The following is a 71,031-nucleotide window of genomic DNA, read 5'->3' as shown; positions in this document are numbered from 1 at the left end:
CGCCTAATAACGTCACTCTTATCTGACACCTGCATTAACCATCCACTGCCTAACACGTTTGCCATGTATCCTCCAATTCGATCTGATTTAGGTCATTAAGGAAAAACAAGGCAATGTCTCTGATTGCCGTGCAGGTGTTCATTGAAATTGTGTATCAGGACACTCAAACATACAGACTTTAACGACTGGTCTAAATTAAAGCTCAAACTACTTCAATCAGCAAGAACTGAAGCAGTAATTATTAACTCACCTATGGAACTAGGGATGTCCTACTTATTCTGCTATTTAATAAAAGCTGAAATGTGTATTTGCTTTTAGTTTTTATCGCCATGTAGGAATAATAATAGAAAGCCATGTGGGGGTTTATCAGGACAAAGAAAATATATTTGTAAATAATGCATAGATGGGAAGTATGCATGTTTTGATATGATCATGAGCTGAAATCACACGGGCATTGTTGTTTTTTTAATCTTAAATAATACCTAAAAATAGTTTTTATTAAATGTTGTACATTTCTCCTAAAATAACTGCGATACTATCTGTAATGTCCATGATTTTGTAATTGTATACAAAAAACACTTGCCACATCAAAAGCATAATAATCACAAATATACATTTCCACGTTTGGTAAATGTAATTACTTGTGTGAAGTCCGTGGCTCTTTTTTCTGTGTGTCCTCAAATCCTTTCGTTTAAATCGTTTAAATGACCCGTGTTTCACAATGTGTCAACACTTTGCTAATATGTATGCTACTCAGCGCTAGTGCTAGTATGTGGGGGCTTTGAGCTATCAATTAAAAGTAAAAGTAACTTGTAACTGTAATGTGACAACGTTTTGAGTATCTTCTCATCTCTTATGGTGACTGTCAGACAAGTTTTGTCAAAATTCGTAAGAATGTATCATTCACTGATGCAGCTTCTTATTTGCCACAATCAAATACGCTTTTAAAGCTTCATTATACAACAACTCGCTGTTTAGATCAATTAAGTTTTCACTGTCAGATTCCGACACCTTATTAGCCTGATGAGGATGAATATAAGCTATCATGCTCCAATGATGCCGTCGTATGGTGGTAGATGACACAAGGATGTGTGTGACAGCAACATGATCACACTCAAAGTGCTTGAGAGGTTATAGTTATGGTTATGGGTTAGTGTTAAATTTGGGAGGAAGTCGCTGTCTTAATTTTTGGAATCTTTCCAGTTTTCAAATCACCTGATGAATGTCACATAGGGAAAATAAAAGTCTTTGTATTCTTTTCACCTTAGCCTGAAACTTGTATCCTAACTTTACACAAGAGTTTCATTACCTAATGTGCTGTGCGGCGCGATGCTGGGGGTGGCAGGCAGGTGTCTACGGTTCACATGTCCTCACCTTGACAGCACGCTGAATAAAAAGCACCTGTCTGCTTTTCCACCGATGCCCCGGGGGTGAGAAAATTAATCGGCTCAGGATCCAGTGTCCTCACAGCCACATCTCCCTCTGCTGACCCTGAACTCTGCCCTGCTCATATGACAGACCATCCCTGTGGTGATCAAACGCTCTCCTCTCCCTTCAGGTTTTACAGTACGGCTTTAAGGCGCTATAGTACCATACTGGAGAATTTCCTTTTCACAAGACGTTATATACTTATCGGCTTGTCACGACTAAATTGGATAATGTTTGGATGGAGGGATGGCTGCTCACCGTATGTTCCCGTTGTGCCTCCACATTCCTCTGTGACACTGTGTCTCTGCAACTTCATTATAACAGATGCTGTCACTCATAACACAAATTAAACCCCTCTGCTGAACAGATTATGTATTCAGAGGCTCTCAGACTCCCTCTCTGTTTCCATATCTGATATTTTTAGAATTGGTTTCAAACTGAAAGAAAAAGATACACCCAGCTCATTCATTTTCTGCAAGCATGACCACATGTACGAAGGACTGCTTGTCAGTAAAAGACTAATGGAGGGTGCTATTGTTACAAATAAAGCCTCGTCCATGTTTAGATCATGGGTAAACGTACATACAAACAGGACATGTCCTAATTAAACTGTTTTTTATCCTTCAAAGTTATAAAAATCCTCTACAGTTCATGCAAATTAGCTGACTTTGAATGGCAGATCAAGGACAGGGAAGTAGGCACACCGTGACGTCATCAGAGATATGTGTTCCCTCGTCTCTCTGTTCTTCTAACCTCGATGGCTCGACTGCAATGCGATTGGTCATTTCCTGTGGATTACTCAGAGTTAGTCCCGAGAAGGGGACACAGCGCTGTGCTCGGGATGTGAGACCAAACCAACTCAAACCAGGCCAAGAACCAGATCAAATCTGGCCCCGCAGTACAGAGAGGTCAGAGCGATGATGACGAGTTCATACTACTCTCTCATTGCATGTGACTCTCATTGTCCATTGAATAAGCCAACGGTTAATTAAAGCCGATATGTGTTGTCTGAAAGAATCGATGTAGAACATTTCATATGTTTGTTATCAGCTGTGTCTGTGTGGATGTGTGTACATCTAGAACTTGTGTTCCTGTTCCGAGTCTCTTTCATGTTTGTACTGTTTGTGCACACAGGAGAGAGTGCACACTGAGCTATTTGTGGCAGGTCCGGCTCCCTGGGAACCCATCCTCCTTCTGTCAATGCCACACAGCCGGCCCAGCGAAGCTCCGATTCTACCCAAAATGTACCAGCAGCTGACCCTTTTTCTCCACGGCATCACAGACCAACATTATTTTGGAGCCTCACTTTCTATTTTCTCCTTGCTTTTGTCAATCGCACCGTCTGCTTCACTCTCGCCGACATACACACTCATAAAGACCTGTCTTTACTCTCTGTATGCTCTTTCACACACTGAGGCACAGTCACTGTCACGCCCACACACACACACTCGCCTGTAATGTCACTAGAATAGACACCAGAGACAAACAGCAGATGTATACTGATTGGCAAAGAGCTTTTGGAAGTCAGAGATGTTATCACATGATTCAATGTTGCAATGGCATGCAGTACCGGAGGTTGCACAAAGGTTCAAAAGAGAGTTGTGGTATCAATAGTATGTTGAGATGCTGCAAAATGGAAAAATAAATTAACCATTGAGGCATATGGTGTTTTTTTGCGGGCATATGGTGGGATGCCACTTGTCCCTTTAGCTTGTGGCCGTTTTGGATAGAGCAGGATGCCATTCATAAGAATGGGCTGAGAAGCTCAGAGGGACCGTGCACTGTGTTTATTTAAAGGGACGTTCTCGTGGTTTTATATCTCTCAAACCGTTAATTGGAAATGGCATGCTTAATTAACTACTGTTCCCTTTTAGGCTGCCACTGGTTTGCATTCATATTATAATTCATACTATTATTATACCGTTCATTATATATATTAATAATATGAAACGCAAACTTTGAGAGACACGCAACTTGCTTGAGATCAATCAAACAAGGAACTGAGAACTGCGGCCCGCTGGTGTGTTCAAGGACACTTTGGGTGGCAATCAGCACCCTTTTTAATAAAAGAAGAAACAAAGTCACTTTTTCTTTGTTGGTTGTTTGTCGACTGGTTTTCAGTATCTGACTTTATGGCTTTTTCGCAGTCTCAGGGGTCTTTGATGCTGGAGCATCTTTGAATGCACCAACCAGAGGAATTTGTTTGAGCAAATAAATGGCCGTTTGACGGTATTCAATGCTCTGAATTAAACCTTTCCAACCGTTGGAAATATCTCTGTGCAACTTCTAGATCAATAATTACTTCCTGTCCCCTGTCCTTCAAGAGCAATTCAACCTTTGCATGCCCATCTATATCTGTACGTCTATATTAAAATAAATCCCTCGGAGTGGGCGTGGTGGTATCGGTTGTTCCCAACACAGGAGTTTTCCAGGTTGGGATCAGTGTGGCGTGGCAGGAGCTGATAGCAAGGCCATAGCAGCGCAGTTGCGTCAGCTTTATTCTCCGCTGAGGCTTTACACTAATTCACTGCATCCGATCCCGCAGCAAGGCGCTCAATGGCCCCGTTCACCGGCTCCAAAGGCCAAACATTTCTCCCATTGTTCCCTCGAGAGAGGCCGGATTTAAAGGGGTGGCTGTGGAACGGGTTGATGTTCAGCATTTTTTCTTTCTTTTTCGCACCGCTACTGTTAACAAGGGTGAAGTTCAACAGAACTTTTTGTCGATTGTCAGTGAAACTCTGATGCAAAGTGCACGTACTTATAAGTGTGTGTGTGTTTAGGTGTCCCTGAACCAAGGTTACCCAGTGAGATTCACTTTGGCTCTGGGTGAGATCAGCTTTTTGAGTTGCTGTCCCTCTTTAGCAGCTCTCACTGTGGGCGTGTGGATGAGAAGTGAGAAATAGACTGAAGCTGTGTGAAATTATTAAAAGTCATCCCTCATTTTGGGAGAGAGCTTACATACTCTGTTTAAAAATCCTATTTTGGTTAGAACAATAGTACTTTCTAATTATAATACCATCAGCAATCGTTCTCAGTGTGTTTTACCTTTTTCTGTTTGTGATCTTGCAAAATTCTGATTTTTGAATGTACTATTTATTGAATTCATGGTTTTCCTGGTTTATCCCTTTTGAATCAGGCACTTTGATCATACTATATATTATATTAGTAGTGGTATCTATGGCTTCATGTGAATTTTAAACAACCTATTACCTTTGAGCAACAGGTGAATTATCTGCCATAATGTTTCTTATAGATTTTAGTTAAGTTTTATACAGTATAGACAATTGTTACTATGACACATGTCTATCGGGGAACCTAAATAATAATGTAATACTGAATTCACTAGCTCCTTTCAAAAACAGAATAATTAAAATCAGACAAAGTAAATAATAGCAAATGTAAAAAAAAAAAAGCAAAGGCAGCCATCTGACACTTTAGATCGCAATAAACCATTTCCAAATATTTACATTAAAACGGTTAACTAATTTTTAAATCATTTTGTATTCAAACAGGATATAATATAAAGTTAATTTGGACCCAAAGTCATACCTTTTGAAATGTTGGTGGGGAGAGGACTCTGCGGGAGATCAATTCATTACTCTGGAGACTTCAGAGATGGAGGACCCAAACTTATGTAAAATTTAGCTTTAGTGTATCTAATCCTCTGGCATTAAAGCCGAAAGCTGCGCGTTCATAACATTATCCAACTCAGGAGACACTGGGATGAGGTGCTCTCATTACAGCAATGAGCCTCCTGAGTGAGCCCTCATGTCACCATTCGGTTCAGAGCCACAGCTCCATGAAAGAAGAGGTGCAAACGGACCACTCACCACTCTTCTCTATTACACTGATGGAGAGAGGCTCTTATTAACCCAACAATACACAGCAGGACTAGGAACAGAGAACACCCTCTGAGGTTTTGTCTCACCTGTAACTCCATCTCGCCCCTTCTGAACTCATCCTATTGCATATCTGACTAATTGATTTAGATTTTATTTTTTCAAGTGAATGCTTAACCATAACTCAGTAAAAGCTATTTTCATCAATTACTCAGCCTAGATCAGTCCTAAAGTCGTGCATCGTGTATCTGCTTACAGTGTCACAGTGGATTTCAGTTCCAAGGCACCTTCATGAAAAAGTAGTAAAGACAACAGACTTCAGGATTCAAACATTAAGTTGTTCAGTTATATCATTGATATTGATCTCTACATTAATGTTATCAATGTACTGTGCATCTTTTTTTGTCGCACTAATTTAATACATCACCTCTGTATATATTATTTAAGTGACTTTTTTACCAATAATAATGTTGCAATCTTTGTACTCCCTCTTTGGGAATTGAATTCTTAGTACGCAGGAAAAAAAGGTAAATAAAATCAAAATAGTATTTCTGATGCAAATTTAAACTCTTTTAGAACATCCATGTTTTATGGTCAACATAATATTCCATACAGCAAATAATCATATTTACACAATAATCATAATAGTATTAGTATCCACAAGAGTCAAGCCTTTGCCAAAGTTAGATCTTTTATTAGACAGCAAAGAAATAATAAAATGTAGACAGCAGTTATGTCAATGAGTCTTGCGTCACAGATAAGTGGATATAGTGAATAAACAAATGGATAGAGTTAATACAAAGATCTATCGGAATGATTATAGGTCCATCCCAGCTCAGGTAATAGTGTCTGTGTAAGGAAGTGATGCAGCTGCATCATACCTGAAGAAAATCTTCAGGTAAATCATATCTTTTGCAAACTGTTTCATAACTATTTAACTTTCCACGCTGATGCTGAAACCTATCTAGCAACAGCAATTTTAGCAGCCATGAAACTGAGTGTTTAATCTTTCAGCGACTGGAAACGATCCTCTAATTACTGTAATTGGCTGGCGAGGAGGCGGGCGGGCGGGGTGGCATGGAAAAGCCACGGTGGCACCCTGATCACCGGCCTCTGACTGTCCTCTGAGCATCATCGCCTCGGCTGCTTTATCACCTCCGACCACTCTATCCTCCTCGATTGTGTTACAGCAGTTTGCTCTTCACCTCCATCCCCTCCCCCCCCCCCCTCACCCCCCTCCGAAGACCCCACAGAGAGGGTTTGTGTATTCCTGTAAGGGCAGAAGACCAGCAGTTTCCATCAAAAGCTTTATTCCTGCAAGCGATGGTACAACACTAATGAGGAGTGATCAAATATTGAACAGTATTTTTAAAGGAAACCACGTTGTATCCATTCAAGAAGGCTCAAATGTTACCTTAAGGCTGGACTCTGAATTATTTTTAAGCTAAAGTTAAAGAGGAGCTAAATCCAATTCATAATTGAGTGTGTCCGTGCGCAGTGGGGTTTTGAAGGAAAACAGGCCAAAATCAAACCCATTAGTCCGTTCATCATACGTCTTTTGGTACTATTGTAATTCATACAGATCAATACAAGAAGGGGCTTTACGGAGGAGTTTAAATAGTCAAAACAGTCACCAGGTAAAAGAAAGACACAGATTTGTATCAGATCTATTTCTCCATTATTAAATCTAATAATTGTTTCCTGAGCTGACACAACAGCTATTTTGACACACAGATGAACTGTGTTTCGACTCTTTCCAACTGCCTCAAGTAAATAGAACATGAAGAGATCAAATGGAAAGAACTCCAAGCTAAACAATGTCTTTATGTGACATTGCTTCACTCAAAAATCCCTTTGAATCAAAGGGATGTTTTTATTTTTCACCAAGACATGGCATTTTGGGGAGTAACGGAGGATGGAGGAGAGTCAACAGTGTGTCGTGCTGTCAGCCCGGCTTAGTGTCAGGGTACCGACCGTGCTGAGCTAGTGTCGCAGGAAGTCTCCGAGGCAGGGCAGCAGAGTGGTGACATTCGCAGGACGTGCAACCTTTTACCAACAGTTACCCTGGACAGCCCTCGCCACTGGACGCCTAAGGAGAAGTCATTTACATCTTATTAAAAATCATTTTTCACACATCAGCCGTAAACTGTGTACAGAGCAGTCAAGTACAGTGTCATGGATTCAACCTTAGCAAGGCCATTCTGGTATTTAGCCCTTTCGATACTCATGAATTAACGTTTTCAAAACGCCAGGATTTCTTCTTATCATCTCTGCCTTGTAATTCATAATGTTGGCGTAAACCTCCGGTGACTGGGTGTGAACTCGCTGCATTCAGCTGAGGCCCACTTGTGTGCAGCAGGTGGAGAGAGCAATTACATGTACTGGAGTGAGACATTTTCTTTCTAGCTGAGAAGAACCGAGAGTGCTGCACATAAAACGTCTTTTGGTTCCATTGCATCATTGGTCTCGTGAGGCCTCCGTCTGAAGATAGTTTGGTAGCTTTGACATGGATTTCCCTGCTATGGACAGTCAATCTTTGAGAAGGACTGCCCTTTGTGGTCAATATTTGTATGGAAATGGTGTCCGATGACTAATATGATGTCATGTTGTTTTTGTTTAGCCAGTGAATAAAAGGGGTGATCCATGGCTATTCTTAATAGGGATGTTGAGAGCATCACAGTTTGATAACAACACAAGAAAAAACATAATTACTGAGAATATATCAGCATTCTAAACGTTGCATTTTGGCTGGCTCCTGTCCGTCTGAGGATTTAAAAAATGAACTTTCATTCAGCAACGCTATCTGCTCTCATGATAATCAGAGGCACCATTTTCGTGGTTCATTGTTTGTCGGGGTCCTCTGAATTCCTCCCGGACTTTTATACGAGGAACATCTAATCAGCTCCTGTGTAATTGGAGCTGTGTTAAGATCATCTGCAGGAGCGGGACGTCGACTCTAATCACACACACACGCACCCACACACACACACACACACACAATGAACTGCACTCTGGCAAGAGCAATTATTACTTCAACATTGGTACCTTTGGTTATAATGGTAAAATGGCATGTCCACAGGGAGTTGGGAACTCTAATAAGATGCTGTACATTTTCTCACTTTGTCACCTTATAACCTTTAAGATAATGCATAATCGTCTAGAGTGTGTGGTCTTTTCATCTGTCGTGTAAAAGGATCAGTGGCCGGGGAGGAGGTTTGTGTTCTGTACTGTCAGACTTGGCTGGATTTGGGAAGTGGCGAGGACTTGTAATCTACTGACAAACAGTTTTCTGGCCAGTGTTCTATGTGTTCTTCCCAATAGCGTAAATGTGATTTTCTTTTTAAAGTTGACATTTCATGCATTTTCATGCACTTTCATACATTTGTGTTGTGTATCAATAAAGAATTACAGCACTGTACACCTGGCGGAGATCTGCCTTCCACTGAGTGCACTTTTCCTGTTTCTTTGCCAACCTCTTGGTGAGAGAAGCTGAAAACCAGTGGCAATAACAGCTTGTTACAGTCATCTGCCGCCAGTTGAATGATGTCTTTGAGCTTTTTTGGATTCGTTTAGCGTTGCGTGCAATTTCACTTTTCTGTGTGAAACAGGTGTTGTTTCTTCCCAGTTCTCTTTCCTTTTTTATAATCTGAAATGACGTATTCTCCCTGAGGATTGATAAAGTGCTCGGGGCTTTTATAGACCTCAACACTGCTGAGTGTGCGGCTGTCCAGAAAAGTGACTACTGCACTGTCACAGAAGTGCAAGTTCCAAAGTACAACAGGACTTTCAATTGGGGAATTCAGGAAATAATTGCGCAGCTTTTGCGGACGTGAAATCTGCACAAATACGACAAAGAAAGTGTACTTTTTCTAGCACCCGCAATGGTGAAAGGCACTCGGAACTATGCTGGCTAGTGCTCCAGTGCTATTTGAATATATTTAAAAGAGGTATTGTGCATATATTTGGTGCAAAATCTTCCCCTTTCTATACAAATGAGTCTCATTGCAAAAGCAATCCAATTCACAAAGTTCAGCGCTTCTAGCCACGTGAGGTGACATTATTAGCTTCTTTACAGAGTCGCTGGTAACTGAAGCATATTTGTGAGGGGTGTTTCAGCCACACTTTGCAGCATGGAATGTCACTTTTTCTTTTGTCTTCAAATTGAAGCCTTTTCTTTTACGTTCTGATGGTGTGCGTTTGAAAACACCAAGAGCACCAACAGACTGAGATATCAAATCCCAAATAGCTCTACGGCTCATCGCTGTCACGTTGAAATCACTTGACTGTAGTTTTGAGGAATGCCTCGACAGAACCTGTGTTCTCTCTGTTCTTGGTGCAAAGGCCACACGGATAATTGCAATCAGACACAAAAAGCGAGTTTGTCTGACGACATCGCTGATTTGGCTACTTTGTATTTGAATTATTACCATGGTTCATATATTGAAATACTACTCTCATGTTGTAGTAATTTATGAAAAACTCACACTTATGTCATATCGTCAACCTTTCTGCTGAATGAGAAGAAACTCTGTGTATGGGTCTGTGATTAGGCTCACAGCTGCTGAACAGGATTAGTCCTCCTCTACTCCAGCTCTTGTCCATTTCGTTCCAATCAAGCCATCTAATCTTATTACTTCACTAATTAACTGCAGCTCGTGGTATTTTTAGCATCTAGGTCGTCCTGGCATCCCCATGACCTGTGTGGACTGGCTGGATTTGTTATACAATAACTCCAAGTAATGATCTGTGACATTTGGACATAACTGCTTTGCTCTTGTCTGTTGTTGATTGATACATCTCATTAGAGATTCAACCTATTATCAGTTCATGAAAGCGTTTACCAAAAAAATATAGAATCCTCTGGTACACAGGACGTGATGTGTTTGGCCACACTGATTGACGAGCAATCTTTGGGGAAATGCTGCGAAGAAAAGAAAAAAAACACCACAGCAATTAGCAACTAAGACGTTTCCAAAATTAAAATGAAACACAAGAAAATCACACTGATTAAAACATTGATTGTTAGTAATTAGAAATTCAAGTTGTGTGTGTGTTTTTTTACAAGAATGTCATCACTTATTTGCAATAAACACATTATTTGTATTGTCTTTCAAACACAAACACAGCAGTAACCTTCAAAAGCAGATGTCTTTTCAGACGGCTTAGGCAGTCTTTAGAGTGATGTGAAGCGACAGGAAGGATGACCACTGACAAGCCCACACTGACATCACAAACATCCAGTCCAAAATACTCTCCTCTGACTCGACCAGTCCATTAATATCACAATAACATGAAAAAAAGGACGACTTGTGTCGTTGTGGCTGTTCACTACCAAAACAAGTGAGTTAATGACAAGGAGTTTCGGGGGGACTATGGGTCAGTGGTTAGCATGTCCGCCTTTCAATCAGGGGGTTGGCAGTTCAATCCCCGCCCTAGTCCACGTGTCCTTGAGCAAGACACTTAACCCTACATTGCTCCCCGTAGCTGTGTCTACGGTGTATGAAATGTAACATGTAGTGTATTTGAGTATCTTAAAAAGCGCTATATAAATTAAATGGATTATTATTATTATTATAATGCATCCAGATGGTGAGAAGATTGTAGAATTCATAAGATGCCGTGTAGTTTTACAGTTTAATAACACCACACAAAAGTAAGACTTCATTATTTTGTACCTTTATTTTTTACATCTCTTTTCAAATTAATCATAACCCATTACATCATTCACTTTTCTTTCCTCAAAAGCTAAAAACTATGCTTAATGACACATGGCTTGAATACATAGTGCTTTTTAACGCTGAATATGGATGATTCTATGATGAGTGCTATATTTATTCTCCTGTCTATGATAAGTCTTAAACTACTCGTTTTCTCTGTGTCTGAAGCCCTATTTTTACGATACTGTAAGTGCTGTAAAACCCGGACCTTGTTGTCACATTGAAAGCAACATGATCAACAAGTTACTGGGATTTTGTCCCATGATAATTACAGCTACTTAATAAACACTATGACCTCACAAATATGTTATGATGTTAGCAAAGGCCATTTGGAAGAATCAAACATGTATTATTTGACTTTTCAGAATGTAAATCTACACAACACACCATAGGTACAATTCTGATTTAAATGACGAGCTGTGAATTGTTAGTCTTCCTACTCACGGTGACTGTTTTCTCAACCACGCTCTCTTTGTCTGCTCTCTCAGTGATGTGCAATCACACTCAAAATGAATCATCTGCCACTCTGAGTGCATTGTTTCTGACCAGGTCAGCTGCTGCACCGCCACCAGTTCTGTACCAACCTAAACCCCCAGCCTCATTCTCTGAGTTTGCACCCGTCTCTGTTTTAAAATGGATCACTCCACAGGGGAAGAACAAAAAAATGAGACTCCCATTTTCTTTCTGAACGGACACAGAAACACAGCAATGACAGAGTGAAAGGCTTTTGTGTTCATGACACCCCAAAAGACAAAGCGGACAAGACAGATCAGCAATAGAAGTGAGTATATGCTCCTGTTGAGGAGCATGACTCATGAATACGTAATGCTTCCACCACATTTAGATCTTGTGGAAAATATTGTTGATGATGAGGTCGAGAAAGCATTTATTGCAAATGGTGACATTGTTGATTAAATTAATTTAGTTCTTAGCCACAAATTAGTTATCATTTGTCATCCACCCAACCCCACTAGTCAGTAGGAAAGCTAATGTGACAAATGATTTACCAACAGACATTAAGTTACACTCTAAATTTAGAATAGGACATCATTGCCTTGTCCCTTGTAACGAGGCATATTTAAAGGATGTGCACAAGATCACACTTTGAGACCTGTGATTTTTAATTTTCACTTCCAGATGCTCCCTGACACCTTGCAGAAGGAAGCCTGACTGCTGAGGAGTAACCGTAGCTCACTTGGCGTGTGTGTGCATGTTTATCCACGTGCACTGGTCTGAATGTTCATTTTAATGTTTTTATGCCAGATTGTGCAACAGTCTTTGCTCCTGAACTCTTTGTTCTCTGAAGGAGATTCCTGCTCTGGTCACCTGACACCTAGCACCCATAGCCACCTAATACCAGTCGGCTTCATTTGTCACCTTCACCACGACGCTGTGCACATAGAGTCATGGTATACGTTTGTGCTTTATATCTGCCTCAAGGCATGAAGCACCACGTCATGGCTCATCAATAACTGCCTCAAAGAGATGATGAGGGGTCATTATTTCACAGTTGCAAGCATACATTTTAGAATCAGAATTGGAATAAAAAATCATCTTTACACATCATAAAAAGGGCACATTTATTTTACAATTAGGCCGTGCAAAGTGAAAAATGTAACACAGTTGAATAGACATTAGCCGGTAGCATTCAGAAAATCAAAATATGAATTAAACATGCAGAATCAGGCAGCCTATCGGATTGCATGAAGCAATTCTCACCCACAGTTTTTTCCACCAACAACAATGAGGAAGGTTGTGTTTCCTGTCATGGCTGCCGCTGGCTAACCTTTTTCCATTTTTGCCTGATGAGGCAGGTGCTGGCTGGGCCTTTCAGTAAAGCCGTCTTCTCACTTTCACTACGCAGTGCTGAGACACTCTGGCTCTCTGCCCTGCCGGCCTCCTCCTCCTCCTCCTCCTCCTCCTCCTCCTCCTCCTCCTGCTTTGCTTTGTCTCTGACCTCCCCATCTGCCCCCAAACCCCCCCTGCCCCACAACAGAGCTCCATCCAGCGAAGATGTAAACTAAGCTAGCACAACACCAAACACAACCTCCTCCATTATTCATCTTCCTTCTTTAATGAGTTTTCCATCCACCTTCATGCATTTACCACAATTAAATTGTAAATTGTGTTGGATCACTTTAATTTGATTTCATCCATCCTGCATGAAGTGCTGCCCTATTGTGTAAAGTAGGAAAAGTGAGTGAGGAGAAACATATGGGCACGGAAATGGAAAATGAGCAGAGAGGGTGCCCTAAAAACAACAGCAATAACTCACAGCACAGCCAGCAGCAAAATAGATTTGTCTCTCACCTTCTCATGGATCTCTTTAAACAGATTAGCCAACAGCTGGCTTACTTTACAAAACGGTGCTCTTCAACGTGGGCCTGCGCTAATGTTACAATCCCAGTAGTCTGATCAAATCTTTGGGAAATTTATTTGATAATGAATTCTCCTCGCTAACCCTCTTTTCCTTTCACACTAAAGAGCTGTCTAGGCTTTCACTGTCGTGCCCGGCCAAAAGATCGTGTGTCAATCACACAGATAATATGTTTGTTTACATACCATGATCATGAAAAGGAGGCCAGCTAAATATTTGATGGCTTCTTCGAGTTACCCAGGAACAGCCACCCTGTGACCCAACACTAGAGTTCGACATCTGCACATCCAGTCATTGTTAAACACCTCTACCAAGCACCGGCTCACTATTGCAGCACATGACTCCGGCTGGCAAATAAAAATAACCCACCCTCGTTGCTTTGTGCTCTCTCTGCTCTCCGCATTGGACACAATGATGACTCTCAGCAAACGAGCGCTCCTCAGTGTGCTGCATGAACTGCAGTTGTAGGTGTTTTGTGATTATGAAAACAAACCGTATTCACTAAAGAGTCTCTTCGGTCTCTCGGCCCTCTTTTAAAATGTAGACGCAGTTTTCTCAACCTCGCTCATTGTAGTCCTATCGTCATCACCCAGTCTGACACACTTGCATACGCTTCACACACTTTCCCCAGTGGACAGAGTTTAACCAGGCGTGCATCATCACTCGTCTGCGCCCTCCGTCCTGCAGGCGTTCAACAATACTCGCTACACTACTCGAGCTAACCCACGCACACCTCTCTGCTAATCTCAGAGTAACTGCTCTTTGAGCTGAGACAATGTGAAACGAATAGTCCAAACAAAAGGCGAGAGAAAGACAAAGAGTGAGTGGGACGGGAGTGAGCATGGGAGCTGGAGATGAGACAAACGTCTGCGGCTACACGAAAGGGCAATTAAACGCTTAGTCATGATAGAACATCTCATCCTTTTATTGTCTTCGTTGTGCCGTTCCAAATATAACACTTTTATGAAAATATCTAATCATTGTCGGACATTGTTTGTGTTTTGGAGTCATACTACCACATACTACTGCACTTCCAAGGTAACTCAAACAACAAGTTATGTGTACAGAAAACAACTATTATATTACATCATTTTTAATATTCTCTGCTAAACCTATATGCTTTTGGCTGTTGGACCCGAGGTGAACACAAGCTGTGGCTATTATCTGCAGAAATGTTGTTATCATTTTTTTTAAATAAAGGCTAATATGTGTGGCAGAGAGAAATGTTGCACTGCATTATAGGTAAGTCTTCTCTATTTAGGGCAAATATTCCATCTATGAATTTATCTTTTTAAGTGTTTTATGAAACCCTCAAAAAGATATAATCGATTTTATTAAATCACAGGAAAATCCCACAAGCCCACTCACTGTATTCAAATAAAATGCATGAGAATGTTTGAAATGAGTCCATAACCCTGAATAGTATGAATTGTTTGTAATTGAATCACTGCATCTAATCAAGAACTAACAATTATTTAAATAAAATGTGCTGTAAAGGTTGTGGCTGCTATACAGCAGCAACTGCATGAATATTATGGCTGTGGTATTGTTATTGTAATTAACCATACTAAAATATAATTGAGCTGAATAGCTATTAGAACATAGTATGTTTATAGCATTATAGATAACATACCATTAGTAATGCTATTATTTGCCATATCTTTGGTGTTTTGACTGCATTGTAAAGTGAAAACAAGGACAGATAATAATGTGACCTGCAAAATCAAAGCATTAAGGCACGTTAACAAGACAAGAGGAGGAGTTGGATTTCCCCCTTTACAAGCATCTAATTACCGTAGCTCCTTAAGTACAACATTAGATGTCCACCTCCTGCATTATTCTTTACTCTGTCATTTTCCTTTTTTCCTGCTCCCACTGGTTCTTCCACCATATTTCCCCCAGGGTCTCTCTGAAACCCCTAAATAATGCACACAGAGTGAAGGGCTTTAAGGGGCTGTATGATGAATCACTCTCCTCTTTCTGGAGCTGTTGTATTCTTCTTGTACTGAAGCTTATTTATCATTTCCATAATGACCCTGCTCTCAGGTGAGTCTCTAAATATCTATATTCATACCAGAAAACCTTTAAAAATAACCATTTTTTTTTCTCCATGATCCAGTTTTTTCTACATGGCATCATTTAAAAAATGGGTCACATGCCTGCTTTTAGACTTTTATTTTGAAAGTTTATTTAAAAACAGGGATGTCCGCAAATTGCCAGATATAGTGTTAATCTGAAGTTGTAGAAAGTACTACTAATTTTACAACATTAGGGGTGAAACATTTTTAAGAAATTCTAATTACAAATCTTTGGTATTTTTTCACTTTTCTTCTTTCAAAAATAATATCTCAAAAAATACAATGAAAGCTCCCTTTTAGTTTTTAGATGATGCAGCCAATTCCTTCATTTGTTTTATTGTTGAGACAGCGATCTTAGGTTTAAAAACTACTTTTCCTGTAAATAAACATGTTACTCCGCTAATCTAAGACGTAATGATAGAGATATAAATGCACCAAGGAAACAGATAAAGATCCAACAAATTGTATTAATAGGATATATATATATATATATATATATATATATATATATATATATATATATATATACATATGTTTTGTGTAACTTTTTGGCTTGAGAAAAAAAGAGAAAATGACCCAGAGGAGATTTCTCACAAGCATGAATGCCTGAAACACCCTGCATGTTGACATAAAGTCTGTTTAAAAGATCAAATGAAACTTTAATGGTCCCCGTTGGGAAATTAACGAAATATATAAAAACACAAACAAAATACTAACGATTCCCCTCCTCAAGAAGCTTGCAGGTGAAATAACTTCTACCCACATTATTGTAAATGTATTATAAGTGTTAAATAACACAAAGCATAATGTGTATTCTGTCCAGAAGGATAGGACAGATGCCTCAAGGTTAAAGTCCCCCAGGAGGGGTCACAGCGACATTATCGCGGTTTAGGAATCACAGATAAATATGGGCAGCAAGATCAGGTCTATAGGAGGTCAGTGAGAGGTTGTTACACATACATTCTCCCCCAATGCAGCCTTAAATTATCTCCATTAACTCTTTACATATTCAACTTCTCCACCTGTGTATTAGAGTGTTATAAGATCCACAAAACAGCTCCACACACTACTGTCCTGCGAGAAGTAATATATGTTCTGTAATTTGTAAGTTGTTTAAATTAATGATATATATTCCCAGCAAGAATGACTGAAAATAAAAAGAACTGCCATTGTTCAACAGGAATGCTATGAATGCATGGAGTGAGTCACTACTCAGCATTAATACAAATGTTTACAGTTAAAACTGGCTTCTCTCCCATCAGTAGTCAATTATGGTGAGGAGAGTGATTTACCACTGAGGTAATGTAGTCTCAGAAAGAGCAGCAATAACCCCACACTTAAACAGAGTGTATTTAATGTGCAGCAGACAATTATTTAAGTCTGAAGCGGAAACAAATTACTTTTTGTGGAGAGGGGGGAGACGAATAATATGTGTCGCTCCGTTTAAGTTGTAAGTTTCATTGCTGATTCCTTAGCCAAGTGTTGTTTTTTAACTCCTGGTCGTCTTATCAAACTGATCAGGTGTGTGTCATATTCAATGCCACCTGAATAGCTCGAATGCACAGAAAAGCCAATGGGCCACTCACACTGGTGAAGTTCGGTCATGGTTCTGAAGAGTGAACCCTCTACCAGCACTTGGTATGGTGGGACCCCTGGTGGCCAAAGAGGGTCGGGACTGAGTTCAACGTTTTCTCAACTGCTTTCAATCAACTCGCTCACAGGACACTTCCCATCAGAGCTTTTGTTGGACGTTTTCATACTCGTCTCTTTTTCTTCTTTTTTTCTGTAGCTCAGTCATCTTTTTAAGATGTGTTGGTCAATCCAGTTGGTCAATAAGTGTGTATCAGAGATACACACTTATTTGTGTTTATTTAGTCAGTCATCAGACAGTTAGTCAGGCTGAAACTGGAGTTGATGTCCAGAATTACTCATGACCGCCTGTTTTCTTACTGGTCTAATTTGAGTTTAGCTAATTCTGATGTTACTGTGGACTCCTTTCCCCGCTGTGTCTCCTCGTCTGACCACTTGTCCTTCAGGAGATTACTTTACGGAAAGTCTCCCTTTAGTGTTCCTTTGCTAACCTTATTTTCTGTGTGCGTCTACCTATCAGGTCCTGTGTGACTGAAGCATGTCTTCACTCTTTCTCTCTGTCCCCAGCAGCGTGAGGACATACTGCCATCTCTAGGACATGTTAGTTCCAAACCCAAATGTATTTCATTCTACCAGGTCACTGTTCACTTTCGGGAAACACCGCAGCCCAGACGCCTATATGGTTGGAGTCTGGTGTGTTGGACATCACTCAATTAAAACATGCACACTTCCCTTCGCTCGGCTCCCACTGGGCTCCATCGTGTGGCTGCGTTCAGGCCGGTGCAGCGCTGAAGGACTAAGAAAATGACCTCGGTGAGTCCCAGAAGAGAGGAGACGGTGCTTGTCAAGGTGACTCAGTCCAGAGTGTGAAATTAAAATGATCTCGTAAAGACCACGTTGTGAGCTCTGGAGTGTTGAGGGCCAGAGGTTTGCAGCACAGAACAATACTGCACTGCGAATATGTCCCCTGCAGACATTATCAGAAGTCATGTTTGCTCAACCACATTTTTTTATTTCCACTTGTTGCTGGAACGTGGAGCAGAACATAATAGTCCCCACAGAATGAATCAGGCTTATCATTCATGCAAGCTGGTTCGATCAAATAATCAAGAAACTTTTAATTATTAGCGCTTCAAATTTCTAAGTTAGTTTACCAATTCGATGAAAGAACATCTTTAGCTTACTCTTGTGAATAAAGGTAATCAGTTTTAATTTATTTACTGCCTTTTGCGGAAAGGTAATTGGTTCTCTTGGAAGAGTAATTGAAAAGTGCATCTTTTCGAGCAGCAGGGAACATTTACACCAACACTCGATACATTGCATGTGGATAATTAAGCTGCTATTTGTAATACAAGAGCAAAGACCATGCACAAGACACAGTACTCAGAACATGTGGTTTATTGTGGCAAGTTTGATGTTAAATAGAGCAGAAATGTAAACATTTATTTTGTACATTGTAGCTGTATAAATAAACAGCTGGTAGTTTGCAATACAGAGCTCAGTATTCAGTACATTCTAACAAAGCAGACTAAAAAGTAATCTTTGACCCCAACTCTGCAGGTCTTTTGCGCTTTTATCAACATTTGAATGAATCAACGGATACATGAGAGAAAAGCTTCTTTCTGCTCCGATTTCTAAATAGAACTGAAAGTAATGCACAAACCAAACTTCTCTTTCCCCACACTGGATTCATTGTTATGGAGAAATGGACAAAGACAACATAAATATCAAAGCAAACCAGATATTCCGTACTCTTAATACAGATCCAGAAATGTTGGTATTCGGAGTATGTAAAAAAAAAAAAGAAGCTATAATAAGGAATTTTGACTACATTGACCCATTGCGGCCACTTTACATTTACTTACACCTTTCATCTGGAAAACCTGTGGAGCGTTTCCATGTTTAAGAAGTGTATGTCCAGAGTATGGCTTAGAAGGTCACAGCTGCGCATTTCTGAGTGAGAGTTCTAAATGCTTCTATTCATGCGTTCAGCAGAATAATATCAAGAAATGCACTCCTGCATTCAACTTTAAAACAATACGTCACATCTCATGTTGGATTCATAAAAGCAATTAAGAATTAGATGGAAAGTAGAAATGTTAAAATCACAACACATTATAAACTTCCTGTTTTGATGTCTTCCTGGAAAGCTCTTTGTAAGTTCTGGCTTGTTTTCACTACTGCGAGTGCTTGGATGTCTGTGAAGAAGATTCACTGTAAAGGGCCCTTTACACCATCTGCATACACTGCACTGGTTCAGAAAATTGTATTCCCCATCTTCCTCTGTGTTGTTGCCAACATTCCTGGAGTTCATTTAATATTTTCTGCGTGAATAAACAGGCTACCTATATGGAAAAGCTGAGAAATGGGGCCAATATTAAGGGCTTGGCTCCTAAAAACATTCATGCCAGAAAAGAGAGAAGATGGCCATAGCCGAGTGTCTCAAAGATCTTATTTAGATACGACAAATATTCTTCACGTCAACTCACAAAAGTATAACTAAAATACAGGGTTTTTTCTGACAACTTTATTTGTTTTTTTAGCAGTTGTGAAATAATCATATTATTTTCTTACACAGAAACAAACAAAAATATACAACTTAATCTTAAATTACAAGTCTCTCAACCCTACAGCCTCCCTGAGCAGAACAGAAGCTGACACCCTTTAGCTACACCGAGGAGCTCATGTTCAAGCAATCTAAAGTAAAAAATAAATAAATAAATAAAAAGACAATGAAAAATGTCTTTTTCCTGAATGACTGGTGTTCTAGCATCCCGAGTGCTTGTTACAGCTCACCCCATGAGATCGACTTGTGACTGCACTCTAGTTTCCTGCCCATCGTAACTTGAACTGCTGGCGAGGAGCTCGAGCATCAGGTCTCGTCATATGACTGTAAGTATATTGGCTTGGCCTGCTTCCTCAGGCGCTGCTGTGCTTTCAGCTTCCTGCCTTTCTGAGTTGCCAATCCCAGCGGTGGTAGGTACGTCTACAGGGACATTCAGGGAACAAAGCAATTGGAGGAGATTCATCGACAACACAGTGAGAAACTTATCCAATTTGTCTAATGAATGGTTCTTACTTACAGGCCTCGGATATGGGTTCCTGTAATGTAAACCTGTGAAAATAATGATAGTGTTAGTCACTCTTCCAGTCCTCCATACACGGAGCAGCTGATTCGCTCAATTTATGAGTGATTTCTGTGGCGTTTTAATTAGTAATTGTATCACTTTAGCCTGATTTACTCCTTTAAAAAAAAGGTGTAAACTTTTGTCATGGTATCCCTGTGGTCAAATTCTAGCACCCGTAATCTAAAAAGGGGAAGTGCAAACATGTATACTAAATGGACGAGCTTTTCTAATCTTCCGACCACTCAAAGCACTTTAACACTACATGTTCATTCACCCATTAAAACCTATTCATACACTGACGGCAGGGGCCACCATGCAAGGTGCCACCTGTCCATCAGTTTAATTATTCATACCCAGCCTACGGTAGGAATTTGGGGTCAAGTGTCTTGCCCAAGGGCACATCAATATGGACGAGTGGAGACAGGGATCAAACTGCAGAATCTTTGATTGAAGGACGACCGGCTCTAACATTGGGCCAGTCGCCCCACGCTACTACAAGCCAAAAGATTTTATTCATGACCACGTTTTGATGCTACTTGGATCTTTGTCAGGTCGGAATATTTGAAACACCCATATTTATAAATAGTGTTACCACTGTCCACAAATAAGACTGGGCCACGCTGTTATATTATAGGGTTGAGTGTCAAAGTGGAAGTATGATACGTGGTTTATAAAGTCAGCACTTCCATCTGATAAATAGAAAACATAGAAAGCACAGAACAGTGTTACTGTGGTCTTCACCAGAGTGAAGTTTGAGTCAGGACTCATGTAAGGAAACATGTGGAATCTCTCCCCTCTTACCTATATCTATCCTTGCTTCACATTCTTCTATACTCCTTTTTATTGATTCTTGATCTGTGAGCTGAGAAGAAGCAGAAGAAGAAAACAATGAGTCCCACAAACTGCCATAAAACAACTGCTTCGTCATTTCTGAGACCAGTGTACTGTTGTTCACACCTGCTGGTTCTGTCTGAACAGAGTGCAGGCCTCCTGAAGAATGTAGTTTCTCTCCATCTCTGTGTCACCTTTCACTCCACTCTGTGCCTGCCAGCTACGGGCGATGCGAAACACCCGCATGTACAGTGACAACACCGTCCTGCGGGTGGAGGCCGTCATTGGGGATCACAGACAGCAGTTACCTGGGATCACAGACAGCAGTTACCTGCACAAGTAGTTTGAGTTGGAAATTATTAATGGCTTCACAAATCCTGTTACTGATTTCTCTTTGTATGAAGCTCAATTCCTGCTAACAAACATATTGTTGTACTCAGTAACTTTTATATCTGTCGATACTTAGAGACACTGTATCAAAGAAGAGGCCTCTAGCTTTGATACCAATTTGCAGGACATCACTTACAAGTTACCAAATAATAGAAACAAGCCTTTTGGATTCCCCAGAGATGCCTCCCATTAAGTGTTTGTCTACACAGCAGACTAAACATGGCAGCTGCAGTATGTGATGCTGGATTAAGTCCCAGGTTCAGTCAGGTCAGTGTCCCAGTAAGTGTGTGGTGATTTGATTACACTCTTTATTTAAATATATAATTGTAAAACAAAACAAAAAAAACAACTGTCTACAAAAAGTTCCCACAATAATAGCTAATAATGCAAGAACCTAGAACATTTGGGGCACCCTGGAAGTCTGGGGCTCCGAGCCTATTGCTCACTTTGCTGTGTTTCTGATCCAGCCTTGAGTGTTCCCATCACTCAAACCAACACAGGCCGTGTTTCCAAAAAGCCTGTAACAGGACTGACTGCAATATATATAGTATGTGTTGAGATTAAAGCAAATATTGTATAAAATAATGCCATGCATTTGTATTAATTCGTGTTTGGTAAACAAAAAGCACGAGGCAATACTTTGGCAGCACTTGTCAACACGAAGCTAGCTATCCTTCCTCCCGACAAGAAGACAACACGAGAGAGGAGCTTAGATCAATAGCTACACGAGTGACATTCACATTAAGCGACTTACGTTGCCGCTCAATATGTTTTTCAATGTATTTAATATTACAAACCTTGACCTCCCGACTGTCTGGAGAAGAGGCAGCAGAAACACATACGTCGCAGGGCGATGACGTCTTCCCTGAGCTGGTTTCTAAAGGCTGCAAAGAAGAAGAAAAAAACATTAGAATAATCTTAGATAAAGTTGGAGATGTTTTACAAATTTAAAGTAGTAACACCATCTTTACAATCATTTATTTATTGGGACACATTTAGCAATTTCCTATGAGTTATAAGCTTTTCCACACATATATATATGTTCTGTAAAATGTCAACAAAACACGCGCTTGAGTTCCGTTAATTGGTTTCGTGGCAATCTATCCCCCTGGCTGTGACTTGGCATTCACATTTGTTTTATTTAGTCCCAATATGTTTCGGCATATTATTTTGTTAAAATTTAAAAATATCTCGTCGTTGCCATCGCTGAGATGCAGATCAGCTGTTGGCTGCTTGTCGGCAGGGAGGAAGTGATGCAGGAAAATGCCCACCGAGTAGCTCCACTCAATGACTAAAAGGGGGAAGCACAAAGAAATGGACTGCTTTGGTCCCAGGTGGCCCTTTAACTCACTCTAAAGAGCGACCGTAAGTCAGCACTGGTCAGAAAGCACCCTCTGGTTGCTGCCGGTTCACCTCTTCTCGTTTAAAAGCGGGAGGTAAAGACGACACCGATGTGGAAGTTTGTAGTCGGCTGCCCGCTACTTAGCTAGCTTTCTGAGTGAACGCGACGAGTTTGCCTCAGTTGCTTTCTGGTCGCACGCGCCGAGCTGACCAACTTATTTTGTTCTTCTCTCGTACTGGTGAGCCCTGAAGTGATGCACACCCCATTCCAGACGACACGGTTCCCCCAAAAGGTGAGTTTGTTGACGGCGTTAACTGTGGCGTTCAATCGCAAGACCTAGCTTAGCCGGGAGCTAACTTTTAGTTGACCGAGCTGATGCTAGCTAGCTGTGGCGACGTCGTCAGGGCCAGGCAGGTTTTTTAGGGATGTAACGTTCGCATTAAACGTCCCGGTGGCGGTGACGTCTCGTCAATCAATAAGTACTATCTGAATAAGTGGATGGCTGAAACACACCAGGTGTTAATGGTGATCCGAACACCGCTGACATGACATTTGTAAGTGTCGTGCTGTTAAGCTCACTTGATCCTCTTTATGTCGCCACTTCCCAACGACCATAACGTGGTAAAAAGACGTTAACGCTCGCTCACCTTGTTGGAGGACACTTCTGTCCGCGGACGCCCGTGAGGCAAATGTCACGCAGTCGAACTTAAGCGCAACTTTGTTGTCTCACAGTTTTAGAGACTAACTAACTCTAGTTCAAATACATTGTCTGATGTAACTGTTTGGCTGCCTCACTCAGCATGCCGATGATATTTGAAACGGTCCAATACATAATCCATTAATGTGTTCAGCTATATGTGAGCTGGAGTTGGCCAGAATGTGGCCGTGAGACACTTGCCTCGACATGCCCGGTTCAATGATCAGTACAGTCGATGTGCTCCAATGCAGAACACATGTTCATTATTATCATCAGACCAAGAATCGTGATAAGTACACAAAGTTAAAGTTGGTTTCAAAAGTAATCAAATTCAGGACAAAGCCTGTCTGTGCCCCGTGAAAAGGTCTCTCACTGGACACCTACCAGAGGTTTTATTCGCTCCTTTTAATTGTCTTCTTTGCGGTTATATATCAGTAATGGAACAATTCTGCAATGGGTACACTCGAATTACATATTCATGTCATGTTAACAAAAATCCTGCAGGTTTGGGAATGATGAGCGATCACTTTCTGCTTATGATGACCAGATAATGTGTCTTTTCAGCACTGCGGATGTCAAGGTCACAACGATGGAGCAGAATAGAAAGACACATTGATCTGTGGTCAATGCCTTCAGAGGGATCGTCTGTAAGTCATTTCCAGCTACTTTTTTTTGTGTTGGTTATCAAACATCTGATCTGTTAAAGCTGAATATGTAATTGCATTAATGTACACGTGAAATCATGCCAGTTTGTGAGGAATGGGGTAGCTGAGAGATAATGCTTTTACACATTGTGTTAGTTTGATTACTCTAAACCCCAGTTTATATGCACTACCATGCCATTTTCATCCTCCTCTTCAAAGGATTATCAAAGCATTCCCAGCTAGTTGCACGTTCAGCATATTACGTTTTCTTATTCTCAAGTTATTTTACTTGCCAATCACAACCTTAGTTAGAACTGTGGCAACATGTTAGTTTTCAGTGTGACATTATTCCCCTTATCTTTTCCATGCACATGTATATTCTCTTTTAAAAGACTGTGAAAACCTGGAGGGACACACATGACGAAGTAGTCATGTTCATTTGAACCTCACGAAACGGCATCACTTTGAATTTGTGCTGTGGAAGGTCGGGAATAATCACATATAAAGTCCATGTAATCATAATTATTGCTGTAAAATGGATTTAAAAATGTTTGCCGTTTTCATTGGCAACCTGTAGTAGCTCCACAGTCTTGGTTCATGATTGCTATTTTAGAAAGATCATCTGCTGCCATTACTGCTGGGATGTAGTAAGACAGCAACACTGTATGCACTGCATATTGAAGAACCTGGTGAAACTGTCTCTGTCAAACAGGGATGGTCTGTTACCGTTTTCACTTCTAAAACCAAGCAAAAAGAAATACATTTCTATTGACATAGCACAGTCATAAAAGGTTCATCCAGTTAAAGGAGAACCTCTTTTAGTGGCTCTGTTTAACACAAAGCCACTTGAGTACATGTTATGTGGTTGCCTGTAATGTTTGTTCAAGTATTTCTTTTGTAGAGGTTGCTATGGTAATTAACACTGTACGCATTGGATTCATGCATACATATAGACTGTTGTTTTCTCTGGTCTTCACCTTTTAGGGGTTTTAAGTTTGGCAGTGAATCGTGGCAGATTTGGCACAGGTAGCGTAACTTCCTGACCTTCAATGCTCAAAAATCATTGTACTTTGAGTTTGTGCTACGACTAGCGACAGAAATGTGGATCCTGACCTTTTGATTTTGAGGAAGGCTGACTCAGTCCAGGGCTGCACTCTACGACAGTTAACATTTTTCTATTGTTCTCCACCACAGGCCTGAGGGTATGTTGAGACGTCTCGCAGTGCCAGAGAAGAGGCGTCTAGGTGGCTCGGACGGGGACTGAAGGTGAGGAGGAAAGACAGACGAGGGACCAGGGAGGAAGACATGGGTCAATGTGTCACCAAGTGTAAGAATCCGACGTCCTCACTCGGCAGTAAGAGTGGAGACTCCAAGTCCCACCACAAGAAAGGAGGCAGTGCTTGTGGTGGCGGGGGCCACAAAGAAGAGCCCAGTGGTCTGTGTAGCAAAGCCACCAGTGAGCTGTCGAATGGCACCAAGGCCTTGGAGGTTACAGCAGAGACACCCGTCATCGCTGCAGTAATGGGGGAACCGCGCAAGGACGAATGTCTGGATGGAGACGGGCTGTCGATGCTGCGCATCGAGGAGCTGTTCTACTGCTACAAGGATGAACAGGAAGACACTATCTTGGAGGAAGGCATGGAGATGTTTTGTAATGACCTGTGTGTGGACCCGGCAGAGTTTCGTGTGCTTGTTCTTGCCTGGAAGTTTCAAGCAGCCACCATGTGCAAGTTTACAAGGTAAGGCGGAGTTCTGGGAAATAGGGGCGTGTTGTTACTGGTATCTGTTGATCGGGATGAGCTAGAATTACTACTGCACAGTAATTGGCTGTAGGAGAGAACTGCACAGGACTGGACTGAGTCAGATATTTCTTCATCCCAGATGACTGAAACATATAGTTTCATTATTGCCTGCCCTGATTTAATGACCAAACAGGATGCCGTTCTTTATATATTTATTTGGTATTCAATTTGGCTATTCTTTCTTTATTCAGCCTGGTGGTTATTACTTTGTTTATTCCAGGGGGGAAATTCCTGGAAGTTTACACGCACCATTTAATTTGACACACAATGACGACCCAAAGAAATGCAGTTGGCGAGATGTTGGCGTGATGAGGTCCTGGTCAGGCGCCAACCGAGCAGTTAAGACGATTGGTTCCTTGCTCAAGGAACAAGTACCTCTCCAGCTACTAGTCCAAACTCGGTACTTGGTCCGTGCAGGACTTCAACTGGACAACCTCCAGTTCTCAAGCAAAGCCCCCATGGACTAAGCTACTGCCACATACCATACAACTGCAACGTCAGTTAGTGGCCCGGTCTATCCATAATTTACCCTTAAAAACTTGAACACGATTAAGTAATATTGGAAAAAGACTTGTTCACGGTTTTTATTAACAAAGTTCTCTGGAAACCAGCTGCTTCATGAAACTGATCCTTCTCTTGGTAACATGCTATCAACTCAGTTTCACCAAGGGAAAACATTATAAGGGTTTCCCTGTGAGATTGGGGCCAATCAAGGCATACAGAAACAACTTGTTGCACTTCATAAGTCTCTTTAGGTCATTTCAGTGGCATTTTACAACCTTGTACTAAAGTATTGTTAGAGCGGCAGTACAAATCTTCCTGCCACTAAATTCCTCACTGACACTCTATAATATGTACTAATGTGAAGGTACTCACCAACACATTTCTGAAGAAGATCGACACCGCCCCCTGCATGTTATATGGACAGCATATTGGTTCACCTCCACATGACCAGCACTATGTCCAGTGGCAAGCCAGTGACAATGCCACTCCTATTCCTGATGAGGCACGTTGCCACAGGCTGCTGGTGTCAGTGCTCATGAACAATGAAACAACACATTTTTTTAATAAATGTTAAATGCAAAGAAACTTGGAGGACTTTAAAATGGGTCAGTAATTGTTACATTTTAATTAGAAAGTATATTATAGCTGTAAGAAACTGTCTATGCACTTGTTATTAACAGACAATTTACCCATGGGGTGCAGATAGAATGAAATCTAATGCCATGGATGTGGCCAAGAGCTTATTTTTTTAACTTTTCTATCCTTGTCATCTCTCCACTATTGTGTACACACACACATCTATCCTGCGCTGCACTCCCACTGCAGTTGGTGTCTGAGATGAAAAGACCTGGCCGGGTCACTTGTCACCTCCCCCCTCTGATTTTTAACTCAGCACTTTTCCATCCAGAGGCTTTGGACAACACCACACTCTGGTTACCAACGTGTTTCATTGTCAACTAATGCTTACTGAAGCTGTTCATATTCCATTTGACTTTGAAAGCCTATATTGTTGGAGTGCTCAAATAACAAAGTATATCTGCTTGAAGTGAAAAACAGTTTTTCAATGTTTCATTAATAGTAGTACTGTTTTTAAATGTATTCCTGATACTGCAGGGGCCAGGGCCTCCTTTTATCAGTTATGTTTTTGGTGGTGTTTTCAAGGTTTGTCACATAATCAACAAATCTCCACACTGTACAGTTAAATGCCTGTTTGCGTCCTCCAGTGCTGCGCATTAAAATAAATATAAAATTGCAATATATACAACAGTATATAGCAGAGAAAATACAGACAACAAATATGACTTTTAAAGATCCCTGATCACCATTTTTTGCCGCCAATACTAATTGCCAAACATTGATGATCCACATTGGCAGAGACCGATTCCTTTGTTTGGTTATAGCAGCTGCTCTACAAGTCTCTAGAACTCTTTTTCCTCCTTTTTTTAATTTTTTTGCCACTGGCCCAAAAATGACTTTCACTCTCTCTGAAGTCAGTGTAAACCATCAACACTTCTAAATGTTATCCATTGACTTTGTTATAGCATTTTTTGTGTGTTTTTAAATAAGGAAATAAAACATTGTATTTTTATTGATTAAAACAAATCTTGTCATTCTTAGTTTTAATGATATATTATAAGCTGCTTATAGCTAACGGCTCCTAATTCATCTCTAATAATTATTTACCTTTTCGTTCTCCGGTGTCAATTCAAACACAGACTGGTAGTTTACAAAGTGACATCAGAGATCGGCGACTAGAAAAGCATGAATGCCGAAGTCTTACATCTTTTACTGAATATTGGCGGATATCGATCGTTGGTAAAAACTTTATTGCACACTGTGATGGTTAACGTTAAACTGTAATTAATCCACGGTTCACATGCGTGCTACACCGTGAAGGGGTGATTTGTATGGATCCACTATCATTCTGATGTCTGTTCCTGTTCACTTTGTGTCACCAGGAAGGAGTTTGTCGAAGGATGCAAGGCCATTCAGGCAGACAGCCTTGAGGGTATCTGCTCACGTTTCCCCGTCATGCTGCTGGACGCCAAGGGCGAGGAGAACTTCAAGGACCTGTACCGCTTCACTTTCCAGTTTGGCCTGGACGCCGACGAGGGCCAACGCTCGCTGCAGCGTGAAATCGCAATCGCCCTATGGCGCCTGGTGTTCACCCAGGACTCTCCTTCGATCCTGGAGCACTGGCTGGACTTCTTGTCGGAGAACCCCTCAAGTATTCGGGGCATTTCAAGGGACACGTGGAACATGTTCCTCAACTTCACCCAAGCTATTGGGCCTGACCTGAGCAACTACAGCGAGGATGAGGCCTGGCCCAGCCTCTTCGACACCTTCGTGGAGTGGGAGTTGGAGCGCAGGAAAAAGGAGGAGGAACAGGCACTGATGGCAAAGGAGGAAGAGAGGAGGTGTACTGAGACAGAGTGTTCTCCCACCACAGATAGACTTGAAACAGAGGGAAGCCGCGGCTCACAGACGTGGGGGGGTCACTGACCAGGAATCAAGAAATAAGGGAGGGTACGATATGATCTACACCTGAACTGTACATCTGTGAATCATTGGATGAATATTAGTATTATTACAGCTGTTCATTTTGTTCTCCTTTTCTGTCTGGGTGGGATTCCTGCTTTGCACCCCTTTTTTTTTTGTTTTTTTGAAAGGGCTCTAAGAATTGTGATTTTCAAGCACTTCTATTTAAGTTATTATTTTACTTTCTCCTCCCATGTGTGTTTTAAGTAATTGGATATGTGGTCCATTTCAACCTCCCATCTACCGACCATGACCAAGCAGAGGTAGCGCTTGGTTTTAAAAACAGGTGACAGAAAGCCATTAACGTCTTCCCCACAATTATCATATAGACTATTCACTCTAACTTAATAACACTGCAGGTATGTTTAGTACAGGGATATAGTTAAGAAGAAGTGAAATGTTGGCAACCTCTCCATAAATATTGTTTTACTATCAAAACATGAGATTAACCAAAAGGGTTTGGGTCAGTGAAATCATCTTGATTGGACTAATCTAGTTAGATTGTATGCTTTTATCTTGCAGTGCTGTGAAGATGAATTGGTTGCACTTGTATTGCCTTCACAGCTGCTGGCCTGCGATTACATGGCAAACAGTAATGTAATTCTTTCACAAGGGCATTTAGTTTTTAACGCTAATACAACGTTGTAATATCTATCTAAATCCAAGTTGATGGTAACAGACCCACCTTCTCTTCTGTGTGGAGTGTTTTTTGAGTGCTACCGGTGCAGCGAGTGACTTAACTTGTACAGCTGGCTGTGCTCCCTTTTGACCTCTTGCATCTACCATTTTGATGTCCACCTTCTTTCAACAAGCGGTTAAGTGTGTACAACACAATGATGCTGGCTTTTCTCAGATGGCTCATTGGTCTCATTTTAGGAAGTCTGTAACCCACCGATGGGCTAAAGCTGTAAGCCTTGGTCATTTATCAACAGATGATGCCTGAACTTGCGTTACATTCATGACCATTAGAATGGGCTTCACACAAAGCTTTTATTGTTTACCTTCAGGAGTTTAATAGTCACCACATCCTTGAACTTCGATACAAAATAAAGAAATGTATGCGTACTTCACAAATATTGTTGACTGCTGCTGGTAATGGTTGTAATGGATTGCACAAAAAACAATGGCATGCTATACTTGCAACACTTTGCAGAAAGATTGATGTCAACCTCATTATTTTAATCTTGAACCTTTTCCAAACTAGATTGATCTTAAGTATAGCCTAGGGTGTGTTGGGATGAGTGAATGTTAACTAGACATGCTGGCTAATCAAGAGTCTGTGGTATGGGTCCAGTGTGGTAAGAAGGTGGCCATAACCTAATCTGTTTGGTTTACATCTACAATGATTTTATTTCAGACCCCCTTTTGTCCTTTTTTATATAAAATGTATTGATTTATAATAAATAAAAACAGTGTTGAACTTTTGACTGTTGGACCATGGACATTGTGTGATTTATTTTACTTCAACGATCTCCCCATGTCTTTGTAATTTCCTTCTGTGCTGAAGTTGAATGACATGCTTGCATACCACTGTCTCCAATGCCCCTCGAGGTGGTTATGCAGCACCGTGTTTTGTGGAGGCTTGTCTGGATGTGGGAGCGAGGAGCAGCAGACTGGGGGCGTGTCTAACGCCGACGCGGCTCTCCCCATTGGTGGACAGCTATCCTGGTTACTAACCAACACTACTGACTGGGCACATGAGAAAACACAAGAAAACTCGTTAATTTCAAAGCTAATAGCGAGCAAAGTGTGGTTTAACAAGGACAGTAAGTAGGTTTCTAATATTTATACGAACCAGAATCAAATGTGTCCCGAGAATATGAGAGCAAAAGACTGTTTTTTGTGTAATTTAATGTATTTAATACATGCTAACGCTAACTAGTGAGCCTCTGTTTGTTATTAGCGTCGATGCTAACTGCTTGTGAACGTAACCTCTGCCACAAGCAGGACCTAATTAAGTTAGTTCAATAAACTGTTAACCCGTTAGCTAGGTGTGTAATGTTAAGTCAGAAATGTCTAGCGTGTTCGCTGTTAATGTCAGACACGTCAATGCGATGAGCAAACGCTACCACACATCTGTAAATACCCTGCACGAAACGTCATGTTAACGTAACGTCAAGCTAAACGCTGGTTATGATAAGATGGGTAACGTTCACGTTGGGCTCGGAAATAGCGGGTATTGTGTGTTTTGTTCTTCTGAATTGTCCAGCGGGTGGGGCAATATTTTAAACAAACTGCATTCAAGGACATTCATGTTTTATGTCACAGACCTTGTGTTCCCTCTGCAGTGGTAATCAAACTCAACACTGATTCCAATGATCTCTTTGGAGGATCACCGACCCGCTCCACAATATGGGATAGGGTTATGTGAGCAGCACTGTCTGCAGCCACACCATGGACAACGAGGTAAGCTCCTCATCTGCTCTGTCAGTGTCACATCCGCATCATCTGTCATATTACTCGACATGAGACAATATGAAGAAGCTCTCTGGTTTTTGGAGCAATACACGCAGCAACGCATGTCATATTTAACAGCAGTGGTCTCTGTTTCTATTATGTCACTAACAAGTACTTTCTATTCTTCCTTCAATTTCCTTTGCTTCTCTTCTGATATTGACAGATGCTGTAGCCTAGTTGACTTGTAGACACTAAGTAAGGGCTTTCTTATTTCTTTGCTTTCTTGCATGATGATTTGTAAATGACGGAATGGCACGAGGTGTCTGTGTTATGCAGACAACTGATGCTCCTTCCAAGATACACACATTCGTCAAATTTACCACTGGCTTTGGGTAAAGGCCAACATTTCTAAGCCTGAAGCAGGCAGACATCTGATGTTTTAATGTGGATGATTTCATTTACATTGAGTCCAGTTGAGGATTGCTGCTGGACCCTCACTTTAGGATTTTAGCTTAAGTATTTTTATTATTTTTTTCAATAAAACATCTGGTCATGGGTGGCTTTTAAACACACATGGTCAGTTGTTCATAACATAACTTTTTAAGTGATGGTAGATTGATAGATGTCATAGATTTGTGACACGTATTATCAATGCTGCTTTCTTTAAAACGGCGATGCTTTATGTGTCATGCAAAGACACAGTATAGTCACTCTTGTTCCAGTCACTGTGTAACCCCTGTAGTGCTCACACCTAATGAGTACATGGTACCACCACCCTTTTAAGTAGAGCATGAATTTTACATGGCATGGAAGTAGGGCTGCAACTAACGATTATTTTAATAATCGATTAATCTGTCGATTATTTGTTCGATTAATCGATGAATCTGATAAAAAAACAAAAAAGCATTAATTTCCAACCCCTTAATCAACAGAACTGTGCCAGAAAATGCACAGGTAACAGGTACCGTAAATGCAGGACTATAGAGCGCACCTATCTATAGGCCGCACATGCTAATTTTAAAAAAAAGAAGAAATTGTACATAAATAAGACGCACTTGTCTATAAACCGCAGGAAAAGGGGGCGTGGCTTGTCTCTGTGGCTTTGTCTCGGTAAAAACTGTTATTTCCGCCGTTCAGCACGGAATAAATAACCACTAGTTCTGCTTTATACTTGTTTTGGACATCCCATAAACGTCGGAACATCTAACGCCGTCGTGTTTGTGTTCATAACATCACCCGTAGGCTCACGCTGCCGGAGCAGCAGCAGCATGCAGGTGGGCAGGAAGGGGCGTGGCTTGTCCCCGTAAAAACAGCCGTTCACCACGGGGGAAATAACCGTTAGTTCTCGCACAATGTTACGGGTCTCTCCGATGGTCTTTGCTCTACCGGCTTTTTTTTTTGCTCCGCTCCCAACTCTTTTTTTTATACTCAAACATCTCCGGGTCTTATTGGGTGGCGTAATAATCGCGCGACACAACAAATCGATAATGCAATTCGTTGCCAACTATCTTAATAATCGATTTTAATCGATTTTATCGATTCGTTATTGCAGCCCTACATGGAAGAGTGTTGGGAGTATCTCCATGGGGATCTTGGCCCATGCTTAGTCAGTACCTTTTGCTGTGATCACTATTCGCCAACCTAATCTCAAAATTGAAAGTATGCATGCCTTAAGTGTTATCTAAATATTGTCATGATCCAGAACATCAATGTGTTAGAGTGTCCACACACAAACTATTTCTAATTCAGCCAGCGCTAAAGTGAGCAAGTTGTTTGCTTACAGTGATGTACAGAATAAAATGGATATTGATTGTAGTCTGTGATTGTGAGTACTAGTGCAACAATGAGGTGTATTGTGTATGCGATCGGTTTTCCTCAAATAGCTGATTGTGCGTGTGTGTGTCTTCATGCTGGTGTTCTTTAAGGAGAGTAAGAAGTGCCAAGGAGAGAAGCTATCGTCTACTGTGGACGACACCCTGGATGAATATTTAATCGCCCTCCAGCACAAAAACAGGTGAAGTGTGTGCATAAGCTGCTGGGCAGAGAGATATGGAACTCCTCCATGACTTTGCACTGATTGGTTCTATGCTTTGAGATAAACTAAATTAGTGTGTGAATTGTGGGAGAGTGGAGGTCAGAATAGCTTAACATTTTTTGCGGCCTATTGTGAATCCTGTTGATCTTAGCCATCTCAAACATGTGATACATTGTTGGCCATATCTTTACTCATAATTGTAGATGAAGTCAACTGTTTTTATTGCTCCTCAGGATCCTAAAGCGCCTCAAAGTCAAAGACACCAGGGAGATTGAGTTGGAACAGCTTGAGCAAGGTTTTTCCATTTATCTTAACGGAGCCAATGCTGAAGACAATAGGAAGCAACCCAAGAGCTCCTCCTCACCTGCTTGGAGACCCGCACGTACAGCAGGTATGCTGCTGCTGGATTACAATAAACCTATAGACACTCAAAAGTAGCGTTCTTATATAAGACCATTATTTATTTATTGTGCAGAGAGAAATATTGTTCTTGTGCATGCAATCATTTTTACACTGGAATAGAAAGTGCCACCTCATACTCATATTACTCATATGTTGGTTGCTTCTGTCATCTTCAAACCATATGGAGCATGAGTTAATATCCACCACTCCTCAGCTTGTAGTTTGTATGGTATGATCCCTTGCCCAATCCCAGTGAATAAATGATAGTGACAGTTGTAGCTGGCAGCCAGTTCTTCGTTCTTCCTCTGTGCCGTGTGGACTATCTGCGTATGTGACTGCGTGCTCCTTCTCCACTGAGGCAGTAGTCTGCTGCAAGCTGCTCATGTTCTTTTCTGTGCTGCTACTCATCGTCAGATGTCTGTCGAAGCGCCCGCCAGTTAACTGAAGACAGCCGTAATCTGGAGCAGACCCATAGGAGCCACACTGCCCCAGAAAAAGTCCAGAGGAAAGAATGGGTGCAGGTAGGGGCTTCTAATTACTTAATATATTTAATCCTGCATCACAAATATTACATAAATATATGTTAAATATTTCCTCTTTTGGTTGTATGCAGGCTTCTGTCAGAATTCGAACCAAGGAAGGACCAAGTTTGCAGATCTATCCAGAAAAGTGCTACTCTGAGGATTTTGAGCTATATGAAAGCGTAGATATGAAGGTACAGTCAAGACATGACAACGCCTACTAAGCCTGTATGGGTGTTTTCTTTAGGGGAGGGGCAGTGTGTCAGATGCAGCTGTCTACTACTTAGCAGCTCTCTGTCGCTGCCATTTCCCCTTTATCTAATCACCTTGTTTGTTACAGAGCTCCAGTCCACGCTCGCCTCGTAGTCTCTGTGCCCCAAGGGACACCTGCAAGGTGTCGCACTCCTTCAGCTCCAGGCATGAGAGCCAAGGAGGCAAAGCAAATCAGGAGCACAATGAGAAGGTACTTCTCAACCTTGAGGAAGTGAAGGTGAGCAGAAGAAGAAATATGTCCAGTGTTTTATTTCATCTTATCAAGGTGGCATGCAATGTAGTGAATTATCTAAATGTGTTTCCTCGCCCCTCGGTGGGAATTTATGACATTTCTTCAGTGGTAGTCACACAAATCAAGGGAATGCTTAAACTGCCAGCATACATGTGTGTACATTCGCGTCTGTTAGTTCACAAACCAATCACTGTGTCCATGAAGCCATGCATAATTGCTGACCTTTGCAAACTAGGTTCTGCGTCAGAGCCTGGAGGTTAGCATGCGGCGAAGCAGCCGTGGCTCCGCGGGGGAGGAGTCCGACGAGGAATGGGTGGAGGAGCAGATTGAGAGGGAGGAGAGCACTGAGAGTCTTGATGAACTGGGGCTGCCTCTCTCATCCTCCAAGTCCTCCTCCAACCCTCAGCCTAGTGGCTCCCATAGCCATTTTGACTCAGCAAACCTCATTGTGCTGGACTTTGGACCCTCAACTAAAGGTAGGCTTTAGCATCCACTTTCATATGTACATTTTTATTGATTTATGAGGTGAGTCTTAATTTCCCAGAGTGTTTCAATCTCCTCCATATCTGCTTCATCAGCCCTGACCTGTACACATGGAGAATAGGCAAGAATGTTTGTGCCCAGTTCAAGTGTGAGCAAGTGTTAGCCAGCCAGCCAGCCCATGGCCCTTATATGCCTGCAAACTCACAATATCACAATATATTCCTAATATGAAAATATCCTGTTTTGATTTTCTGCATTATTCCAGGTCGTAAGATTGAACGCTCTCTGTCTGCAAAAAGGAAAGAACACACTGACACCTTTATACCCACCAAGCCTATGTTGGTGAAGAGCAACACATTAGATATGACACCTTCCAAAGAAAGCTGGGATGGTCAGAGTGAGTCTTAAAAAATGTTGAAAGCTCTTAAATTTAAAGTATAGCTTCGACAAATACAAGATTTCCCAATTTCGAACAAAACTCCATTAGGCCTATCTGTTAGATAGCATGGTGCATGATTGTTGTTTACAAGATGTGTGCTTCTTGCTTAAGGGCCAAGGAGTCGGGTGGAGAGGCTCCTCTCGGCAGCCAGAAAGCCTTCCGTTGAGGAGCCAGACCCAGAGGAGATGGTACGCAGGGTGCGCGAGGCCATCCAGAGAGAAAACCACCTTGTGCAGAGTCCTGAGCTCTTCAACCGCAACATGGTCTGCCTGCCCCACACTGTCCACGTCCCACCGCTACTCAATTTAGGCCACTAATTATTCTCTATTAACAGATGTTTTTATGCTCATTTAGAGGCCCTATACTTTTACGACCTGATATTACTGCCCACCCAAAATTCTACGCATGCACTGTGTGTGATTTAAATAGAGTGATAGTGTTATGGTTTATTCTAACATGTAAACGCTGCCCCTTAAGCTTAAGCATCTCTGACTCTTCTATGTTGCTACCTCTCTATCCAGGGCAGGGGACACCAGATGATGAATGGCTTAGTGAACCTCAACAGCCACAACGAGGATGAGAGCAATGTCACTGTGGCCATGCAGAGAATTACGCTTATGGGCCCCGGGTACGCTGACAGCATGTTGCACCTAGATACACAGTTGTTATGGTGACAACGCACGTCAGTTAGGCTGTAAAGCGTCAGTAGCTAGGTAGCTTGTCCTTCTCCAAAGCGTTGGAGAGCTAATTATCTCATTAGTGTAGCATTAAAGCATGGTGATTACCCAGCTGTCCGCTTGTTAGCTAGCTAGCTAATTACTATGCGACAATGGTTCCAGAAAATGAGCCAAACTAAGTTGTATACTATCTATCTGGCGATAGCAATGTGCTTTTCTACACTGTGACAAGTGTGTGTGTATGAAGCAGTGTTTACCAGAGATGAACTGATAAGTTTCTTTGACAAAAGTCATTCAGCATTTAATTAAGACCAATCGACTAAAGAAATCTTTCAACTTAGACCAAAACAACCGAATACTCGTCGGACAGCCCTACAGAATTGTTTGGTGTGTACACCCTCTGACGTTGAAGAAATATTTATCAGCATAGCCACTTATCATTAATTTGAAGGTCAGGCACCAGAGACAAAGCAGTGGAGCTGAGGATGTCATCCTTTTGTTCAGGCAACAACAGAAACTGCTGAAAGCCTTGGAGAAACTTGAAGTAGGACCCAACTACAACATACCTCAGAGTGTCAAAACAGACTATAGCAAGCAGCCGGTGAGTCAGTAACACTGTCTCGCAGAATTAATAATCCTAATACCACGGGTGTGATAGACACATATGTGAACCGAGGCACTTGTTTTTTTAATTTTATAATCATTGCAGAGAAAGATGTCCTCGGCTGAGGTCACCCCCGCATTATATGTTACCATGGAGATCCTGTCAAACTGGGGGAACGCTTTGCAGGTTGGGCTGACGGAGTTGCAGTTCTTCTGCCTCAGAAACAAGAAGCTGTATGTGTCTCCTCACGACCTAGACATCAGAAACGCTGACTACCCCGGGAATCTGGGGGCACTTGTCAATGGAAAGGTGAAGGTGAGCCTCTGCTCATTTAGCTATTGTCATAACATTTGCAAATTATCTTTGGATGAAATTAAAAGTACATTGTTTTCCAGCATTCACAGACATTTAGTAGACATACAATAGCAGGATTGCACATTAATTACGACTGTTCCATTTTATTGTCACAGTAGGCCATGACAATAAACTAGCTTGAATAACTAAATAGGATTATTTTACATATGTCTGTTGTGTAAAAGGCCTCTTACATACAAGTTAATGCTCCAAACATTTGTGAACAAATCTCACTATTTACATGAACAATGTATTTACTGATTTTTGGCTATTCTCTTGGGTTGACAGACCACCAAAGAGCGTCACATGTGGACGTGTCCACTCCACCCCCCCATCCAACTCTACTTCATCATTAGGAACACCGAGCGCTCCCCAGACTTCGGAATGTCTCGCATAAAAATCTGGAACTACAACAGAAGCCTCAATGTATGTGCTTTTTTTGTTTTGTTTATGTGAGATTACAGATTATAAAAAGTGGAAATTTGTTCAACAGACAGGCAATCCGTTCCCCACGGATTTTGATTTTACCCTTGCTCAAATTCAGAGATTATTAATTGTGCTGTCTGTAGATCTAGAGGACATAAATCCAACATGCTTGTGTGTTAATGCAGTCAAATGTATTTGCTGGTTCCGTCAGGAGGGGGGGGGGGGTTCTCTTTTAACATTGGCTGACTGAGCTGCCAGTCACACTGTCCAAATGTAGAACAGTGAGAGATTAGCCCCAGAGGATTACTGTTCGGGGGAAACATGCGCTTCTGCCTCTCAACCTCACTGCTGTGCATAGAGGGCTACAAATACCCCACCGTATCTCTTTCTATGTTACCATAGCAATCTAGAGTTACATGATGTATTGAACCTGGAAGGTAAGGAGCTGTTGGTGGGGAATCGATTCTAGGTTAACATACATTTATAGTAGTTTACTGTCTCTGGGATTGAACAGATTTGAGTTGGGCTTCAGCCATGACTTTGTATCTGTGAGAGTGCTAATTACTGCTAACTTGGAGAACTCTTACTCTGCATGTGAGAAATAGGTAAATGTATCAAGTGTACCTTAAGGACATGTCCCAAGTGATATCCAAATCTTAAACAATCAGGCATTTTGGAGCACAAGTCAAATGTTTTTGATTTTTTTTTACCTGTATATTCAGGTACATTTCTGTTTCTCTTTTAGGATCTTGACATTGGTGCACGGCATATAAAGCTGTACCTTAACAGCACATTGGTGTTTGAAGGTGAGCTGGAGAAGGGCTGTGGCAACCAGGTCTTTGACTACAGCACCACAATTGATCTCCAGGATTTCCAGGTTTCAGACTCCTTGTTTTCTAGCCCTGTGTCTTCAGGACACAATCTACGGGGGACCAGCCCCCAGCACCATGACAGGAAGGGTGGGGAGGGCAGCAGCACTCAGCACCACCACAGTTGGAATCAGCAGCCATCATACGCAGGCCAGGCTATGATGGACATGCAGGAGAAACCACATACACTGCTACCACGCATCACTCCTTCACCAGTGGTGGTTTCATCCTCTGCTCGTCGCTCCTCCACCCAGAGAAATTCTTTTGACATGTCTGTCTCAGAGGAGCCTCTTTCTCTCAGGCAGCAGGTCGAGCAGCCTGCGCCCATGGAGCAGACGGTCACCACCCAGCCGTCATCCTCACGGGTGGCCCCACAGTGGCTGCAGCCCCTGAACAGAGGAGCTCCTGAGGGATGCGAGACCAGCAGGGAGAGGCCCCGATGGCTGGTGCCTCAGCACTCTGCAGAGCCCAAATCTCCCTCAGCCTCGTCATCTTCAATGCTCCCGGAGCTGCCGTGTAACCCTGGCCGAGTATGTAGGGTAATCGAGGGGGCTGCAAATGGGGGTCAGTGGAAGGCTGACTCTTTGGATCTAAGCTGCGACCTGCTGGAGGAGCTCGCAGAACAAAAGCCAGACAGGCCAATTAGCGGCCGCAGGAGCTCATTTCGAAACAGTGCAGTCACTGCTAGGCAGACAGAGGAGCAGCATCATAAAGCTACTGCACTGTCAAACACAGGTACGAATGTTGATAGTGTTATGAGACCAAAAACAAAGGGAGACCTTTTATATTTGATTTATTTCAACCTTATTTCAACCAGCTTTGTTTTGTGCTGTATTTCACCAATTAGGGCACTCAGAAGTTATTAAAACTCTACGGTTTTATACATCTCATCACTGGCTCCCAATTCAAAGTGTTGCTCTCTTAATCATTTTAATCATGTTAATTTTTGTTTTTGAGACAATCACCACATGGAGCATGCATTTATCAAGTGAGGGTACAGCACTATGTGATGCCTGTCATTGGACTGTGTGGACATTTAAAAGGGTACTACTCATCTAGTTTAGATTTCTAGAAACTAAACCTTACTGAGCAGCCGTGCTCATTCTCTCTGCTGCGAATTTAATTTTGTCATCTTATAATTCTTTAAAGGTGCAAAGTCAGTTAGCTGATCAAAAGCTGACTTCTCTTCAAATCGCTCTCTGAATGTGAATAAAACCGTGGAAAAGAGCAGATTGTTGTGTTACAAAACAGACTGCCACTCCAACTCTAATCCCGCAATCTGCCAGTCTACAAATGAATAAACTTATTGATTTTATCAGCTGCTTTTAGGCTCATGGAAGTATTTACAACCTTGTTATATCTTTCTCTTGCTTGCAAACACATTTTAAAACAAGGGAACCGTTAAATATATAGTCTTATTTTATATGAGCTAATTCAATAAATGTATACCTAGAGACAGAGGAGATGTTTAGTGTATGACATGTTATTTGATTAATGTTAAGGCAGTTTACAGTCCTAAATAAAAGGATTATCTTAATTATTGTGGCTTGTTCGCAAATAACATAAGTTTTTGTGCATTCTCCAGAGGAGCCAATGTCATTGATGAACGCGAGCAGGAGGCAGTACACCTCTCTGGCCCAGCTGCACAGCCAACAGGATGACACCCTCATGGAGTCCTGGGACTCTCTTACTAAATTCAACCAATTCCAACGTGGACGCATCTCCAACATGGGCTTCGAAGGTGACATCTTTGATGAGTTCCTCCAGCGCAAGGGCCGTGGTCCACCTACAGTCCCAGTCAACCTCTCCACAGCACCCAGGAACCCACATTTGCCCTTCACCGCTCAGGGGGCATTGTGTGAAGCCCTTGATAATGAACAATCCACGGAGCGGGAGGAAGAGTTTGAGATCCCTGTGCTGCCGCAAGGCCAAAGGCTGGTCCTCAACATCCTGTCCACCTGGGGCGATCGCCACTACGTAGGCCTCAACAGCCTCGAGGTGTTCAGTTCCAGTGGAGTGCCCCTACGACCTGCTCACATCCGTGCTGACCCACCAGACATCAACATTCTCCCTGCATACGGCAAAGATCCACGTGTGGTCACAAACTTGATTGATGGCATTAATCATACCCAGGATGACATGCATCTTTGGCTCGCACCGTTCACCCCTGGTCGTAGCCACACCGTCTTCCTGGACTTTGGTGCTCCGTACCAGGTGGCCATGATCCGTGTGTGGAACTACAACAAGTCACGTATTCACTCCTTCCGAGGGGTGAAGGAGGTGGAAATGCTGTTGGATGGGAGGTGCATCTTCAGGGGCGAGATTGCCAAGGCTTCTGGGACCCTGTCTGGAGGTAGCTGAACACAACAGCCTCACACGTTTGTTATGCTCCTTGTGTGTTGCTTTTGATCAACTCTTCATTTTTTTCTCACTTTGATGCCACTTCAGAGTTGGACCAATTTGGTGACACCATCCTGTTCACTACTGATGATGAGATCCTGGAGGCTATGTCTCATTATGATGAAACCTTCCTCAGTGAAGGTGAGGGTCCTGAGAGCCTGGCGGCGGAGGAGGAGCTGCAGAGGCCTTGCACCGCTGATGGAGAGGGAGAGGAAAGACCCTTCACACAGGCTGGCTTCCGAGAAGAAGACCTCAAAGTAAGTACAGGCCTTATCAGCAGTGGGTGCAGTTCTTTTTGCCTTATTTCCACCTGTAACAGTGATAACTAAACAAAGACCCCAAACATTCAATTCAGCAATTCAGCAAAATTAAATAAAAATTCATTGTGCAGGAACTAAATAGTATTTGGAAAGACAGTAACAGGCATCAAGAGTAAATTAGCCATCACAACATCAACAATACAGTGTCACACTGTTATAGTTTTAAACTGTTTACATGTTGTCTTAGTTAAAACTCCACCTCAACCCCACTGTGAATCAGTCTGAGGACAACATGGAGCTTGTTCCTGGGATGTACACTGGAAAGTGTGAGTAGATAATCAGCATCCTGTCATCACATGATCGGTTCTGTTTGTTTGGATACTTATAATGGCGTCTCCCGCCTCTCCAGGCCTTAGACTAGAGCTGGTGTTGACTTGGGGCGACTCCCACTACATGGGCCTGGCAGGTTTGGAGGTGGTGGGGAAGGACGGAGAGAGTTTACCTATCGACCTCAGCATGATGGCGGCCTCTCCCGGGGACCTGAATGACCTGCCCGAGTACGAATGCGACCTGCGCACACTTGATAAGTACGCCTGACACTGCTGAGAAGTTTGAATAGACTGTTTTGTTCTTCATGTACTGTAATCTGTACCGTAGATATGGTAGAATAACTTAGACCAGTTTCCTTCCTCTATTCTACTCTGAGTATGAATACATTATATGTCACTCTCTTACACCCTTACTTCCCCTATCCCCGCTCTCAGAGAAAACTCAGATCATCACTGTGCGTCTGGTCTGGTGTAGTCTTCAATGTCTGTTTTCTTTACCCAGGCTTATAGATGGCCACAACATTACCACTGATGACCAGCACATGTGGCTGATCCCTTTCTCCTATGGAGAGCCACACACCTTGAACATGACATTCAACATTGCCCAGACTATTGCTGGACTGCGTATCTGGAACTACAACAAGTCCCCTGAGGACTCTTACAGAGGGGTGAGAAACTTTTCTGTCAGGCATAAATTACTTAACAGTGTCCGTTGCTTCAGGTGGAGCCAGAGATCAATTCATGTTGTGGGAGGGCATGCGTTAGTTATTAGTTTCTATTCAGGAGACTAATAAAACATATTTGGTTCAGGTGAAGGTGATCCACGTGTTCATGGACGATGTTGCCATCTCCCCACCGGAGGGATTCCTGATCAGGAAGGGACCCGGCAACAGTCACTTTGACTTTGCCCAGGAGATCCTCTTCATAGACTTCCTCCAGACGCCCACCAACAACAAGAGTGCAGAGGACTTCCACAAGTAGGAGCCATACATTTACTTTGCATGAACTGCTATTTCATGAAGAATTTTGGGAAAACTGCACTTATTTTTAATGTTGTTGTCTCTAATTCAGAGGACGCTCTAAGAAACAAGAACAGGCCAGCATGGACTATGAAGCTCCCATCATGCCTTGTGGATGTATCCTGACATGCTTTGGACACTTGTGTTTATTGGCACCGTGTGCGTTGTCAGTGGAATCTTTGGATTTGTTCAAACTGCTGGCAAATTGGACTGTTCTTTTGCAAATGAACACATTGGAGTTGTACGTTTAGGCAATATTAAACAATCTGCGGTATGCCTGCAACAATTATTTTTTAATTGTCGATGATTACCGATTCATTGATTAATTGATCAAATCAGTGCCAGGTGTGCTTGATAACTAATTACTCTATATGCAGCCATGTTTTGTGCAACAGTAACAGTTGGTTTACAGCCCAGTAGTGCTTTAATGATATTTATATTATTATTTATGGCTTTTCTATTATGCTAAATATGGATTGGGGCAGCCGGCCTGGATATGTGTGCCGTCATTGATTCACAGAAAATGGAGGATCTGTTCTGATGTTTGTTAAAGATGAAGGCCGTGTCCGAAATCACTCCAGCATTCAAAGTAGTGCACACTTTCATGGTCACTATTTTTTTGTATCATTAATTTTGAGTGATTTAAAAAAAAATCTAATTCAGATACTCCATTGAATAGTAGAGGGTAAATAAATGTCACTGTATAATATTCCTTGACCTTCACCCATCAGTCATCTTTCAGCTGCAGCTGTTGACAACCTGGGGAGACCCGTACTACATCGGCCTCAACGGCCTTGAATTTTATGACCAAAACCACGAGAAGATCAGTCTCAGTGACAACAGTATCCTTCCTTATGAGTTTACATCGACCGTCATGCATCTGTCTCCACAAACCTAAGATCTATAAATGAGTATAAACCTCCTCATCATGATGTCCATCAGACATCGCTGCTTTTCCAGACAGTGTGAACGTACTGGACAATGTGAGCGGTGATGTGAGGACTCCGGATAAATTAATAGATGGAGTCAACAGTACCCACGATGGGAGATATATGTGGTTGGCCCCGATGCTCCCTGGACTGGTGAGGATTTGAGAGAAAGTGCATTCAGCTAACACTCTCAGAGGAGAGTTTTCCATTACATTTGTGTAAGTGTATTGATTGTTTCCACATAGGTGAACCGTGTGTATGTTGTCTTCGATCGGCCAGTGACGGTGTCCATGATCAAATTGTGGAACTACTCAAAGACACCACAAAGGGGAGTAAAGGAGTTTGGGGTAAGCCTCTGTCTGTTGTGAGATGAGCAATCACTTTATTTGTACACTCTTGGTCACAAGCAGCAATTCGTACGTCCTCTCTGTGTAAACAGCTGTTGGTGGACGACCTCCTGGTGTATAACGGCATCTTGGACAGTGTAAGCCATGTGGCGCGAGGCATTCTGCCTACCTGTGATCCAGTGGTGCCCTACCACACCATCCTGTTCACAGACGATGCCTACATTGCACACCGTGAGAAGAACACCGTCATCAGGTACCCTGTACTTTTAGGATGTAGATAAATGATCGACTACTTGGTTTCACGGCTGATTGGTTGGACAATGCCTTTTACCAAGAAAATACAGCATCTGCTTATTTTCCAAAACTTGTCTTGTATGTTGCCTTTCAGTGTTGTTAATTGTATACCACCCAAATTAGGCTTTTTCCTGCAGTTTGCCATTTCAGCGCCAAATGGTCATAGAAAGATGAAAATTCATTCATTTTTAGACCATTTCATACTCAATTCAAAGTCTAAACTGATAGATTTATAAAGACGGGTAGATTCAACCCCATTGTCCCAAGTGGTGAGTTGTTTTCCACAGATGTGCTCTTCTCCACTTCAGCCCCCTTGGCAGCAGACACCACCAACAGTAAGTAACAAGGCTTGAGAAAGCCCCGTGTCAGCGCCTCCCTGTGGTCAATCCCTGTAATGAAGATTCCTACAGTGAGCTCAGATGTCCCCCAGCCATCCCACACCCTCCTTACCATGCACTTGACTTGTGATGCCCCAGTCCTTTCTCCCTCCTTTGGCACCAGATGTCCGTTTTGTGTTGTTCCAGTTTTCAGCGGCGCAACCAATTTTGCTGACATGTATCTGCTGTGTCTTCATTTTCTTGCTGTGTTGCAGTAATTATGTGGAGGACCAGGATGTGAAGATGACCAATGAGAATCAGATAGTCCATCACAACAAGAAGAAGCAGACGGCAGATCCAGGTGACTCAGGGAAACAACTGGACTTGGAAGTTTTCATACAGTGCTCGTCAAACACGTCAATCATCATCAGTAAATATTAGTCATATTGCAGTGTCCTAATTCTTAACTAAAAGCTTATTTCTTCTGCTTTGTTGCAGGTCTTCGGCCTAAAACCTGCATGACTGACGGTGGGAAACTTGGAAAGAGGAGGTACTGACAGAAAGAAAGCAGAACTGAAAGGGAGGAGGACCGACTGTTTGAGCCCACTTTTTAGTGGGTGACTTTTCACAACTTTTACTCGCATTAAGACCCAAAGCAGCCATGGATTGCAATGGTGGCTTGTCAGTGGCTCACAGGGCCCACACTGAAGAGAACAGCTTGCGTAGATAACAGTGCACAAACACACAGACACACACACGCGCAGGATTCCACTTTATGGTTGGATCCCTTCCCTTTCCCCACCCAGACACTTTTTCCTGAACCTGTACTGTCTGGCTGCCCCAGCTGTCCCTCCCACAGTGCCAGGATAAACCTGCGAGGCTGCATTTTATCAGTCTATTATTGTGCCTAGTACTTAACACTATATTTGTGGCTGCTACTTGTGACTTTTGTGCTGCATATTTAAATGCTGCTTGTGGTGTGCAAATACTTAAAAAATAAAATAATAAAAACAGAAGCTCCAAGGCCACATGAATACACTCTCGCATCAGGATGTGGCCAATGTGACAGTTATTAATGAATTGTATCCACTGATGAGCCTCGATAATCAGCTCTTTGCCTCATGGGTGTGAGAACTGACTCACTCCCACCAGTACACCAACCAATCGTAATCCTATGCAGACGATTATTTATATCTATTAATGATTTATAGCTGTTGGCTAATATATTTATAAGCCAAACGCTTTTACTTGGAAGTGCTTCCAAAGAGCTTTTCACAATTGGGTCAGCAGATTTTTTTCTGCTTAGCATCAGGGTGAAAAAGAAATTGTTTGCAATCCAAGTGACCTTTGATCAAAGTTGATGTATGCGGAAGAATTTAAGGGGGCAAACATTTCATGAGCCAGTGAAGCTGTTTTTAGAAATTTGGTTGGAAATAGAAGTAAATAAATCTACATTTGCCAATTTAGATTGTCAGTAGATTCAGTAACAGGCAACTTATAATATGCAAATACTATAACCTTACCTCAAATCGAGAATAATTATCTGTAAAAACATTCATCTGATTCTACCTTCACTATATTACTTATAGGTAGTTGGTGTTGTACTATTCATTCATTCAATATTTACTGTACTAACTTGTTGCATGGGGAATTAGCTCTTATCATCTTAAATTGGTAGACATTTTTGTTTGGAGGAGTTTTTACTGCTTCATTGAGCCCAAATACATTTCATACAACTTACTCATGATGGGAGTAATTGTATATGAAATGCACTTTTATGTATTTTTATTTCAGTCCAACAGCAACACTGGTCATTATTGCACTTGGTCCTGCTCTGTAGGGTTGGGGCTATTATTGTATGTGTGACATTTAAATATTCATTTATTTTTCTAATCTTGATTAAACATGTATATTTGATGTTGGTTTATTTGAAATGATTAAAATTTAAAAAAGGTTGTTGCGACTTGACCCCACACTGTTTTGAATCAAGCTAGCAGTTTCTATTAATACTCTGGTGGGAAAAGTCCCCTCTTTTCTCTGGTCATCCCTTTGTTGGACCTTGGTACACAATTTCAGAAGAAGAGTTATTATTTTTCTTGTTTTAGTTCTCGGGCCTGAGTGGACTCGCATGCGAGGAACGTTAAAGTTGTTTGACCCTTGAATCTTTAAACTGCTCACACTCATAATCCCTTTTAACATGTCACAAGTATGAACAATGCTACGTAACCGAAGTCACAACCTCACCTAGGGAAAAGATTTCCTAGGATAGGTCTGGCTGAATTATAGAGGAACCTGGTTCTATTCTTGTGGGATGAAACTGAAGAACTCGGAGGAAACACAGGCAGTCAAACTCCACACACAAGCGGGTTTCATCTCCGGGTGGAAACCAGGTGTGACAGGTGTTAGTACTATCCACTGTGATTATTAGTAGTATTATTAGTTGCTTGAGTATAAATAATATGGAAGCCCATTTCCGTCACTGTGAAAAAAAAAAATCAGGATCCTGTAAGTCATAATTATGAGATACTATCTCATAATTTTGACTTAGTATCTCATAATAATGAGATGCTATCTCATAATTATGACTTACAGGATCCTAATTTTTGTATATATATATATATATATAATATGTATATAGATACATACAATTGCAAACAATTCGGTCAAAAGTAGTTCAACGTTTAAGTTGAATATTAAGTTATAAATCCTAACCCTCAGTCAAACTGATTTAACGTTACCTAGTGTAAACAAATGATAAACTCTGAGACCAAAGAGAGCTCGTTAGATCCTCCAAACCGAATTAAATCTCATGTGTAATCGCTTTGGAGCCAGCGGATCATTTGAAAGAGTCCTGCCGAGATCAGGCTGTTCTGGGCGGGCACCATGAGCGCTGACCGCCCGGTGCTGCAAGCAGGACATCAAATCTCCGAAATCGTCGGAGCATATTTTTAAATTGGATGAACTGACTATAGATTTGATGCTTAAACAACTACCTTCTCGCCTGAAAACATCATACAATTACATTCCATGACTCAACAACGGTAGTATTTAGAAAAAGTCAACTTTCAGTCGTATATTTTCTCCTCCGCCATTGTTCTGCTGCTGGTGCGGAATGCATTCTGGGATATTGGCTGTCCAAAGTACGCACTCCGCACTCCGATGCATCCCCGATAAAATGGGCGGATCGAGTCACATCCGGGCATTTGGACCGTGCTTGACGAGAAGCGGACTTTGGTATTGGAACAGCACTTGGGCCGCGACTGATGACGTTTCACAAGTCCACGAGAACACAAGTACGGAGACCGCATATTGGGAAACGGCAGGATAAAAACATACGCTGTATTGTGAACAACACACCTCCCAAACACTCTGTCCCCCCGATGTGAAAAACGACCGAAGCAACACCGATAACGGATGTAACATAAAATCCGTGAATGAACACGGAGCTTTAATTGACTTTTGTTGCAGAAATTTGAGATTGAAAACATTGAGGCGTTAAACGGCTGCTTTGACTCCAGTCTGCCGGTAGATGTCGCTGTTCTCCTTCAAAGTGAAACCCCGAAGCTTCGAATCCTTTTAGGTAAAATTAGAAAGGAAGTCTCAATGCTTCATACGCTCATCGCTACTGTTTACAAAAGTGAATGTTTATTTCCACATTGGCAAGTTATTAAAATCAGGTTATTCTATTATTTTCTATCTTGGTAAACTGGGTGGCCGCGAGACACAATGTGGGCGGGGCTTCCAATACTCCTGCCTCTTCAGCCGTCGGTTATTGGTTGTTTACATGAAAAAAAAGAGGGCTTGCGTTTTCATTGGAGGGAAACGTCAGAAGGCCTTCGTTTGATTGGTCGGTGCATCCGGCGGGAGATGTTAGCTCCAAGTTTTGAATTTTTTTGCGTCCTTGATTCAGTCAGTTTGAGTGCAGCCAGGCAGCAGTTCAGGTGGTAGTTTTTGAGCGAAAGTCGATTTTAAACACTGGTGTTAAACAGTAAATTAATGAAGAATGGCGGAACCACTGAAGGTAACAATACCAACACGTCGACATTTGCTGCTCGCTAACTTGCTGACTGTGGAGCTAGCCAGCAGCTAACGCTCCTGTTGGTGCTTTTGAAATGTTTTAGCAAGGGTTAAAAGCAACAGTTGCTAACATCATTTAACGTTCGTGAGTAATGGTAACATTTTATGTAACCGTCGTTAATGCACTGGTGAAGACAATTAGCTAGTTACTATCAGTAACTTAGAGTTAGGGTTACCACAGTTTGATGTCGCGTGAGGCCGATACGTTTTTAGGAACCATCCGACCGACGTTAGTTGACTGTTAGTAACCCTAACGTGTACGTTGCATTGTGAGCCAATGTTGCAGTTAATCGGTCCGGAAGACCCCTAGAGCTTAACTCGGAATGTGACATTATTATTATTATTAATTTATATATATATATATATATATATATATATATATATATATATATATATATATATATATATATATATATATATATATATATATATATATATATATATTAGTACGGAGGTAACTTGTAGCCCAAATCAAGCCTTAGTCGTGCAATGCAAGTAAACTCAAAAGGTAACCGTGTGTCATTCGCAGCAAACCTTTGAAAACAAGCCGGTGGAGAAGACGAAGAAAGATGCGAAGCGGATGTCAGTGGAGAGGATCTACCAGAAGAAGACGCAGTTGGAGCACATTTTGCTCCGACCGGACTCCTACGTTGGCTCCGTAGAGCCTGTCACCCAAGTAAGAGGTCACATGGCAATGTCTTTGAAATGGACGGCTTCTCTAATAAACGTTTATCAATTTAAGTCCTTGGTTAAATCTCACCGAAGAAGAGTTGCAGGTTGTTGATCAGGAGAACAAAGAATGAATGGTTCACATTATACTTCTTTCCTCAGCAAATGTGGGTGTACGATAAGGAGGATGGACTGAACTGCCGTGATGTGACGTTTGTGCCTGGGCTTTACAAGATTTTTGATGAGATCCTTGGTGAGTAAATAGCTCACACAATTTTAGACGGTGTGTAATGTAAAAAGACAAATTGCAGGCCATCACTTGGCAGTCTTCCTATACTGAGGCTCCCCCCCTTCCTACAGTAAATGCAGCTGACAATAAGCAGAGGGACAAGAGCATGTCCATCATCAAGATCAACATAGATGTGTGAGTAATATATAACATTGGATGACCAATTAAGATCTCAACATATCACACTGTCCCTTTGCTTCTATGTTGTCAAATGGCTCCATATCCAGCTCATTTGCGATACCAGAAGCACATGATGAAATGTGTGTGTCTGTTGTTCCTTTTTAGTGAGAACAATACCATCAGTGTGTGGAATAATGGGAAGGGTATCCCTGTGGTGGAGCACAAAGTGGAGAAGGTCTATGTGCCTGCTCTCATCTTTGGACAGCTCCTCACCTCCAGTAACTACGATGATGACGAGAAGAAAGTCACTGGTGAGACTGATATAGGAAGACTGGAGTGTATTTATTGGAATATATCATACTTTAACATCCTAGGTTTTTATTTCTGTTTTGGCCATCTTGGCTTTTGGTTTTGATTATTTTTTAAATCACAAACAATTGCAAAGGTCTGTGATGACGATGCTTGAGCAACTTCACACTTTACACAATAACAAATGTTTATATTGAAACTTTATTTGAAAACACATTCAAACAAACACTGATATATATGCACTAATAATATATAACTATAATAATCACACAGACTCCATGTAAGAATATAGTTTAAACATCCCCAGTCCAAAAAACATTTCATTATATTTCATCACCATTGCAAACTATGCACATAAGACCTGGGTAGTCAACAGAAATGTAATTTAAAGCAACAGATGGGGTTTTGTATACATACAATACAGTCATGTTTTGTGTTTAATAAGTTGACGATTGCTTTTCTAATATCCTAACCCACGTCTTCATACCAATACTTCTTGTTTAGGTGGACGCAATGGATATGGTGCTAAGCTTTGCAACATCTTTAGCACAAAGTTCACTGTAGAGACTTCCTGTAAAGAGTCAAAGAAGACCTTCAAGCAGGTAGGAGGGAGGCTGACCACATTTACTCTTTTGTCATTATTGTAACTTGAAGGGGAAATATGTAATTTCACAATATCTCCATGTTAGACTTGGTACGACAACATGGGCAGGACAGGAGATTCCCACATCAAACCTTTTGATGGAGAGGAATACACTTGCATCACCTTCATGCCGGACCTCGCCAAGTTTAAAATGAGCACTCTGGACAAAGACACAGTGGCTCTGATGACCAGGAGGGCGTACGACATAGCTGGATCCTCCAAGGGCGTCCGTGTGTTTTTCAATGGCAAAAGGCTGCCAGTAAGTTACTATGCTGTTTAATCTTTCTTTCTCACTTTCAGTTTATGGCTTTCTCAACCCCCTACCTATCGACTATCTTACCAAACTACAAATCGGGTTGTATTTGTCCTTTCAAATATCATTGATAGAGTCAAAATTCCCTTCACATATCGTCAACAAATGTCAACACAGCTTCCAGAAACTTAATACTACATTTTGAAGCCAACTTCCTTGCGCTGAGAAAATGTAAAAATAAATTGAATTTCCATTCGGAGTACTAAATTATATAATATGGCATTTCTCAAAGCCTTTTTTACATCCTAAACTTGTACATGGCTTTAATGCAGTAGTTGCATGGATGGTTTTTAATGTACATAAATAAACGCAACCCTCATTTTCTACCTTTTTTATATTTTTACCGGTCGTTGCATAAAAGCATGTCGAGGGTAAATCTTGTGATCCAGACTAAGACCACCCTTGTACTCCAGCTTACAGGTTTCCGTAACTACGTGGACATGTATGTGAAGGACCGGGTGGACGAGCTTGGCGCTGCCCTCATCGTGGTCCACGAGATTGTCAACGAGCGCTGGGAGGTCTGCCTCACCATGAGTGAGAAAGGTTTCCAGCAAGTCAGCTTTGTGAACAGTATCGCTACAACCAAGGTAATGTCATTGATTGTGTAACAGTAATAGATTTACTCCTGGTTCTGACAGCTAAACCAATAATTGCATTTCTTTTTAAGTATGGTGGAATTCTGGGCACCAATATTATTTTTATCTTAATTTGTCAGCCCTGTTTAAATTGAAGCATTAAAGCTGACTGAACCAGTAGAACGGGCTGCTTTTGCAGCAAAGTAATGTTTGGCAGTTCTCCCGGACACTTTGTGTCACTTTGATTAAGACCAATGTCATTTATTCTCTAACTGGGATCTTGTGTTTGTCCTCTGGACCTCAGGGAGGGAGGCACGTTGACTATGTTGCTGACCAGCTGGTTAGCAAGCTCATTGAAGTGGTGAAGAAAAAGAACAAAGCTGGGGTGGCCATCAAGCCTTTCCAGGTACAGTCATCTCATTGTGATGTTTGGGGGGTTGTATGGAGCTCAAATCACGTGATTACATTGTTGTCATAATTGCTGCAGCAATACTGAGTAGATGAGTGGAAAATGATCCAGAGATTTCTAGTCTCTTGTTCGCAGAACACATAACTGATAATTCTCCACTCCCTCTCCATCCAGGTGAAGAACCACCTGTGTCTGTTTGTCAATTGCCTGGTTGAGAACCCGTCCTTTGACTCTCAGACCAAAGAGAACATGACACTGCAGCAGAAGAACTTTGGGTCCACTTGTCCTCTCAGTGACAAGTTTATTAAACAGGTGCCAATGAAGAATCCCTGGAACTGGATTTTTACCTACAGAAGTGTAATCATTCAGATATCACACATTCCTTTTCATTTTATGTTCTCCACAGGCCACATCCTGTGGGATTGTAGAAAGTATCATGAACTGGGTGAAGTTCAAGGCCCAGACCCAGCTAAACAAGAAATGTTCAAGTGTTAAGCACTCAAAAATCAAAGGGGTGCCTAAACTGGATGATGCCAATAATGCAGGTATTGTACACACCAGTTTTCTCTGCACAGTCTTAGCCGCTATCATCCTGCAATAACCGTGTTCTCTGGTAGGTGGGAAGGACTCCATCGGCTGCACGCTGATCCTTACTGAGGGAGACTCGGCCAAGACACTTGCTGTGTCTGGGCTGGGAGTGATCGGCAGGGACAACTATGGCGTCTTCCCTCTCAGAGGAAAAATGCTCAACGTCCGGGAGGCCACACTCAAGCAAGTGAGGCCAAACAGCATTACATGGCAGCTGCATGTTCAGATGCACATGTCTTGCATATCATAAAGGTGCAGCTTGTATTGTTGGATTTACCTTTTTGATGGACACGGATGCATTAACGATATCTTAAAACGCATAATAACAATGGGTTCAATCGGAGAACCGTATTGAGCATTATCTGCCTCATTTAGTTCAGCAAACAGATGAGGGTGAAGTTGTTTATTCTTCCTCATCAGATCATGGAGAATGCAGAGATCAACAGCATCATTAAGATCATCGGCCTTCAGTACAAGAAGAACTACAGCAGCCCAGAATCCCTCAAGAGTCTGCGTTATGGCAAGATCATGATCATGACAGATCAGGTGTGACAGGAGTCTTTATTCTCATCTTCCATCTTTTTGATTTGCTGTTTCGTGTATTACATTTGTGTTCATCCTTTAAAACTTGTTTCACTGCTTTTTAGTGCAGTCATAGAGCACTTTGTAAACTCTTCTTTTCACATCACCCACTTTAGTTTAGGTGCCAGTGCCACATGTACAAGTTAGAGTAGATTCATCTTTACTGATAACAATAATAACACTTGAATCTTCTGTATTCTGGTGATTTTGACAGGATCAAGATGGCTCCCACATTAAGGGCCTTCTAATCAACTTCATCCACCATAACTGGCCGTCACTGCTGCGCCACAACTTCCTGGAGGAGTTCATCACCCCCATCATCAAGGTGCATAGTCTCTCACTGAAACCACAAGATATCTGGCCTGTGTTTGACAAGTTATTTAAAGCTAAATTATATGGGAATAAAGAATATATATTGTGAGACAAAGGAGGATTTCTAGACCTGGTTGAGGTCCACACCTTTTGATTTGTCTCCCTGAATTTGCAACAACACTGCCATCTGGTGTCAAAACCAACAAATTCCACAACAATTCTTCCATTTATGTAAATATCTCACTCTTCATAAATCCTTTTTGATGGTGCTATTCTATCCTTATTTTACCATTTTGTCAACAAACAGACTTCTTTCCTTTTTCCTTCTCTTTAGGCATCGCATAAGAAAACTCAGCTGTCTTTCTACAGTATCCCTGAATACCTTGCATGGAAGGAGAGCCAGCCCAACCACAAATCTTGGAGAACAAAATACTACAAAGGTTTGTTATAAAAAACCCTGTGTGGTAGTATACATGACAAGTAAGCAGCCCTTCATACCTGGCTAATGTGATGGTTATAACCTTGTGTCTTTATAATGCTCTAGCTAACCTTTTGTGGCCTTTGCCCATCCAGGTTTGGGAACCAGCACATCGCAGGAAGCCAAGGAGTACTTCTCTGATATGCAGAGACACCGTATCCCATTCAAGTACTCTGGACCTGAAGATGATGAAGCTATCACCCTTGTAAGATGTCACCCGTCTTGTTGGCTGTTTTATCAGCCAATGCAATTTATAGTACACCCGAGGAGGCTCACATAAAATATAACACCTCGAGGCCCTTTTGTAAACCAATTACATGGTGCACTATAAAGTATCTCTAACTTCCTGACAATGATATAATAAGTTGGAGTGTTAATATCTGGTTCTTGTGATTTGTTGTTGTTGTTTTCGCCCAGGCCTTTAGCAAGAAGAAGGTGGACGAGCGTAAAGTGTGGCTGACCAACTTCATGGTCAACAGGCGTCAGCGCAGGGCTCACAACCTGCCAGAGGTAACGCCAACAACTGATGGATTTGATGTGTTTTATTACTGTGTTCTGTTGGGTTTCATTGTATCTTGCTGTCTCCTCACAGGAGTACCTGTACAGTCAGTCCACCAAGTCCCTCTCGTACAACGACTTTGTCAACAAGGAGTTGGTACTTTTCTCCAACTCTGACAATGAGAGGTCCATCCCCTGCCTGGTGGACGGTATGTGAAATGATTATGATCACCAAGAACACGTTTGTAAATCTTGATAAAAACTGTTTGTTAGGTGTGCGAGTGGTTTAATTTGTGTCTGTGTTTGTGTGCATGTCAGGACTGAAACCAGGCCAGAGGAAGGTGCTGTTCTCTTGCTTCAAGAGGAATGACAAGCGGGAGGTGAAGGTCGCCCAGTTGGCTGGCTCAGTGGCTGAGATGTCAGCCTACCACCATGGAGAGGTGAGAAGACATTACACATTTTATAAGTTCATTTCCCACATGTGTTTACAATGCTGATGATTTTGTCTTTCTTTGGTTGTCTTTTCAGTATCTAAAGTGTTTGTTTGTTTGTTTGTTTGTTGTCAAGCCCCTGCCAGTTGTAACGTTCATATGTATTGTGTTTTCATTGGATTGTTTTTTGCTGTTGTATGTTTGCCTTTAACTGTGACATTGATTTGGATTTGATCCGGTCAAGTCTTCTGCGAGACCTGACCAGTTTCATCAAGTTTCTGGTTGAATACATTAATGAACTTCCTGGTGAGCAGTGCTAGCTATATTTAGCATGTTTGATAATACTGTTGATTTACTCTCTTCAACTCTTAATTGTCCAGGTCTCTCTGATGATGACCATTGTTGGTTTAGCCCAGAACTTTGTGGGAAGCAACAACTTGAACCTCCTGCAGCCTCAGGGTCAGTTCGGAACCAGATTGCATGGCGGCAAGGACTCTGCCAGCCCTCGATACATCTTCACCATGCTCAGGTCAGCAGCCTCCTGGCAAACGATAAATCATCTAAAGATACAGATTCAGGAGTGTGTGGGAGTAAATTTAATGCTTTACTTAATTAGTGATGGACTTTTCCAAATGTTCTGTTCTTCCAGCCCTTTGGCCCGCCTTCTTTTCCCCACTGTGGATGACAACCTGCTCAAGTACAACGTTGATGACAACCAGCGTGTGGAGCCGGAGTGGTACCTGCCCATCATCCCCACTGTGCTGGTGAACGGTGCCGAAGGTATCGGCACAGCCTGGGCCAGCAAGATCCCCAACTACGACGTACGAGAGATCGTCGGCAACATCCACCGTATGCTCAACGGCGATGAGCCTCTACCCATGGTGAGGACAAGACATGGCTGTTGTTGCTTTCTGAGACTGCTATCTCATGTCTCCTGGTGGACAAACCAGATGATGACATTCCTTTTTCTCCCACAGCTTCCAAGCTACAAAGGCTTCAAAGGCACGATTGAGCAGGTGATGGACAACCAGTTCATCAACACTGGAGAGGTGGCCATCATTGATTCCACCACCATTGAGATCTCCGAGTTGCCTGTCAAAACCTGGACGCAGGTTAGTCACTAAGGCTTTGTCCCACTTATTAGGGATGTGTTCCAGATGTCCCATCATGCATGTTGATGCTGCTTGTAACATTAAGTACTTTTGCGATCATTTTAATTACATCTCGAAGTAATTTCATACGGGTCTCTGGTCTAGGTGTACAAGGAGAACGTGCTGGAGCCGATGCTGAATGGAACAGAGAAGGTCCCTCCTCTGATCACAGACTACAAGGAATACCACACCGACACCACTGTGCGATTTATCGTCAAGATGACAACAGAGAAGCTGAGTGAGGCAGAGGCTGCTGGCCTCCACAAAGTCTTCAAACTTCAACAAACCCTCACTTGCAATTCTATGGTAACTGCTGCCACACATATGAATATATCTAATGCTTAAGAGAGAGAGGCTGCATCAAGTGTTCATGTACCTGACGATATTTATTATTCTTTTCTTTAGGTTCTGTTTGACCATGCGGGCAGCCTGAATAAGTATGAGTCTGTGCAGGACGTTCTCAAGGACTTCTTTGAGTTGAGGATGAAGTACTATGTGCTGAGAAAGGATTGGTTGGTTGGCATGCTGGGGGCAGAGAGTGCCAAACTCACAAACCAGGCCCGGTTCATCTTGGAGAAAATCGAGGGCAGCTTGGTCATTGGTGAGTGACTTGTTGTAACTAGAATGTGTTTTGATTTTCTTTCATCAAAAGTATTAATGACGTTCATCTTCATTTAGAGAACAAGCCAAAGAAGGAACTTATTCGCATGTTGCAGCAGATGGGCTACGACTCTGACCCAGTCAAGGCTTGGAAACAGGCCCAAGAGAAGGTAGGAGACTTAGAATCATATGGTTTTCAGCTCCTTGAATTCAGAATGCTATCGTCAGCCTCCACTAGGGCAAATATTACATGTTTGTGTTCATGCTCTTAGAATGTGGAAGTCACAGAGGAAGAAGAGGAGGAAGGAGCGGAGGAGGAGGACACCAGCGGGCCAGACTACAACTACCTGCTCAGCATGCCCTTGTGGTATTTGACCAAAGAAAAGAAAGATGAGCTGTGCAAACAGAGGGATGCTAAGGTGTGATGTCCAGCTATACTGTAATCTTACTGGCTTACTGGTTTATCTTGTGTAAACATCTTGGACTTAACTGCTGTTTCATAGATGACGGAGCTCAACACCCTGAAGAAGAAGGCTCCAACAGGCCTGTGGAAGGAAGACCTGGCTGCTTTCTCTGAGGAACTGGAGGTATTTCAGTCACATATGGTCATCTACAGTATGTCCACCACAGTTGAGGAGGGACTTCCATAATAGTCATATCTCCAATCCCATATGAGCATGCATGCATGCATGAGAACTGATCTAAGCCTCTGGTTACGTTCAGTTGTCGCTGTCTGACATTTCTCTCCTGAATAATCTTGTGCTCTTGTTCCTCCTTGTGCTCAGATAATTGAAGCAAAAGAAAAGGAGGCGGCCAGCAGCATGCCTGTCGTTAAAAAGGGGGCTGGAAAAGGCAAAGCGATGAAGGTGAAGCAGGAGACTCTGCCCACGCCACAAGGTCGTCGCGTTGTCCCGCGCATTACCAGCTCTATGAAAGCTGAAGCCAGCAGGAAGGCTGATCTTAAGAAAGGAGAACGCAAGAGGGGCAAAAAAGTCAAGGTATGTCTTCACACTAGACACTGATTATCTTTGTCTGCCGTGTTATTATTTATAGTTTATTGGGTTTGTAGTAGTGGTGGTTAACGTTAACTAATGAATCCGCGTTTCAGGTGATTGCCCGTTCAAGGATCAACACCACTAGTTTGTATTTACTCCGTCATCACAACTGTTTGAAATTAAACTTCCTGTTGTGTGTTGTCCAGTTATATCTTGAAAATGTTTTGATGCAGCTCAGTCCCCAAATGAAAGTAACATTTAGCTAATTTCTGTCATTGTAGACTGAAGATGTCGTGGTGAAGATGGAGTTTGGAGAAGATGCCGAGAACGAGGCGCCGATTGAGGAGATTGGCTTGGCTGCACGACTGGGAAAGAAACCGAGAACCCAGGCAAAGGAAAAAGGTGAGTGGCTGAAAATGTTCAGCAGTAGTTCAGAGGTGACCAATGAGCTAGTTGCTTTTGAAAAGCAGATCAGACTGTACAAATTATCTTCTGTGATGTATAATTTTTATATCTCCACATCTTCCACAACCCTCAGAGCATGGGATTTTGTTTAATACCTTTTAAGCGTAGCACCTGTTCGATAAACGATATTGTACTTATTATATCGACCCATCATTTTTTTTCATTTTACAGCAACAATTACTCTTACTACTTGAGCTTGAAAAAATAATATATAATTCCTAGCAAGATAGGCCAATGACAGCTTGTTGTCTGTAAATAGTACCAGACTGGTTATGTGTGTATGTTGTGCCCGCCACAGTGGATGGTTTAGGGAGCCTAGAATATCATGAGTAGTGTTTGACAGTACATGATTGCATATTTTCCAATACTGTAAGGAAGCTGCATTACATTTTAGTTTGAGATGACTTAGAAACACACTTCTCTGCAGAAGCATCAAAGACCAGCAGGCAGAGCACTCTTCAGTTCAAGCCTGTTGACAAGAAGCCCAAAAAGAATCCGTGGTCGGATGAGGAGTCGGATGCCAATCTGTCCGACAGTGAAATGGAGGCAGAGGAAGTGGTGGCCCCCAGAGAGAGGGCTCAACGCAAAACTAAAGGTGAATCTGCCAGATGAACCTGACCTAACATTGCTTATGGGTATATGGTTGTATCCATTGTTATGTTTCCCAGCTATTGTCCACCTATGTTCACACATACCGAATACTTGCCACACCACTGTTCTTCTTCCATATCCCAGACAGTGAAAACAAGACGCAATCACTCTAGAAATGTTTGGGATATTGAATGAAAACATGATGCAATGCATTTCCGAAGAAGCTAATTAGCTCAATCTTAATTCGCCCCAAACGTATCTTTGCAACAACTGTTTGAGTACTCGTCTAGTAAAATAAACTGCTACTTCCCCTGATTTAAATGGCAGTGATAATAAATCAAACCATTTTGTTGCCTGTTTCTTAAGCTGCAGTGAAGTACAGTGTGTCCGACAGTGAAAATGAATTTGATGACTGGGGGAAGAAGGATGCTCCGAAGCGGAGAGCCGTTATCAGTGATGATGATGATGACAGCTTTGTCCCGGAGCCCATGGCTGACAGCGACGTGGACTCACCTGCCCCACCTCCCAAAGCTCCAGAACCCACGTGAGTATGAAACAACCAACAACTTGATGAATGAAGCTTCTTTCACATCAAGATGTTAGTCAAATTTTTAACCTTGAATCAAAATGTTGTTGTTTTCATGCAGGAAGAAAATGGCAACGGGCAAAATGACAATCAAACAAGCTACAACAAAGTCGAGCTGTAAGTAAATTCTATGGGATACTCGTGTGATGAGCTCGTGAAATGTTGAACCAGGCCTCTGAGGGTTAATTATTTGCACTTTGTGGTACTTTTGCAGCTCAGTCCGATGATCAGTTTCCTGAACCCAAGGCTGGTCCAGTTAAGTGTAAAACCAAGGTGGCTGCACCCAAAAAAGCTGCTGCTGCCAGGAAACCAGCTGCGTCTAAGAAGGCGGCAGGTAATTGGACAAACCTGTTGGGCCTAATTAGAGACGGTTCAGAGTAAGATTATAATGCCTAATGTAATGCATCCTAATCGGCAAAGTTGTTTTTCCTCATAGATGTGAAGCAGCCATCCATCCTAGATGCTCTTTCTAAGTCCAAAATCACTAAGAATGGCATATTCGACTCCAGTGACTCGGAGAGGGAAGCCAAGGCTCCAGTTCCAAAGGCAAAACCAGTTTTGAAGCGAAAACAGGTCGTCAGTGACGACTCAGACAGCAGCTCAGACGACCTCTTGTCACGCCTCAAGGCCAAAACCACTGCCAATAAGGTCAGTTTCTACACTGAACTCATAATGGACCACGAGGACCCATATTTATTATTCTATTCATTCCTTTAGCTATTGTAAGGCACAATGAACACATTTGTAGAGCTGATTATTTTCTCTCTTGCAGAAAACCAAGAACTGGGACGAGGACGACAGCTTTCATGTTTCAGACCAGGAGGCAGCAGCTCTCGTGGCGGCGCGAGACAAGCCCTCACGTGCACGGAAACCTGTAACCTACAACCAGGACTCGGATGAAGACTTTTAAAGTTGACTTGCCGAGTCCGTTTTAGATTTTGTGTTAAAGACGTGTGATTGTCTTTGATTTTATCACTTGGAAGGATGGTTCCATTTTCGCGAGTGGCTTGCATAACCGGCAGTCCAAAAAATATATAAAACTCATCCTGTCTAGTTTTAGTCTCGGAATTTTTTTATTGTCTTTAGTAATTCACTTGTTTGTTTTTGTTTTGTCTTGTAAATATTTCAATGGCTGTTCATTTTATATTTAGAAAAAAATAAAGTTAACTTTTTTGTATTGATTGTGCTTGGACTTGTTATTATCAACATTTCTTCCCACATTATGCACAATTGACACATGGCTTAGACCATGTGTCAAACGGGGGGAATGTTAAGTATTATTGATGCAACATGGTTCACAAAAATGTTGTCAAGCAGCACATCCACCACCTACAAGGCCATTTGAACATGTAATGATGGACTTTGTGTAACTCTCCCAATCGAAAGGTAAGAAACACTGTCTAGTAATGGTAGACATGTGGTCCAAATGAGAAACGAACACGCAGCAACTTAAGTCCATTTGAAATCCTTTGTGCAGTTCCTCCCCACATTGTTGAGGAAGCTCCGGGAACACCACTCCCAGAAGGGAGTGGTTCATACACGTTTACCAAAATCACAGGATTAGCCCAGAGTTGTCCAGTAACAATAACATATCTCCCGTTTGGGTCGCTAATAATCTCTGAGATGAAAAGAGGTGTTTTTGTTAATCAATACAGCTCTCCCTCTGGCCTTTGCATTAAATCTGGAATGGACCACCTGGCCAACCCAATTTCGCTTCAGCCCAGCAACGCTGGTGTTACAAAGATGGGTTTCTTGTAGAAATGCTACGTCTACTGCCAATTGTTGTAAATGAGACATGACCTTTTGTCTCTTAGCAAGGTTATTAACTCCTTTTACATTCCAGGAGACTGCTAGTCACCTTACTGGACCAACCGCTCATAGTAGTTTAAGAAGGGGGATATAGCAACAGAGCGCTGAGGGAAGGGCAGGGGGGGAAATTAATTAATTAAAATAAAATAAAGAGATAAAAAGAAATGTTAAAATAAAAGGAAAATACTTTAGGAATTAAATCTGCAAGCAGCGATGTGCGGGTCCTCGTTCCTCCTCCACGTCGGGGGTAGACTACTGGCTGGACGCCGGCTCACGTGGCCGAGAATGTCTGCGACCGTCGGAGTAAGCGTCTGAGTTAGATGTTTTTTCCTGCATGGAGCGATGCTGGAAATTATACTATACTGCAAACAGTCCACCACTTGCTGTATCCTGTATGGCACAAGACAACATGCATCAACATAATACATTTGAAGGGGATCCGATAAATTCCCTTCATCAGGAGTTCAGTAACGTATAGTGGCATGAAATACACAAGAATTAACAGAAAAATCACACCAAATTCAAAATGGCTGACGTGGGCTTTTTGCCTCAAGGGGGCGCTATAGAGACATTTCTTTATACCCAAATGCGAGACCTCCAAAATATAAAATTGTTCACCAGTCCTGATATGCATGTCAAATTTAAGAACGTTTGGGATATGATAAAGGCCTCAAAACACTTTCATTGCTAGAGAAGAAAAATAATAATTCCTCAAAAAACAACAGGTTCCTCTACCACGAAGTCGTCACGAGGACCCTAAGAAAAGGCTCCAGTCCTGTGTACCTAGACCTGTTGTACTATTATAAACTGTGTGCATTTCTTTATCATGCACTTAAAACTCTGTCTTTAAGAATGATTGTAAAGGCAAAGTTTTAACCTGAGAGCTGCTTCTTTTAAAGCATATGGTCCATAGTCACGACCAACGTTTTGGGAAAGACACAATAGTCCCCACCAATATGTTGTTAATTCGAAAAAAATAATTGTGCACAATATATTTGCAAACTCATTCGTATTATTATCTATATTATGTTCGTCGCCCAGAAGAGTGAAAAATACATTTCCACGTTTTCCAACGCGCCCTCGAGACAAGATGCTGTCGTTTAATTGGCTGAAGAGTCAGAAACACTCCGTGAATCGTAACTTGCAGAAAGAGAGCTCACGGTGAGATACTAAATACACCAGGAGTTAATAAAGCCTCATATGAGTATTTCGTTTGGTCTCAGCATTGATATTGTTGACCCTGTTGTGCTTTGTAGTTAGGAAAATGACACCAAAAAAGAGAAGAGATATCCGAAGTTTGTTCCGCACCCAGAGTGTCGTTGTTAGTTAGCTAGTAGCAGGCTAACTACCACACAGTGCAAACCTGCATCCCTTTGAGATGCATTCAGGAAACTCAGAAACTCAGTGCAGATGTAGTGCGCTTTGAGGAAGCAGCAGCTGGACCATCAGGGCTCCAGGTGAGGACTTACTCGTGGCATTTTGTTAAGAATGATCATTTTCTCATGCATTAGCAATCAAACTGAAGGACGTTTGGGGAATCTGATCTCATGTCAGCACTTATGGATTGTGAATTATGTGATGTTGAATAAAAAAACAAGGCTGTTCCATAAAACCTCAACCTATTACCTAAATATTCTAAATTGCTTTCAAAATAAATACATATACTACTCATATAAGGTCTAGATTTATTCATTAAGGCATTATTTTGAAATCCATTCAGGAAACTCAGAAATCAGGTTGAGGAAGCAGCAGCTGGACCATCAGGGCTTCAGGTGAGGTCTTACATTGATTCTGTGTTGAGGTGTATTATCATGGCTGACAGTGTAAACATTGTCTACCTGTTTTTAAGTGAATTATTATTATGTGCAGACTAGGCTAAGTTCTCTTTGCTCTTTAGGGAACAGTTAGTTTGAGTGACAGTGACCGTCATGAAGTGAGTGTAGCAGAGTCCTGGACATGAGGAGTGAACCATACAGCCTGACCTTAAACTCATCAGAGTACAGAAACTTCAGCACAGTCAGTATCTGTGGCTGCATTGTAGCCCTACCTTGAAAAAGGTACTTTGTTTTGAGTGTGTCAAAGCATAACCATCAAAAAGACCACTTTGGGAAAAAAGAATGACCCAGCCTTCTGCCCAAATGGTTTTAGTAATTGAAAATATGGGGGGGGGGAGCTGGTAGTGTCTCTATCAATGCTGAGTCAAACCTACGGCCTTTGCACACACTGTACTACACACCTTACTACACACTACCTCTGCACATGCGCAGCTCTGCGATGTCATTTGGGTAGTGTGAGAGCTATCAGGGTCAACGCCGTTCCCTCTGCTGCGTCTTATCTACACGTTAAACACTTGGCTCCAGTGTGCGTGTGTTTCCACCTCGTAGGGAACTGACCGGGTATAAGTCATGTGACCATCTCCATCCGGGCCTGTTTGAAAGAACAAAGCCAAGAACAGATGATAGATGGATATGGAGAGGAGAGACCTGCGGCCCCTGGAGTCAACACAGTACTAGAGGAGTGACGGTGAGCTGTATCCACACCGAGGCCTCTCATAATACCAGCGCTCTCTGTTCTCTCGTTGTGTTCTCTCACATGTTCCTCGTAGTTCCTGGTGTGCAATCGCAAGCTGGAGAGTAAGAAGGAGGCCCTGCTCATTCTAAAGTCTTAGAAAACAATGTCATTTTCTCAACATACCATTGCACTGCTTGATGATACGATGCACCTATAACCACCTTAAATAACAGTTTAATCAAATAAACAAGCCAAGTATGTACTTGCAGTTAAATTCAGAAAGTAATATGGCACTAAATTTGATTAGAAAATATACCAAAATGAAAAATAACATTACATTTTTTTGTTTTCAGTCCCACTGAGGCCACTGAAGTTGATGTGTTGACGCTTTCAAGTTTGCCAAGACCAAAGGGTGGAATTCAGAGACCCCCTTGAAGGAAATGTTTCAAAGAGAAGACATCAGCAACAGCTTTACGAAGCTGTCAATACGCCCTGATGAGCATCTGGGTGTCCCTGTTCAAGAGTCTCAACCCGGGGACTTGAAGTGAAGTTTAAATCAAAAAGGCTAAAGGACTCTGATGTTGTACGTTCTAATCGTCGTGGTGTCTAGCTCATGGCCCGTAGGAAGAATTTGGCAAAAAGACTGCACAGAAAGGAAGTCCAACAGGTATTTTTCACACCTGACATTGTCAGACTTATAGAAGGAAAAGCACAGGTGTTATTAATATCATTAGCAATGGCTTGGTTTCCAGTAAGCCATGCCAGTGTGACACAGTGAGATGGCCCGAACAATACAAGGACCCTGAAACTGAAGCAGCTAAATGGAAAGCATCCATCATTCATTTTATTATGTTATCTTTTTCCTAATGTGAATTGTCTATTATACACAGTAACTACAGTAAGTAGATTATAAAATAAGACTGTCGTACAATTTAAGGAACTATTCTACTTTGATTTTGTTACATTTTCAGATGGTTGTAGTTGCTAGTTAATTCACAAATTGAGGTTTATACACACTGAAAAGATCATGACAAAACACATACCTACTTCTATATTGTATTCTTTGTTTAGATACATAAAGCATGGCCTGCAGTGCCACAACATGTTTGTCCCACAACAACCTGAACTAGTGTTTGCACGTCCTATAACATTTACCACAGTCCTTTTTACATTTTTAAACTGAACAAACTCAGAAGTCTAAAAGTGTGTCTGCTCATTTAAGTAAATGTTATTGCAAATAAATAAAAACATAATGGAACATGCAAGCTTTACAACATGATGACATGGTTTTGTTTTAAGCAGATTGAATGTGTCTCTCAACATGTGCTGTGAGTAAGGGTATCAAAATAAATGTGTAAAACTGTGAGATGTTTTCATGATTGTGATTATAGCACAACCTTAGTTGAAGGTCAAGTCTCCCCTCTCAATTACTGTTTTAACTTGATTACTTAAAGACAAGTTGGAATATGTTGTCTTCACAGCTATTACTATTTGAATGTTACATTAAAATCTATCAGGCTTCTTACCGTTCCCAATTTTGCAGGCTAAAACACATAATGCAGCTGCTCCTTTTGTTTTTACACACCTTTATGGTAATAATAGAAAAACCTGTTGGTACAACTATTTGTTCCAACTTAAGCCTGCAATGAAACTTCTTAATTTCTAGGAAACAACGTCTTTAGTATATAGTTAACATCAATTAATCTATTCATCTCAGATTGTGCAATCCCTCACAAACTGGGTTAGGCGCATGCCTTTTGCTTTCTCATTGTTTGTCACTACTGTAATATTTTTATTTTTATCACAGTCCTTTCTTTCAATAGAATATGTAGTATATGTCACGTATGTGTAGAACCTATTTAGTTGTGCTGATTGATGCAAAACCGCAGTGAAAAAGCAGAGGGCAGGCTAACAGTACCTCTTCCTCAAGGAAGGGGGCGTGCGAGAGCCCACCGGTTTACGCTTATTCTGCCGTTGCTCTTCTTCTACATTTGTTATTCTAAAAGAAGATAAGGAGGACAAAGGTCACGGAGATGTTTGTCCAGACGGATAGACTTCATTTACAAGTAAAAGTAGGGCCATGCACACACTGCAGTAGTATATAGGGGCTATTTGTATTTGTATTGAATGAGTATTGTCACAACCGGCTCTGAGGCTATGACACATATGGGAAAGGACACTGAATGATAGTCAAGTAAAGGTTTTTAATATAATTAAGTAAAGAAAAGACTACAATTGTGAAGTGTGTTAGTCAGTAACATCAGTAATGTGAATGCGTGAGCATGATGACGTGCCGCGTGTAAACTAGTAAAGCCCTAACCAGGTATGAGCCGGACAGCGAGGGCAGAGCTACCCTGGAGGAGGGCTTTTATCCCTAGGTGCTCCAGGAACAGGTGCTCTGCATCCAGTAATTGGCCACACCCACGTTCCTGTGACACGTTCAGGAACACAGGGACAAATAGCTGCCAACGCCGCACTTGTATGGTGTTATAAGCAGGGCAGAGCCGCTATAGAATAACATATGTACCTTACCTGTGTGTGTGTGTGTGTGCGTGTGTGTGTGTGTGTGTGTGTGTGTAAAAAATGCTAAAATTAAATATGAAAAACAACCTGCAGTCAATGTGCAAGCTGCCAATTGAATGGTGATTTAAGCTACTCTATTGGGTTCATATATTTGTAAATGTGACTGAAAGACGCTCACCGTCACAAGCTGTCCACTTCTTTCAGGTACTGACACCAAATAAGGTTCAAAATGACATTTACAAAACATGGAGGGCCTTCTGAAACACTCGAATGATCGACATGTACAAAGCTGTTACATCAAAGTCTCAAGGAGGCTAATATTCATAATCCGTTCTTCAGTGAGATCAGATACAACTTTCATAAAGGACTTCATTGTCCTCCTCGTCTTCGTGAAGGCCAACATAAAACTGAATAATTTGTCATTAGTTATTGTTATGATTCAATGTATATACATTTAAATACACTGATTACAATAGATAACAGTTTATCAACAATGTGGTCCATGATTTTCAGACTGATTCAAAGCTACAGTAAAAATTAAGCATTTAATATTCAGCTATCGAGTAGCCTGAAAGTGCAAGAATTATGTTTTCAGTCTCGTGGTTTCATATTTTAATTTATAAACAGGAAGTCTGGAGTCTTCAGTCAAGACTTGAGTGACCACTCTGCCATTGCATGCGTTCGCTCCGGCCTCTCTGTCAAACGTCCACCGGTGATTGTGACCAAGCGCTCACTGTTATGAATCAACAACCCAAAAGGGAAATATAAACACTATAACATTGTAGTGTATAAAAGAATCAACCATTAAAGTTATGATTTATAACCCAATATGAAGATAACGTGGTGTTTGCTGACCCAGTAGTTTTTAATGATCAAAAGACAGATTGAGATTTTGTTGTACATTTATTCATTCAACTCTTCAGGAGATAACAGTCTAAATACTATACACAGTTTACATGAAGATACAGTATTCTATGTGACAAATAAAATGCTTGAAAGCGTTTAGAATAATTATGAATCTTGTTCAGCCAGAAGCTTCCGTCTCCTTCTGGATTTGTGAGCAGATGCAAACAGCTGCTTCCTGTGTGTGTGAGGAGCTTCCCGAAACCACCAGCACAGAAGAAGCAGACGGAGACAAACTACGTCCTCTGTGCCGGTGGGAACGGGACGCTCCTCGCCCTCTCGGTGGCGGGCGGGTGGTGTCGGGGGTTGGGGTGGACGGGCAAGGGGGTCCTGTCACAAACACAAGAGATTAATTCTTTTGAACTGAACTACACAACCTTTACATTAGTGTGTTGAATCTGTCCTCCAATGATGGAATCGTTTTAATGATACTTCTGTAGTCATAGTGAGGGATTACTTACTCCGCCCACTAACAGAAAGGCAACCGCCGCTCTCCATCTGGTCCTGTGGTCCTCCGTCCTTCTCATCTGCTCCGTCGTCAAGGAGATCCTGGATGTTGCTTCTTGTGTCACGACCATCGATACCTAGTAAAAGAGAGACTTGGAGACTTTTCTTAACGTTAGTAGTTTTTATCACACATCTGTCTGTTTTTTTCTGGTTATGAATAAAGTATCTATCTAATCTACAACTATATATCTTTTTGGGTTTTTTGTTTTTTTTGTTTTTTTGATTTGCACAATTCAAACAATAAAATCACAACAAAGATAAATGAATATCACAGTGCAGGAAGAGACAAAAAGCCAACTGGGCTTTTTTGAAGTCTCCACCTATATAATATTTAAAATTTTACAAAATTACAAACATAAAATGAAAAATACATAAGCTAGACAACAAAATAAAAAAGAAAGAAAAATAATGTAATTATATTGAGTCTGAGTAGGCATGTGTGTGCATGAGAAAGTGAGCATGCCTTGCGTTTCTTTATTTACTGATAACTTCCCAGGCGAAAAAAATATATACTTTAATGTATTTAAAGTATACTTAAATTGTCAAAAGTATATTGCAAATATACTATAAAAGAAGTGTACTTTCTGCAAATATATAAAAAGTATACTAAAGTCATGCTTTCACCTATTTTAAAAAAGTATACTTTTAACACACTTTAAAATAATTGCACTGTAGTATACTTTCAAGAAATATATTATGAGAAAAATATAGTTTAAGTGTAAGTTCTGTGCAATTACTTAAATGGTTTCTAACATATTTTTTGAGTATTTCAAATATGCTCTAAATTAGCATTGAAACAATGTATTTATAGCACATTTGATAAAAATATTTTTGTAATTAGTAAGTACATTTATTCATGCTATTATTTTTATATATTAATTGTGTTATACATAAATATGCTAAGTATATTTAATCTTAGCATACTTGAAGCCCTACTAATCATAAGTATACTTAAAGTGTGTTATTTTGGAACACCTCATTTTGTACTTAATATATTTAAGTTTGAAGTATATTTTTATATATTTGTTGTGCTAAATTAGAACTACCTAAAGTATACTTAGTACACTTTAAGTAGATGACTGTGTATGTGCTATGCATGTCAATAGTTCACTTAAAGTATATATTTATTGTATTTGAAGTATATTTGAAATATATTTACAAATATGTAAACATTATTTATTTATTATTATTTATTGACTATACTTAAAGAAACTTGGAAAAGAACACTATCTGGTGGGTAAGTTATTAAATTTATAATCTCAAGCTAGCAAGAAGAAAGCGATACTCTGTCAAGTTATTTTAAGGTAAGATCCAGCGTCATAATGAAACGCTACCGTTCATTGTAGTCTCTTTATTCTTCATCTGTTAATTATTGGTTGGATGTTAACTTTATGTCTTCGGTTGATTATAGTACACCAAAAGTATACTTTTTGTATATTATTAGCACAATATTAATATATTTAGAATATGAGTATAGTACACCAAAAGTATACTATTAGCACACTATAAATATATTTAGAATATGATGTTTACATATTTGTAATATACTCAAAATATATTTCAAATATACTTTCAAATACAATAAAAATATACTTTAAGTGAACTAGCGGCATGCATATTAGCACATACAGTCATGTACTTAAAGTGTACTATAAGTAGTCCCAATTTAGCACAAGAAAATTATTAAAATATACTTCAAATAGTACTTAAATACTACTTAAATATATTAAGTACAAAATAAGTTGTTCCAAAATAACACACTTTAAATATACTTATGATAAGTAGGGCTTCAAGTATACTTAAGTATGCTAAAATTAAATATACCTAGTATACTTTTTTTTCGCCTGGGTTACCTGATCAGAATAAGAATCAGTACCTTTTATTGCTAAATATGTATTCACATACAAGGAATTTGTCATGGCGGGTGGTGCAACATTGGACAATAACATTACAGTAGAATGCATTTACAGTAGAATATAAAATAAAGTGCACTGACAAACAGATATCAGTACTTTAAACAGTGTGATGTAAATGTAGGTTTAAAGTGTATAACTTACCTGTTAACTTACCTGATGACTTACCTTCGGAGCAGCCGCAGGTGGGCCCGTTGGAAGCTGGCCAGCCGCAGTCGGGGGAGTCGGGCGAGTCGGAGTCGGGCGAGTCGGACATGGGAGCGGGCCAGTCGGAGTTGGGTGAGTCGGAGGCGGTCGGGCGGGTTGGAGTTGTCCGAATCTGAATCACAGTAAGGCAGAACAACAAGCACAACCCCAAACGCATCGTGAACCTCATACTGCACCACATTACCTTCGGGGATGGCTGGATGGGCGCCGCGCTGAGGAACTCCAGCGTAGTCTCCGCCAGCTGCAGGGAAACATTTAAGGATTCCCCATGAAATGAAATATCTCTGGATTACATTGAGCAATAATGGTTAAGATTCCAGCTGCTAATCAATCAGTCCAAACAACTATTTAGACTCGTGATCCACACCTTCCAGACTAAACAATGTTTCATATCTTCTCACGTTCCCCCTATTTAAACCTTTAATTGTGCCTTGCTCTGATTTTACCTCCGTAGTCGAACTGGATGGGTGGTGGTGGGGGGGGGTGAGGGCAGTCGCCACCTGCAGGGAAACATTTAAACAGGATTTCTCATGACATGAAATATTTCTGGATTACATTGAGCAATAATGGTTCAGATTCCAGCTGCTAATCAATCAGTTAGCAGTTCAATTAAACAACTGTTTAGACTCGTGAGCCACACCTTCCAGACTAAACAATGTTTCATATCTTCTCACTTTCCCCCTATATAAACCTTTAATTGTGCCTTGCTCTGATTTTACCTCCGTAGCCGATTTGCATGGCTGGTGCCGGGGGGCGCATAGCAACTCCAGCGAAGTCTCCACCTGCAGGGAAACATTTAAACAAAATTCCTCATGACATGAAATATTTCTGGATTACATTGAGCAATAATCAAAGTTTACATTTTAAAAACGACAGCATATCTATAAACTAACTAGGACTACACGTGTCACAAAGGCACCGACACACAAGAGGCTTCACCGTTTAACAGTAATATCAAACATAGTGCAGCTTTGCCTCTGTTAGTTTGAACAGAGAACACATAACAGAACAACAACAATAATGATAATAATAATGACAAAAACAATTATTATTATTATTATTGACATGAGATATTATCCATGTTAGTTATTATATTTCCGAAACAACTGTGTGGGCTTCATCATAATAATACAAAGTTATTAATCTTGAGGTGCACTTCATAATTGTTGGAGGAGGAGAGGAGCACCTCCCCACAGCTTTTTCCACTTTTCTGATCTGGATTCAGATTCCAGCTGCTAATCAATCAGTTAGCAGGTCAATTAACTGACTACGAGCCACACCTTCCAGACTAAACATGTTTCATATCTTCTCACAAAGAAAATGGTCAAATAAATACAAAACGTACCTCCACGGTGGACTGGCGGTACGTATGCCAGTCCCAGCATCCGGGCCATGGCGATGTGGTCGGCGTCCATTCTCCGGCTTCTCGGGGGTCCGCGATGGAGGGAAGTCAGTAGTTCTGTTG

At 41.5% G+C, this 71,031-nt stretch overlaps 4 protein-coding genes across 11 annotated transcripts; 3 read left to right on the top strand and 1 right to left on the bottom strand.

The window, feature by feature from the left end:
• Positions 1–19,536: 19,536 nt before the first annotated feature.
• Positions 19,537–23,640, bottom strand: lyrm1 (LYR motif containing 1). Of its 3 annotated transcripts, none has more exons than XM_034558469.1 (6): positions 23,368–23,640; positions 22,176–22,262; positions 21,115–21,319; positions 20,959–21,019; positions 20,109–20,144; positions 19,537–20,015 (listed from the first exon to the last, which is right to left on the bottom strand). In XM_034558469.1, the coding sequence occupies exons 3-6, from the start codon at positions 21,271–21,273 to the stop codon at positions 19,912–19,914; spliced, it is 360 nt and encodes a 119-aa protein (XP_034414360.1). In that variant the 5' UTR covers positions 21,274–21,319; positions 22,176–22,262; positions 23,368–23,640; the 3' UTR covers positions 19,537–19,911. The 3 variants fall into 3 exon arrangements, with proteins under 3 accessions (XP_034414360.1, XP_034414358.1, XP_034414357.1); XM_034558467.1 differs by having other exon boundaries at positions 20,113–20,144; positions 21,115–21,296; positions 23,368–23,639; XM_034558466.1 differs by having other exon boundaries at positions 20,113–20,144; positions 23,368–23,638.
• Positions 22,604–30,340, top strand: dcun1d3 (defective in cullin neddylation 1 domain containing 3). 3 transcript variants are annotated; one of them, XM_034558463.1, is made up of 5 exons: positions 22,604–23,012; positions 23,982–24,064; positions 25,046–25,087; positions 25,256–25,800; positions 28,326–30,340. In XM_034558463.1, the coding sequence occupies exons 4-5, from the start codon at positions 25,367–25,369 to the stop codon at positions 28,867–28,869; spliced, it is 978 nt and encodes a 325-aa protein (XP_034414354.1). In that variant the 5' UTR covers positions 22,604–23,012; positions 23,982–24,064; positions 25,046–25,087; positions 25,256–25,366; the 3' UTR covers positions 28,870–30,340. The 3 variants fall into 3 exon arrangements, with proteins under 3 accessions (XP_034414354.1, XP_034414356.1, XP_034414355.1); XM_034558464.1 differs by lacking the exon at positions 22,604–23,012 and adding an exon at positions 23,579–23,806; XM_034558465.1 differs by lacking the exon at positions 25,046–25,087.
• A 222-nt stretch (positions 30,341–30,562) lies between these two features.
• LOC117748322 (protein KIAA0556) lies at positions 30,563–46,429 on the top strand. Of its 4 annotated transcripts, none has more exons than XM_034557943.1 (28): positions 30,563–30,671; positions 31,194–31,311; positions 33,228–33,316; positions 33,571–33,728; positions 34,154–34,260; positions 34,353–34,454; positions 34,601–34,750; positions 35,001–35,241; positions 35,514–35,645; positions 35,799–35,875; positions 36,209–36,315; positions 36,869–36,965; positions 37,074–37,283; positions 37,611–37,748; positions 38,494–39,352; positions 40,203–40,970; positions 41,066–41,274; positions 41,525–41,603; positions 41,687–41,864; positions 42,109–42,274; positions 42,417–42,583; positions 42,678–42,742; positions 43,357–43,467; positions 43,568–43,707; positions 43,800–43,901; positions 43,994–44,154; positions 44,788–44,873; positions 45,011–46,429. In XM_034557943.1, exons 2-28 carry the CDS (start codon positions 31,300–31,302, stop codon positions 45,067–45,069), a joined length of 4,770 nt encoding a protein of 1,589 aa, XP_034413834.1. In that variant the 5' UTR covers positions 30,563–30,671; positions 31,194–31,299; the 3' UTR covers positions 45,070–46,429. The 4 variants fall into 4 exon arrangements, with proteins under 4 accessions (XP_034413834.1, XP_034413833.1, XP_034413831.1 ...); XM_034557942.1 differs by having other exon boundaries at positions 35,799–35,950; positions 37,074–37,277; XM_034557940.1 differs by having other exon boundaries at positions 35,799–35,950.
• A 1,971-nt stretch (positions 46,430–48,400) lies between these two features.
• Positions 48,401–60,369, top strand: top2a (DNA topoisomerase II alpha). The gene is made up of 35 exons (XM_034557944.1): positions 48,401–48,533; positions 49,119–49,265; positions 49,421–49,511; positions 49,619–49,682; positions 49,833–49,978; positions 50,481–50,578; positions 50,666–50,878; positions 51,346–51,519; positions 51,812–51,913; positions 52,091–52,228; positions 52,323–52,461; positions 52,534–52,691; positions 52,925–53,050; positions 53,301–53,411; positions 53,733–53,838; positions 53,972–54,081; positions 54,294–54,386; positions 54,469–54,583; positions 54,693–54,814; positions 55,186–55,334; positions 55,455–55,686; positions 55,783–55,917; positions 56,062–56,262; positions 56,362–56,557; positions 56,635–56,726; positions 56,829–56,975; positions 57,060–57,143; positions 57,342–57,554; positions 57,833–57,953; positions 58,444–58,611; positions 58,974–59,151; positions 59,255–59,310; positions 59,408–59,527; positions 59,630–59,841; positions 59,966–60,369. Exons 1-35 carry the CDS (start codon positions 48,516–48,518, stop codon positions 60,101–60,103), a joined length of 4,713 nt encoding a protein of 1,570 aa, XP_034413835.1. The 5' UTR covers positions 48,401–48,515; the 3' UTR covers positions 60,104–60,369.
• Positions 60,370–71,031: the final 10,662 nt, after the last annotated feature.

Source organism: Cyclopterus lumpus, chromosome 19, assembly GCF_009769545.1.
Source record: "Cyclopterus lumpus isolate fCycLum1 chromosome 19, fCycLum1.pri, whole genome shotgun sequence".
NCBI classification, from domain to species: domain Eukaryota; kingdom Metazoa; phylum Chordata; class Actinopteri; order Perciformes; family Cyclopteridae; genus Cyclopterus; species Cyclopterus lumpus.
The sequence above is the reverse complement of the archived record's forward strand: the minus strand, read 5'-3'. Positions and strand labels throughout refer to the sequence as shown.

Coding starts and splice junctions, on each gene's coding strand:
- lyrm1 (XM_034558467.1), bottom strand. CDS start 21,273: ATGACGGCCTCCACCCGCAGGACGGTGTTGTCACTGTACATGCGGGTG. Junction 20,145..20,958: donor TGAAGCAAGGATAGATATAG/GTAAGAGGGGAG, acceptor TTATTTTCACAG/GTTTACATTACAGGAACCCA. Junction 20,016..20,112: donor GGAACCCATATCCGAGGCCT/GTAAGTAAGAAC, acceptor ATGTCCCTGTAG/ACGTACCTACCACCGCTGGG.
- dcun1d3 (XM_034558465.1), top strand. CDS start 25,367: ATGGGTCAATGTGTCACCAAGTGTAAGAATCCGACGTCCTCACTCGGC. Junction 25,801..28,325: donor ACCATGTGCAAGTTTACAAG/GTAAGGCGGAGT, acceptor TTGTGTCACCAG/GAAGGAGTTTGTCGAAGGAT.
- LOC117748322 (XM_034557940.1), top strand. Junction 43,468..43,567: donor GATCAGTCTCAGTGACAACA/GTATCCTTCCTT, acceptor GATGTCCATCAG/ACATCGCTGCTTTTCCAGAC. Junction 44,874..45,010: donor GAAGCAGACGGCAGATCCAG/GTGACTCAGGGA, acceptor GCTTTGTTGCAG/GTCTTCGGCCTAAAACCTGC.
- top2a (XM_034557944.1), top strand. Junction 59,152..59,254: donor CCCAAAGCTCCAGAACCCAC/GTGAGTATGAAA, acceptor GTTTTCATGCAG/GAAGAAAATGGCAACGGGCA. Junction 59,311..59,407: donor AGCTACAACAAAGTCGAGCT/GTAAGTAAATTC, acceptor GTACTTTTGCAG/CTCAGTCCGATGATCAGTTT.